General features: G+C 41.0%; 1 long non-coding RNA gene across 1 annotated transcript; it reads left to right on the forward strand.

Annotated features, from left to right (window-relative positions):
* The first annotated feature begins 12401 nt into the window (after positions 1-12401).
* Positions 12402-18647, forward strand: LOC306639513. The gene is made up of 4 exons (XR_013757678.1): positions 12402-12476; positions 14161-14964; positions 17111-17178; positions 18472-18647. It is a non-coding gene; the product is annotated as an uncharacterized lncRNA (long non-coding RNA).
* The last annotated feature ends 53442 nt before the right edge of the window (positions 18648-72089 follow it).

The following is a 72089-nucleotide window of genomic DNA, read 5'->3' on the forward strand; positions in this document are numbered from 1 at the left end:
TCCAAGAATTCAAATAATCCAGTCAACAAATGGGCCAAGGAAATGAATAGACACTTCACAGAAGAAGATCTACAAGCAATCAACAAACATATGGAAAAATGTTCAACATCTCTAGTAATAAGAGAAATGCAAATCAAAACCACCCTAAGATTCCATCTCACCCCAATTAGAATGGCGATTATCAAGAATACGAGCAACAACAGGTGTTGGCGAGGATGTGGGGTGAAAGGTACACTCATACACTGCTGGTGGGGCTGCAAATTAGTGCAGCCACTCTGGAAAGCAGTGTGGAGATTCCTTAGAAAACTTGGAATGGACCCTCCATTTGACCCAGCTATCCCACTCCTTGGCCTATACCCAAAGGACTTAAAATCTGCATACTACAGAGATACAGCCACATCAATGTTCATAGCTGCTCAATTCACAATAGCCAGACTGTGGAACCAACCTAGATGCCCTTCAGTTGATGAGTGGATAAAGAAACTGTGGTATATATATACAATGGAATATTACTCAGCCATAAAGAATGATAAAATTATGGCATTTGCAGGCAAATGGATGAAATTGGAGAATATCATGCTAAGTGAGATAGGCCAATCTCAAAAAGCTTAAGGACGAATGATATCGCTGATAAGTGGAGGATGACACATAATGGGGGGGAGGGAAGGGTTAGTGTTAGGGTTAGAGTTAGGGTTAGGGAGGGGGGCAAGTATGCAGGAAGGAACTACTGTACAGAGGGTAAAGAGGGGTGGGAGGGGTGGGGGGAAGGGAAAAAATAACAGAATGAATCAAACAACATTGCTCTATGTAAATTTATGATTACACAAATGGTATGCCTTTACGCCATGTACAAACAGAGAAACAACATGTATCCCATTTGTTTACAATAAAAAAAAAAAAGATATTATGTAAACAAATAGGCATGTCTGTCTTTTAAATAAACTCATTTTCCAAGGCAGGTGGCAAGCTGAATTTGGCCGTTGGGCTGTGGTTTGGCATTTCTGGTTTAGGTCACCAAGTTTGGAGAAAGTTTGCTCTGCCCTAATGGATAAATAAAATAACTGGCAGATTCTCCTTTTCAAGGTGTCTTCCTTCCTGAGAACATGGCACTGCTGTGACTTCATCCCTGATGACACCCTGGTGTGGAATGTCCTCATTTCTCAGGCCCGGCCCGAGGAAAATTGGAAAGCGTGTGCTTTTAGCCCGCCTGTCGGAAGGTTCTAGGAGGGACAAATGTGTGGGTGTGCTCCTCTCACTGGGAAGGGGAGGTGCCCGTTTCCAAAGTTTCACACAGTGGTGAAGATTCTCTCCTCCTGCCCGGAAACCAGGAGAGTTCATGAAATCTGACCGGGATGACTTAAAGGTGTGTGAGAGAGTAATGGAAGTCTCCGAGCCAAATGGTCTCATTACATCAACAGAAAGTTATCCCCGTAAAACGGTGGTTACTCATGTCAATTCACATTCTGCCCAAGAGCCTGGAATTTCTGCTAGGATACTCTAAGAACTTAAGAAATCAGAATTATTGCCTGATGCAAAGTTAATTATCAAGAAACTAGAGAGCTCTACCTCTAGTTATTTCTAGTTGACATTACACCCAGTGGAGTAGAATGCCTAGTCCTGAGTCAGGCTGCCCAGCAGTGAACCCTGCCCCCCTCCATTCAATGATTACATGACCTTGAGCAAAAAAACTTCATATTCTAAGCCCAAGTTTCCTCATTTGTAAAAATTGAGACACTAATTGTAATTTTTGTTACAATCAAATGACATAACCTATGTGTTCATCACAGTGGCGGATACATACTAAATATTCAACGAATCGTGGCTATCATAATTATTAACTCATCATCGGTCAATTCGATAAAGTCTCCTAAGTCCTTCGGTTTTCATGGAATAGTTTCATCATTTCCTGAGGTGTTCTCACTTCCGTATATCATTTATTTGCATCAAAAATGTTGAAATAAGAAGCGCACTATGGGCCTGTGGTGCACGCCTGTAATCTTGGCAACTCGGGAGGCTGAGGAAGGAGGGTGGCAAGTTCAAAGCTAGCCTCCGCAATTTAGTGAGGCCCCAGACAACTTAGTGAGACCCTGTCTCAAAGTAAAAATAAAAAAGGAGCTGGGGATGTGGCTCAGTGGTAAAGCACCACTGGGTTCAATCTCCAGTACTTAAATAAATAAATGGTAGTAATTAATGGTATTAGTCTCAGTGTAAAGGAGAGGAAGGAGGAGTGTGAGGTGGAGGTGTTGGGTAGTCAATGCCTCTTGTCCCAGGCATCTTTATCCTTGCCCAGTGGAGCTGACAGGAGAAAAGCACCGTTGTTCCATATCCTGGTGTACAGGTGAGGGAGGAAGAGACAGGACTCAGGGAAGTACAAGAAAAAACTCACACTGAGGTGTTACAGGGCAGTTCCCCAGGACGCACACTTGGAGATCTGCAAGGTGGAAGTTCATGGGCGAGTGCTCTTGAGGCCAATGCCTGCGGGGAAGTGAAGGCAGCAGGAATGGGCAGAGGGAAAAGTGAGGTATCGTTCAGACAAAAGGCCTCAGTCATTCCATGGGGAGCTCTGAACCTGGAGTGACCCTCAGAGCTAATCCAAATGAGCCAAGTGGGTTGGGCCTGTAAGTGCACAACTGACGGGTCTTCAGGTATGGGCCTCCCTGGTAAGGCACATGACTTGGGCAAGCCAGCCTTCTGTCTTCAGTTGATAATGATGACCAGAGGGGGCTTGGTTGTCAACACTCCATGCCGAAGGTTTTAGGGGATCTGGGTGGCATCCCATAGCATTCCACTCCACACGTACGGCCTTGTACCGTGTTAAGAATGTCCACTCATATCACCTCATTTAAACCTCGCAACCAAACTGTGGAATGAGTAATGCAGAGTTCTATTTTTATAAACCCCCAAAAGGGGCTTTAAAAACTTCAGTTGATAATAATTTTATTAGCCACTCATCAAGATTAAAATTGCCATCTTATGTTTGTGATATGTTAAAAACATGTTGAAGGTAAACTCTAGCACATTAAAATGTTGAAGAGTTTATTTGAATAATAGCGCTAAACTCCAAGTGGTCCCGGACTCCACTAGAGGGACATGAAGGGAAAACTTTATAAGATGCGTGTGGAGGCAAGGCTTAGGAAATAATTGGTTAAAGGGAAGCAGTAGCTTTAAAGTCCCTGGTTACAATAAGTTAGTTGTTGGTTTCTGATCCGTGAAGTCCTTAGTTTGAAGATAGTTGGCAGTTTCTGCTTGGTAAAGATTTTCATTTCCTAAGATGTGACCATTTATGCTGAGTTGATTTTGGTTTGCGTACATAAAAATTCAGACAGAGTTGCCTTGGTCTCTTGGTTTCCCAATTAATTTTAATACATAGAAGAGAAATTAGAAATTCAGAAAAGCAAAGTTTGCACTCAGGACCTCGACCAGCTCTAGCTGACATCAGAGCCGGTACCCCTCCCACTGGGCAGTCGGGATCAATTTCTAGATGAGGAACTTGAGGGTTAGTGGAGGGCAGAGTTGACACTTGACGGTCTGTTGTGGCATTTCCTTCTCAGGAACCACACTACTTTGCAGAAATGAGAAATAAATTTGTGCCTTGGGGGAAATGAGAAAGACCATAACGTTAGCTAAGGTGAAGCTTAATATTCTGAGCTCTGTGAGCTTTGTCCTTTATACTTCAAGGGCTCCAAGACATTGCCTGTCAGCTACAGTTTATCAGCCTTGTGCATTTCACTAGAAGGAGGAGTCTTTAGAAAACTACCTATGTTTTGCTTTTCTCCCCTTCTTCTTTTACTCCTTTATCAACCTCTAGATATGACTTCGAGGGGTTCACCAGTCTTACTTGGGAATATTACATTTAAAAATAAAGTCTGAGGACTGGGGTTGTGGCTCAGTGATAGAGAGCTTATTTAGCATGTGTGGGGCACTGGGTTTGATTCTCAGTACCACATACAAATAAATAAAAAATAAAGGTCCATCGACAACTAAAAAAACATTAAAAAAAAAAAAATGAAGTCCGTTTCCTTTAGCTGTGCCAGTTGCTGTGCCTTGTGGCCACCAGATGGCACTCGTCTTCTATTTCTTGTTCCTCTTTGTGGATGGGTTCCCTCCTCTCCTGTCGCTCTGGAATAACAGTGCTAATAGCGAATGTGCTAGTTATAAAGAAGCTACTATGTGTCTAGTAAATTACTATGCTAAGCATTTTACATAAATCATCTCATGTATACCTCACCACAGTCTTTCAAGACAGGCATTGTTATTTTTAATTTGCAACCAGGGTGAATCACTTGTCCAAGGTAACAGAACTGGCAGTAGCTGAGTTCAGTCAGGATTTCAATCTGGTCCTCTGAATTTAGGGGGTTGACCTTGATCATTGGTATGGTATGGATGTGTTTCCTGAATTTCATGTGTTGAAAACCTAATCCCCAAAGACACATGTTAAAAGTAGGGACTTTAGAAGGTCGAGGACTTTGCCCTTAAGAATGGACTGTTCCACTCATGGATTAAAGGGTTATTGTGGGAGTGACTTTATTACAAAAGCAAGCTCTCTCTGGCTTTCTTATTCTCTATATTGCCATGAGATTCCCTGTGCCATGTAATGACCTACTAAGTGTCTATTATCTCCCCACTCCATGGGTAGATGCTGGACTTCCCAGCCTCTGGAACTGTGAGCTAAATAAACCTCTGTTCTTTATAAATTACCCAGTCTTGTGTATTCAGTTATAGAAACAGGAAAATGAACTAAGAAAACTGAATACTTGTTCTGTGCCAGATGTTTATTAAGGGGCTTGTAAAGTCTACTTCACTTACGACTTGTAAGACCCTGTGAGGTAAGTACTATTATTCTCCCCCATTTTAAAGTCGAGATTAAGGGATGGAAAGGCCAAGTAACCACCAAGTTAGAGCCAATAGTTAATGAGATCCTAGAAGCTAGGTTACGAATCTCAAACTTAACTACATTGACTCCCCACACTCTCTTTATCTGTATTTATACATTTACACATGTATACACACACAGCTATGTAGGTTATCGTTTGAGAGGTGAGAACACCGGGCCACTTTGATTTGGTGGGGCCCTAAGATTCTGGAGCCACCCTGAGTTTCTCTCTCAGTACCTTCTGCTTCATGGAGGAGAACTCTGAGTGAGCTTAGCCTGCTGGAGGCAGCCCAGGCTCAGATCTGGCTCAGCCCTACTGCTCAGTTTGACTTCAGCTAAGCGTCTCTCCAGTGTTACTCTCAGCTTTTGACCCCTGGGCTGTAAAAATGCAGAGACATGGTCTCAATACGGTGCTGTTCACCTAGGTCCAGAATCCAGGCAGAAAAGAGGCGTTGGAGAAATGGCGTTCCCTTTCCTGGCTCCTTGGTGTTTCACGGGTGCAAGGTAGCTGGGCACCACTTTCCCGAAGCAGGTCAGAGACTCATGAAGATTGATGGCACCCTTTCTAGAGGTACTGGGAGAAGCGGTTCATCAGTTTAGGTATGTATTTGCTCCATGTCTCTCTCGCCCTTCGTACCTATGCTCTCGGATAGAACTTTCTGCCAGAATGGAAATGCTCTGCATTGTCCAATATGGTGGCCAAGGGTCACAGGTAGTTTTGAGTACTTGAAATGTGACCAGTGAAACTGAGAGACTATATTTAACTTGTGTTTGATTTTAAGTCCTTTAAATTTAGATAACCATATGTAGCTAGTGGCTACCTTACTAGAAAGCAAAACTCAATGCTTGCTGCTGTATCCTTAGAGGCAGGCATGCATCTCACCCTTAGAACGTGCTGGAAAAATCCATTTTGAATGAATGAATGCAAATTATTCCTGTGAGTCTTCCCAGGTGACACCTGAGTAGTAAGACTGTGCATATAGGAAGGCTTGGGGGCTGAGATAACCAGAGGTTCAGGGCACGCCATGGTAAGATGTATGAGAGAGGAGAACTTCGAACTTGTGGGTGACCCTGAGAGGGGGAGTCAGAAAGAACAGAACAGGGATTACACCTGGGAAAAAGTCCTAAGTTAGGGAACACTCACCACTCCCCAGCTGGTTGCATATCATGTTTCCTGAAATGATTAAAATCAAAATTTTAAAGTGGGAAAGAAACTGTGGGCTTGTTGGCATGGACCCAAGGAAAGGCCCGGATGGAGTGGCTGTGCTACTCAGGGCACAGAGGGCCCCGAGGGAGAAACCGGGAGACAGATCATGGTCCTGTGTGGGAGGGAAACAGCACAGGGGTTGCCCTAGGGAGTTAACAATGTGGAGGCTTAATTTAGGTCACCCGGTGTAAACTGTTCCCTTTAGAATCCCTTCTGTGATGAAAACTGGCTCTATTTTCCTGCCTGTGGAGTCTCTCTGGTTTCAGTCCAGCACTCTCTTCCTATGCACCTGGTGTTGTTAATAATAATAATAATAATAATAAAATATTTATTGAGCATGCAGCAAGACCCAGGGACTAAACGTAGTACATCATTTACTCCTCAGAGCTCTGAAGTAGGTGATCTTAGGTAACATTTATTGAGCATGGCTGTGCACCAAGTACTGGTCCAGCTCTTTAAGAGTTCACACTCTGCCACGCCCCACGCCCTATTGTCACGCTTAGTTTGTGGATGAGGGCCCTGTGACCTAGAGGGGTTGAGTAATACACCCAGCCCTGCCACCCCAGAGAGCAGCAAAGCCAGGCTTTACAATCCAGACAACCACCCAGCTCTGGATTTCAGACTTTCGACCTCCAGAAGAACTGGGAGAGGATAAATTTCTGCTGTTTTAAGCCACCCAGTTTGTGGTGCTTTGTTATGACAGTCCCAGAAAACTCAGACAGCGGACTCCATATTCCAGGAAGGAGGGAAGATTGATGATTCCTCAGCTTGCAGGTTAGTGCAAAGGAGCCGAAACTTTGGAGCCTCTCCAAAAACCAAGGTTAATGCTATGTTTCAGTGATGGTGGGCAAGCAGACCAGAGAGTAGGAGAGCCTGGCTCCCCACTTCAGTGACTGTGCCTTTCCTACACAGCCAGGTACTGGGGGGAACGCCTTTAGGATACTGGTTAACGTTCAGACTTCGAAAGCAGCTAGACCCAGGTGTACATCCGGGCTTCTACTACTACCTGACTGACCTTAGATTCCTTAAGTTCCGTAAGCCTCAGCTTCCCCCTCTGAAAGAGTGTTGACTATAGTCATTTAACTTGGTTAAACGAGGTAATGTGGATAATGCCCCTACACACAGTGAGACCTCATGGAAAATAACTTATTCTTCCAAGAAAGAGACAGAGGGAAAAGATGGCTTCAGGCTTAGGTGGTACCGGTTCCAGTTGAACTCCCTGATCAGAGAGTGAATGCACATTCTCCGTGGGCCTTTGCAGTTCCATTATCCACCTCCTCTCTCTGGCCTTTCTGACTTAAGAGCAGGAATCCAAGAGATATTTTACTCCTTCCTAATCCAGTAGGTGGCGATAAGCCTCCATATTTTTTCTTTATCTGGCATTTACTCTTCAGCCTAGTGCTGGTTGGGATGTGGGACCAGCCAACTAGGAGTGCGGGAAACAATTCAGAGTGAGGGAATCCTGTGGGAAGCTGTAAGCACCCCCCGGGGGGACACAAATAGGCATTCATCCCCACCCCAGAGGGACTTCCCCAGAGTGCTTTAGATGGTGTTTATCCCCAATGCAGCAAGCTCAGATAAAAAATTTATATTGATAATAAAAGATGGTCTATTTTGTTCCCCAAACAGAGATACATAATCTCACTAGATCCCAGAGGGGACACAGCCCTAATGGCTATGAAGTGAACCTCATCTCAGTGTAAATCTCTTGGTGTTTTCTGAGATAGCTATATGCCTGTATAAAATGTGGACCCACAGCGGGGACACCACTTGTGAGCTTCTTAGAAATATTGAAAGTCAGGGCCCATCCTAGACCTGCTGAACCAGACCCTGCATTTTAACAATTCCCCAGGGGACTGGTAGACTCATTAAATATCGAGACGGTCTGGCCTATCAGAACACAGAGGGATGTGCTTCCTCTCACCAACCTGTGATCAATTCTCTCATTCAGTGCGGATTAAGCTAGCACTGACCTCACAGATTGTCAGTAAGAAGACTCCTCCAGGACATTTATATGTATAAACACACACCTGTCCTATTTGATGATTCATCTTTCCAACAACCCTTTAGCTCAATTTCATGTGTAGTTTCTAGAATATAGTTGATATGTGGGCTCAGGTTTCCTGAGTTCACTGTGATTGGATTTCAAAGTAGAAATAGAATAAATAGCAAACATTTATTCAGTGCTTGCTGTGGTCCAGGATGTATGGTAAATGTTAAATGTATAATTTCACATAATTTTCTTCTAAGGAGAAGATACTAGTGTTCCCCATTTCACAAACGAGGAAACTGAAGAATAGAGCAGTCAATACACTTGCCTAAGGTCACACAGCTGCTACGTAAATGACTGATCTACAGTTATAACCCAAACCAATTCTATGTCAAGACTGAATGCTAAACATCGTAGTTTGGGGTCTCCTCAGGGTTGTATAAATTCCTCATATATATGTCATTTTGAAATACTCGTGTGTGATTATAATGTTCTTTGGAGTAAATCAATACTTTGACCTTAAAGTTAATAATTGTGTTAGTCACCTTTTTCCTCCCTGTGACCAACATACCTGACAAGAACAACTTAGAGGAGGGAAAGTTTATTTTGGGCTCATGGTTTCAGAGGTCTTAGTCCATGGTTGGCTTATTTTATTGCTCCGGGCCAAAGAGAGCAGAACATCATGGCGGGAGGGCATGGTGGAGGAAAGCTGCTCAGTTCATGGCCACCAGGAGGGGGTGTGGGTGTGGGTGGGGCGGCCAAGGATAAAATACAAGCCACAAAGTTAAACCTCCAGTGACCTCCTTCCTCCATCCATTCCTCATCTGTCAATATTTACCACCCAGTACATTAGTCCTTTCAAATTATTTGTTCATCAAATGGATTAATCCACTGATTAGGTTACAGCTCCCATAATCTAATAATTTCACCTCTGAACATTGCTACATTGCATGGGCTTTTTGGGGGCATACCTTATATCTAAACCAGAACAATAATTATACCAGGATGGTTTCTTTCCCAACATTGAGTACCTTCTCTGGGTATCTGGATTAGTTCTCTAAGGCAGCCATAACCAAGTACCACAAGCTGGGTGGCTTAAAACAACAGAAATGCATCGTCTCCCGTCGTGGAGGCTAGAAGTGTGAATCACGGTATTGCCCTTCTCCCTCTGAAACCTGTAGGGCAGAGTCCTTCCTGGCCTCTCCCTGACTTCTGATAATTGCTAGTAGTTGGTGACATCCCTTGGATTGTCGCTCCATCACTCCAAGCTCTCCTCCCTTTCTCTCATGTGAGATACCAACCATGTGGATTAAAGGCCTACTCGACCCTAGTATGACCTCAGCTTAACTTAGCTAATTATGACCTACTTCCAAATAAAGTCACATTCTGAGGGACTGGGGGTTGGGACTCCCATGTATTGGGTTCAGGGGTACAATTCAATCTGAGCAGTATTGAGTTACTGAGCGGCACAGCGTGGGCAGGTGAGTGGGTTCCAACACCGGCATGCTGGGGCTCAGATCCCAGCTGGGTCACCCAGTGACCTGGTTACCTGTGCTGTCTGAGCTTCACTAGCCTCTGTGAAGTGAAGGAGAACCTCACAGGGTTGTCATGTTTTAACCCACGTGAAGCACCTGAGGAGTGTGGCAGGAGAAGCTGTTGGTGCCCCGTCCAGATCCCTTTATATCTGGTGCAACTTTCTAGCTGCAGCTGACAGTTTACACCAGTGACCTTCCGTGGAGACCTGTTCTCCGTGGAGGCCAACCTTCTTGGAGGTGGTGGGAGGTTGCTCTCCTCTTCCCATTGTCCTGGCTAATGCTGGACGTCACCTGAGACCACACGCTTGCTCAGCTTTTCCCCTTGCCTGGCTCTCTTTCAGGTCTCTCCTGAGAGGCAGCCTGGATGAGTCTTGTGCATCTGCATTCAGCCTCAGGCTCTGCTTCCAGGGGACCTGACCTGAGACAAGGGCCCAGGGCCAATGCATCAGTTGTTGTTATTCTTAACATTTTTCAGGGCACCTGGAATTTACCTCCGAATCTCCCTTGTCTACCCCATGATTTGATACTGCAATTATGTTTTTCTTTTCCTGCCATTTATCTTACAATGTCAAGAATGACAAAGTTTTTCCTGTACACATCAATGGGTCCCTGGGCTGAGGTTGTCCAGGTGCATGTGGAGGAGGCTGCCCTTCACCAGTACGCATCACCCTGAGAGCGTGGAGCTGTTCTCTTGGGACTGCTGTGGTTCCTTCTGGCTTCACTTCCACAGCCTGTTTCTTAGTCCTTGCTCTCAGCCCTGTGTGTACAGAACGGTGTGCTTTCTAACGGGATTGGGATTAGCAACTGTCCTGGCTCAGCCTAACAGTTCTGCCCAGGTGTTCTGGCTATGTTTTATTCATATCCTCCTCCTTCTTGTCTGCTCCTTCTCTTCCTCCTCTTCCTCCTCTTCCTATCTGCCATGTAGCATATGATTAATATGCACAGATAATATATAGTATACATAATGATAACATGGGTATTAATTCTAATCATCAAAAACTCTTTGAAAAACTGGGCACAGTGGTGCACACCTGTAATCCCAGTGGCTCGGGAGGCTGAGGCAGGAGGATCATGAGTTCAAAGCCAGCCTCAGCAAAAAGCGAGGCACTAAGCAACTCAGTGAGACCCCGTCTCCAAATAAAATACAAGATAGGACTGGGGATGTGGCTCAGTAGCTGAGTGCCCCTGAGTCCAATCCCTGGTACCTGTCCCCCCCCTCCCCCCAAACAACAACAAAAAACTCTTTGAGAGTGCCATCCCTGTCAGAGAAGGTAGTTGACTTATTTGCAATCATGAAGTAGATGAGGCAGACTTTGAACCAAGAGGAGCTCTTCAGATTTCCTGTTGGATCTACCTTCTCTGTAAGACTCAAACTGTGAAGCACCCATTTTTACTAGTAAACAGCAATTTTAACAGCTGTTTGCCTAGATCCCTTCCAGCAAAATGAATTGGCCTTTAAATTCATTGACTCTCCTTTTCTTTCCCTTCCAGTCTGGCTTTAAATTTCCTCAACTCTTTTTACCCTCGGAAGCTTCCTTTTGTTAAACTTCTGCATGTCTATCTTCTCCCCCGCTGCCACTCCCCCAGCCTCAGGCAAGACCGCACAAATTATGCACGCATTTCCTTCTGTCTCTGAGATTTCCAGATTTCTCTAGCATTCACCCAGTGTATGTCACTGAAGTTCCAATTCATCCTAAAATTTGCATTTTTGCACTTACATTTAAATCAAGGCATGTGAGATTCTCGTTTGTAGGTATTGAGAAGGGTATCATGGTTGTGTCATTTATCATGGTTTACGTAATGATACTTGGGAAGCACTTAATTAATTAATCTTCCAAACAAAGCCTCCTTCCTTCCCCTTCCTGTTGCCCAACCATCCATTAGAATTAGATCGTTTTTGAAATCACCACTTGGTAACAACCTGTGGTGGATATCTGAGTTACTCGGCACATCCAGTGGGGGGTGGGAGGACCTAGAACAGGGCACAGAATGTTTTGCAGGTGAAAATATCCACTAACAAACTGTCCATGTCAATAGTTCCCAGTTCCTTTGGTCAGTGCTAACTTCTATTCTTGTCTATCACCCAGTGTCTTTGTGGGTGGGTGTCAGGCTCTTGATAATTTATGAAAGGTGAACACCTAATGAAGCAATGCAAATTTAACAGCAGTCGCTTGCAAAGTGAGACTGGAAGTACTTCGAAAGGATCAGGGTTTCACGGAGCCAATGGCATTGATGTTGGAGAACTGCCTGAATCCTTGGAAAAACAGGATCAGGAAGAACCCTTAAAAATTGGGTAAGTGGACAAGGATGAGGACCCCTGAGCTTTCTCAAGGAGATGATTAGAAGATCAAATGCTTAAGGAGAACTTCGGGAAAACCAAGGAAGCCTTTAAATATCTTTCAAAAACGAATCTCTTATTTGATCTCACTAAGAATGTTAACGATGAAACGAAGGCTGCCCTATTGTGCAATCATACAGCTTTGCAGAAAAATTATGCCAAAGGAATCAAGACACGATCTATTCTTTGCTTTGGAACAGAAACAAACGCAAATTTTTAAAACATAAGTTAAACCAATTTAAAAAACTTCATATGGAATTCTAAGGAGTCTGTTTTCTAAGAAGTCTGTGATGCTTCCTGTCCTTTTAAGTAGGTTTGGGGCCCATTACTTAGATGGTTGGCGCTATCTACATATTTCAAAGCACCCACCCAAAAGGAACTTCCTGTTTGCTTTCTGAGGTTTTTCTAATGCACAGGGGACAGGATGGTGGTTAGTTGGATTCCCTCTGCAGGGTTGCGACTTGGTTCACTGGGGAAGCGGGAAGGAGCAGGACGTACCCTCCCAGGCACGATCTGCAGAATCTTCAGCCTGGGTCAGTGTTGCTTGCTTTCTCCCACCAGACTCTCCCCTTGGACACACCTTCCTGCCTGCTGCTGTCAGTAACATGTTGGGGAGGCTCTCTTGTTGGCTTCCCCAGGGAACGTGTGAAAAGCACATTGGGAATTTAGCAAAACACCGGGGCTCTAACTGCTCCTGAATGAGACAGAATTAGAAAATAGCTTCAAATTGAAAACTTGATTTTCAATTAGTGTACATTCAGGCAGGAGTGGGAGGGATTAAGGGACGGCAACTTCTTTGGTTAACAGGCTTTTCAGCAGACAGGATTGCAAGCTATCCCTTATCTTCCTCCTTCCCTCCCCCGCCTACCGCCCTAAGTGCTCCTTGCTCTGTAATTTGGCAGCGCTGGCTGGCTTGCTCGGGGCCTGCTGTGCGCTTGGTCCCTGACTGACTCAGATGCAGATGGCAGCAGCCGAAGCCCCAGGAAGTGGGATGCAGCCTGTCGCCTCCTTCTTGGCGTGGACCTGTGAGGCCATAGGTGAACCTGTCACCTTACAGGATGTATGCCCTGCTGAAGGCTTTAAAAAAACACAGAGGAAAAATTGTTTTTCTTTCTTTCTCTATTTGACTTTCGCAAGAGGCTAACCATCAGACAAACATAGTAAGTGTGGCATCAAAATTTGGGATTTGTGATGAAAATGGGGTTGACTGACAGTGGAGAGGAGGAAGCTTACAAGGATGGGGTATGAAGTTGGGTACGGGTTGTGGCAGAGACTGTGGGTTGGGCACGTGAGTGGCTTTTTCTGTCCTCTGGGGCCTTCTTTCCTGTCTTTAGACAGTTCTTGTCCTCTTCTCTCCTTTTCCCCTCTTTCCTAATTTCACAAATACTTTAACAGGTCCAGGGTGTTTGGGCAACCTTGGCCTGTTCCCCTGGGTTAGTGCCGCTTCCTCTCAATCCTTTGGCACGCATGATGAGGTAACTGTGGAGTCAGAGCCTCCAGATGCCTCAGTGAACACGTGGGCACTTAGCACGGTGTGTTTATAAGCAGTGTAACTGGAAATCAGTAATTCAGTCAGCAGAGCAATAACTTCATTAGGAACTTCCTTCTGTCATTAGCAGGCAAGAGATGGTGTGCTACAGTGATTAAACATGCCATTTCAGACGTGGCGGGCAAGGCTGCCCTCTGCTTGGCAGGCGCTTCCCCTCCTTCCCTCTTCCTTCCAACTCTCCTCAGCTTCGGCAAAGCCGGCTGCCAACGCTGGAAGTGGGCGCTTCATTTCATAGCAGACATGGCCGCCGGCTCCACGGCTCTGTCACTAGGGTTTTCCCGACTCCTTCTTCGACCTTGGCTCACATCCCAGCCCCAAGCTCCTGGCGACATCTGCTCCCTGCAGATTGGGCTGAACAAATTCCAAGTGCCTTTACTGAAGGCTGTCTCTGTCAGTGAGTGTCACCCCAGGCTGGTCTCTGTACCCCCTTCTCCTAGGCCTGGGTGTCTTCAGCCACTGGCGAATCCCTCCCCAAGGTTAAACTCCTCTCCTGAGGAACCATCCCGCCCACTGTGTCTTCATCAGTCTTACCGTGCCCATGCGTGACTCTCGTTTATTCCTTCTTTGCTATCCAGGCCGATCCTTCCAGTCAGTTTTCTAGAAATGTTGGAATTAATTGAAGAAAGGATGGGAGAGGGTCAGATGCCAATATACTTTTTTCCCCCCAGCTTCCAGACGGAGAAAAACAGAATGGGAAGGAGGAGTTTTGAAAAACAAGTCTCGCCAGACAAATGCCCTTGAATCCTGATAACTCAGAAGCAATTGACTTTGAGAAATGAAACTGAAAACTCAAAGTTTCAGGCATGAAGGGGCCTGAGAAGTCTTATAATTCAGTCCCTTTCTTTTATAAATGGGAAAACTCTTGAGTTGAAGAGACCAAAGGAGCTGTTCAAGTGACTAATAAGGTGAGGTAGAGAAGGCCCAGGACTCTTCCCACACCTTCTGGACCAAAATTTCACACAGCTCATCTCTTCCTTTTGTGCAAGCTGCTGAGAAGGTTTCTGGTGAAGGCATCAAGTCCTCACCCACTTACACCTTTTAAGGATGTCGGTGTGCTTTTTGCCAGGACTTAGGTGTATATCCATCACAACTCTCTCGGTTGCAAGAGACAAAAATACAACTTGTCAGAAAGGAGAATTGATGAGCCCCTGGAATCTAAGAGAAGCTGGCTAACCAAGTCACAGAAATTTAGCATGCGAGAAAAATCAGGACAAGGCCTGGGACATCATTAGCCTGCTCTTTGTTTGTTACTGTGTCTCCTGGATTCTTTCTCACTGAAGATTTTCCTTTTCTTTATTTCCCATGGATGGGAAACAGGGTCATCAATAACGCTGATGTATATCTTACAGATCCTATTATCAACAAGGACTTAATTTCACAATTTGTGACCTGATCCTTGGAAAGTATCTGGTTGACCCGAGGTGATAGGAGGAATCAGGTGCCCTCCCTGTAGCCAACCGATTATAGGTCAGGTGTAGTATCACTGGCCCTGTTTGGATCTGGGGCTCAGTCCAGGACCAGTCATTAGGGGCCACATGTTGGGATCTGTAAGACTATGGCCACTCCCACATAAACCTCAGGGTTGGAGTTTATGTGTGGGGAGGTAATAGCTTTCCTACAATAAAGCAGGTACTGGATAGAGCAAATGAAAAGGGGGTGTGACCCTGTCCCCTCTCATTTAACACGTTTGAGTTCACCAGTGCGCTCACCTCTATGTTAATTATGAGACAACACTCAAAGGCACGGTTCTGTTTTTTCAATATTTCCAACCACTGTTTTAAGTATAAGGCAGTAAGAGACTAGTCGAAGGCCTCTCATTGAATGGGTCAAATTTGAAAAGGAGAAACATAAATTTATACTCACACTAGAATTGATTCCAATCTTTGAAATTAAAAATTACAATGTACTCTTTATTCTTGTGTTTGTTCTTTATTTGTGGCCTTATCTCCCAGTCTGGTCCTGAGCATTTTGATTGGTCCAACCCGCAGTGGCCTGAGGTCTCAAAAAGACAATAACACTTTTAAGTTATTGGTGAGATTTTAGAAAACTCATTTTTTTCCCACAATGACTCAGAGTACTACATTTTGCATAAAAATGAGTTGTCTTTATACGTCTATAAACCTTCCATTTCTTCTCCAAGTTGGTATCTGTAGTTTTCCTGAAGCAAGGAGATATTTTCCTACTCCTGTGATTATGTTCTCCATTTTATCAGCGATGGCACAATTGGATCAGCAAACTGCAGAATAATAATCATAACATCAACACTTATTGAGTGCTACCACAGACCAGTCACTATTAGCTTTAAATATTTTAACTTACTTGATCCATATAGTAACCCCAGGAGTTAAGTGCAATTGATATTATTTCAGTTTGTAGATGGAGACTGTAACAGAGATGGGTAAATTTGCTTGGCTTAAGGTCACACAGCTAGAAAGTGGCAGAGCTCTAGAAACTGAACTTGGGCCATCCGAGTCTGCACATTTAAACATTATGCTACTCTGTCTCTTAAGTGAGCAGATGTTACTAAATGACATGTAAGGAGTTCCGGAGTAACCTCTACTTCCTCAAACACTTTCTCTACTTGTTGTTGAACAACTCCGGTTAGCTTAATTCAGAGTATATGTTTCCCATTAAAAAGAGAAATAATCCTGGGAACGAGATCCTGTTAATTTTCTTTATCCTAAAATTCAATCAGCATGACTTTTATGCCTATTTTAATCCTGACGTTGGTACCCTGAGGTGAGTGGTATGATCTACATCATCTGGATGAAGAAACTAAGAATTGGCAAGGTCAAGGGCCTGGTCAAGGTGACACAGAAAGGAAGTGGGCCAGACCAGAATGGGGCCTGCCTCGCTCTGAGCCAAGCAGTTTCAAGAATACTAGTAAATGGAATGAATCTGTCAGGTGTTTTCTGGTTTGCAGAGCAGGCTTTGCAGGGAAGGGAGATGGGAAGTGTATGACAGTGTGTCCTCAAGGGGTTAAAATGGGATCCTTTGAAAGATCTGTGGGGACTGATCCATGAAGAAAAGCAAGGCAGATGTGAGAGGCAATTCTAGAAATGCTCTGGTTCTCTCATTTTGCTGCCCAGAGAGTAGGGAAACATTGACTTAGCTAATGCTTTTGGAAGGCTCTGGCAATTAGGGTGTTAATATTCTGTGTAGTCACAATTATGCTGTAACTACCCATTATGGGAAAACTCATCATTTTACTGTAATGTAATTACATTAAATAGCACCAGTCATGTCAGCGAGAAGACTGGGGCGGCCTCTCATTATCCACAGTACCCAGGCACCTCAGTCTGGATCAAGAATAATTGGTATAATGCAGTTTTTCATTTCAGGGTTGGCCCCCATTTTCCTCCGGAAAGCTCTTCTTGCTTTCTGACCCTCCATTGTGTGTGTGATTGAGTTGTTTGTGATTTGGAAACAGTTGGATTAATATTCCTGATCTAGGCATGACTTAGTGTTTCCCAACCAAGACAGAAATTGGTATGATGATGGACATGCACATATTGCTATAGTCTGCTGACTTTAATTCTTTTGGAAAAAATCCTAAGGAGTGGTATAGCTGGGTCGTACGGCGGTTCCATTCCTCGTGTTTCTTCTGTGGAACTTCAGGTCACAATAGCCAAATTCTGGAACCAGCCTGGGTATCCATCAACAGAAGAATGGATAAAGAAAATATGGTATGTACACACAACAGAGTTTTATTCAGCCATAAAGAGGAATGAAATTATGTGATTTGTAGGAAAATGGATGGAACTGGAGAACATCGTGTTGAACAAAACAAGCCAAACTCAGAAAGTCAAGGGTCACATGCTTTCTATCATATGTGGAAGGTAGAGAGAAAGAAGAGAAAAAAAGTCAACTTCGTAATAAAAGGAAAGTAGAGGAAGGGGGTGGAGGAGGGAGGAGGGGAGGAAAAGGGATATTTAGAGGAATGAAACTGGGTGCAAGTACAAGTGAGCATGTCACAAAGAATCCCACTATTATGTGTAGTCTTACTGTGCCAATAAAGGGGGAAAAAAAGGGCATTGGGAGGAAAGTGACATGCTTTCTGGTCCTTGAGGACCAGACCTGTCTTTGTTGATCTCTTTTTCTACCATTGCGTGGGACAGAGAAGGAGAGGAACTCACATACGCTGTCTCCCATGTGTCAGGGACTATGCTAGGTACTTCATAGATATCTAAATTCATCGCAAACAACTCTATCAAGAAAGTTTGATAATCCCATTTAACAGACGAGAGAACTAAGGATCAGAGAAACGAAGCAATTGATCCAAAAACACAGGACTGAAAAGCAGTAGAGACAGACGTCTTCTGTTTTCCAGAGCCTGTGCTCTTTCCACCACTTTCCACTGCCCCCAGCAGGTGCCTAAGTAATAGCTACTGAATGAAGAGGGAGCAGCCTACACATATTCACATGAGAGGATGATCCTTTACTTTCTGGTGTGTCTCATCAACTTCTTCAGAATTAATTATCTAGTTTGGTTAATTTTTAAAAATTCTTTCCATCCTGTAAGGCAATCCAAATCTCATTTCCAAATTTTTTTTCAGCATTGGGAGAGTGCCTTCAGTGATTCCCTCCCCCCCCCCCGCCCCCCGCCCCCGGTATGGGGTATAAACATTTTTTAAAGTCAATCAATTATAAAGTCAATCTGACTGAGTATCTTTGGGGAAGAAGCAAATCTTAGAAAGAAAATCTGAGTTGCGGTGAGGTGAAGAAGCCCAAAGCTATGATAAAGCTGAAAATGGTCTTATTTTCTTCTTTCTTCGCTATGTAGACTTGGCAGTAATCTGATTAAAATTAAGAGAGTGCAGCAGATGGTGTGATTTATATTCACATATAAAATGCTTTCCCCAAGTGATTTGGAGGCCCTGATGGGTTTTTAAAGTTATAATAGCTGTGATTATTTTGTTGTGTTTTATAGACACATAGTATTTTGGTCATTCCTGATTGATTTCTTTTCACTCTAAAAGCAACAGAGGCAAGAATTAGCACTCCATTGAATAGATGGGGAAACCTGAGTGGAGGAGGCGCTGAAAAACCAGATTTCCCTCAGGAGATGTCAGCAGGGACCTTGTGAAGTGGGAGAGGACAGAGGCCCCAGAGCGCATCACATGAAATTGAGTTCATCCTCAACAGAAACAGGTACTTATTACAGTGGAGGTCAGCCACTGACTGTACCAGCTGTGGGGGGGTCTTAGCTCCCAGCTGACTGATGGGCTTCGCTCTTCCGAGTGAGATTGTCTTTGCTGATGTTAAGTCTCCTCCAGAGGCCCCTATTGCTCTCTGTGTAGTTAGAGAACGTACACTCTTCTGTTTGGACCTTGTGACAGTACGTGAACCTGAAGCCTGGGCTTCTTAATTAGTATCTGGAGGAGAGAGCATGACTTTGGAACAACCCTCAAGCTATATCATGAAGGGGTAAGTTGGGACCTTGAGATGCCTGGTCTTCCACTGAGAGAAGCCCAGGGGCAAGGCCACCGAGCTGGAACCTGCCTGACTGGAATAGCTGTCAGGAAATTGCTGATGTGTAGAAACAACCCCCGTGGGAGCATTATCAACAAGGCGCAGACCCCGGAAGAACCGAATGTCCAGAGAATAGTGTGAAATTTTCCAAAGTAACAAAAATTCCTCTACGTTTTGATCTTAATTGTTGACATTCTAACAAAAAATGTTACTATCTATTTTTTTTATCCCCAAAGTAAGCGGTGCTCATGATCAAATTTGGAAATTCAGAGGATAGAAAATAAAAGTAAAAAAGTTCCTTCTTATCCCTCCAACATACACCTTTGGATTAACAAATGCTTACTGTGTTATCCCATTGAGATAACTCTAAAAAAAATAAGCATATGTGTGTTTAAATCATATATATCTTCAAATATCTCCACAGCTTCTACCATTTAACACTATATCTTGCATGTTATTTGATATCATTAACTATAGATTTGAATTGCTCATTTATAAATGATTGCCAATTTTGGATTGCATAGATCTGTTATCACCTTTATTGGTGGACATTTGGGTGATGGTCAGGATTTTCCTCTTATTCTTTCTAAATGTTGTTGAGTGTGTTGCAAAGAGCGCTGCCTTCTACGCTTTGTACCTGTCTATTTAGATAGCTGAAGATCAGAGCTGGAGGTGTCTTAGGAAACCATCAAGTGTACTTTTCTTTATTTGCAGGTGAGAAAATTAAGGTGAGACAAAGAAGGGAAGCGACTTGCTCAGGATTGTACACTGTGTCAGGGACCAGCCAGGTGTACAGCCCTGATCTCTTGATCACACCATCTATTTTGTCCTGGAATTTCAATGTGCATGACTATTAAATATTCCTTGAAATAAGTAGGCTGTGGGCTGGGTTCCCCATTCTTCCATGGGGCAGTATTCTGTTGGGACTGCTGTGTATGGCTGTTCCTTTTTTGCACTGCACAAAACGCTAAGTCTAAGAGGTGAGGGAGGGCCGAAACCAAGGATTTGCTCCACTTGCTAAGCTCTGAACATGGTTTTGTGCTATATCTAAGTGATTTTTCCAGATTGGAAAACTTTCTAGAAATTGTCCAAAAGCACCATACAGCTTGCAGAGGTCCTTAATTTTGGAAAAGAAATATTTGATGTGTAGAACAATAAAGCAGCTTATTGCATATAAGCCATATTATTTATTCTAGTGGAAATAGAGTTCCAGTGTTCATACTTTCTCATTTGTTACTGACAGTTTGCATTTGCTAGACAACTGTGGGACATTGGGGTGACAGAGCATGGTCATGGGTGCAGCCTAGTGCAGCTGACAAGGGAGGTCTCTCATGGGCAGAAGGTCCTCCTTATTTATTTATTTATTTTCTGTAATCCAGTTCTCAGCTTCTGGGAGCTAATGATGATGTTCTTGCCCTGGGAAGCAATCTGTCTTGGTTGGAATGAGCCTCTTTTCCAGGTAATTTGTCACTTGAGTGGTGTGTTCCTCATGTCTGTTTTCCCTGTGTCTCCTGCTCTGCCGTTTATTATTTCAGTTCCCTCATGAGCTGGTAGTCTCCAGAGTTATCTCAAAAGACAACTGTTCAGCTGACAACTGTAGCTGTTGGCTACAATGAATCTTGAAAAGTTTGAATCTGATACAGATATGAATACACCACAGTGAATTCCACCATCATGTACATGGGATCCTAATTAGAACAAGATACACTCCATGTTTGTATAAATGTGTCAAAATATACTCTACTGTCATGTTTCATTAAAAAGAACAAATTAAAAAATTTAAAAAACTGCATTTGTCATAATAATTATGAAATATCTAGAAATAAAAACAAAAATTATATAGAATTTAAAATGTTATTCTGCATTTTGGACTGTGATTCCTAATTTTGGTGTCATTTTTTAAATTAAAACTTATTTTTAACTCATAAAAACATAAAAACTGCACATATTCAGAGAGTATGGCCCTGAGGATTAAATCATGGGGAGCTCATCACTGAGCTACATGGCAAACCCTTAATTTTTTTTTTTTTTAATTTTGACTCATGGGCTTACTAAATTTTCTTTGTTCTTTTTAGTTTTTGAAAAAATGTTCAACATCTTTGGCAACTAGAAAAAGGCAAATTAAAACTACACGAAGATTTCACCTCACTCAAACCAGAATGGAAATTATCAAGAATATGCGTAAGAATAAATGTTGGTGAGGATGTGGGGTTTTTAAAAGGGTACACTCATACATTGCTGGTGGGACTGCAAATTAGTGAAACCACTCTGGAAAGCAGTATGGAGATTCCTCAAAGAATTAGTAATGGAAACAGCATTTGACCAGCTATCCCACTCCTTGTTATGTATCCAAAGGATTTAAAATCAGCATATTACAGTGATGCAGCCACAAAAATGTTTTTAGCATCTCAATGCACAATAGCTAAGCTATGGAGCCAACCCAGGTGCCCTTCAACAGATGAACGGATAAAGAAAATGTGGTACATATACACACAGAATATTACTAAGTTTTTGATGCTGTCTTAGACTTATGATCCTTCTGCTTCACCATCCCGAGTAGTTGGGATTATAGATGTGCACAAACCCAACTGGCCCATGTAATGTTTTGATATACGTATATATTGCATATATTGTTTAAATCAGGTTAAACATACTTATCTCCTCAAAGATTTATCAGTTCTTTATGGTAAAAACTTTCAAAATCCTTTCTTCTAGTTTTTGAAACAGACAGTACATTACTGCTCTCTGTAGTCACCTTACAGGGCAATAGCACCCCAGAGTTTCTTGCTCCTGTCTATCTATAATTTAGCACCCCACTCCCTCTCTGGCCTTTGGAAACCACCATTCTACTCTCAACTTCCACGACGCTGACTATTTGAGATCCTACTTATGAGGGAGACCTTGTGGCGCTTGTATTTCTGCATCTGGGTAATTCCATCGAATGAAATCTCTAGTTTCTTCCGTTTTGCTGCAAATGATAGGATTTCATTCCTTTTTAATGGCTGAATATTATTCCATTGTGTTTCTGGACCACATTGCCTTTATCCACAATCAGTTGATGAACACTAAGGTCGTTTCCATTTCCCGGCTATTGTGTTTAGTGCCACAGTGAACGTGGGTATGCAGATGTCTCTTCATCATAGTGACTTCATTTCCTTTGGTATATTTGATGAAATGACATTAAAACAAAAATGCACTAAAAAATGAACCCCAAACACACTAAATAGACATGTATAATGGGTGATATTCCAGAATTATTCTTGTAGGTAAAGATACACCAATTTTCTGAACCCAGTGGTTAGCAGACTATCTGGGATCTTTTGACTTGCACACATGTCTGGATCACCCTCCATTTTTTCAAATTTAAAAACTTTATTTTTTTAGGAGCGATTTTAGTTTCCTAGCAAAAATGAGAGGAAGGTACAGAGATTTCCTGTGTACTCTCTGCTCCTATGCATATACAGCCTCCTCAATTATTAATATCGCTTGCCAGAGTGCTATTTTTTTGTTACAATTGATGAGCCCACGTTGACATCATTTCACCCAAAGTTCAAAGTTCACATGAGTGCTCACTCTTGGTGTTGTATGTTCTATGGATCAAACAAACTTAGGAAGATGTCGCTATGATTCGAATGTCCCCTACACCTCCATGTGTTGAAATTTAATTCCCGTTGGGAGGCATTAAGTGTTTAGAGGGAAGTGTGATTAGGATTAAATGAGGTGATTAAGTGGGAGCACACATGATTGGATCTTTAGAAAAAGAGGGAGAGGGATTAGAGGATAAAAACATAATACATGGGCTCTTTGTCTCTTGCCGTGTGTTGCTCCACTCCACCTTGGGACTCTTCTAAGAAGAAGTCCATCCCTTAAGGTGCTTCTTAGACCTTTACCTTTAGAACCATGGACAAAGATAAGCCTCTTTTGTTTGTAAAGTAGCCCTGCCTCTGATATTTTGTTATAGTATTGAAAAATGCACAAGTACAGTCATGTATCCATCATAATAATACTATACAGAATAACTTCTCTGCCCTGAAGTTCTTGCATTCCATCTCTTCATCCTTCCATCACCCTAACTCCTGGCAACCACTGATGTTTTTACTGTTACCACATTTGCCTTTTCCGGAATGTCATACAGTTGGAATAAGAGAGTATATAACCTTTTCAGATTGGTTTCTTTCACTTAGTGATGTACATTTAAGCTTCCTCCATGTCTTTCCGTTTCTTTTTAGAGCTGAATGATATTCCTTTACTGGATGTACCACAGTGTATTTATCCACTCACCTACCGAAAGACATCCTGGTTGTTTCCAAGTGTTGGTGATTATGAATAAAGCAGCTAGAAATATCTGTGTGAAAGTTTGTGTGTGGATGTAAGTTTTCAACTTCTTTGGGTAAAAACCAAGGAGCTCCCTAAAATGTTTCACTTTGAATACATAGGCCCAGTGAGGGGGAGAAGGAGGTGGTATCAACTAGAAACCTGCAGTGTGTTAGGTAAGAGCATTGCTCCCCTGCGTTTGGAATTCATCTTGGTTTTGCACTTCATTTTACTCTAAATATATTATTACGTGTTATCACTTAAAGTGCAAATTGGTGAAGGCAAATGGTGCAGAAAAGAGAACACAGCTTTTTTAGAACAGACTCCCTCTCGCCTCTGCCTGTCTGCATGCGCTTTTTCTATGTAGCATAAAATAAGCCTTAATCACATCATAGTCCATGTACTGACTGAATCTGGTTCAGATTATCATTGAATGCTTGTAAAATTTTATTTTCATTACTGAATTAATATATTATTCTCTATGTATGAATTATTTGGATCTCATTGGTCAGGGTAGAGTATGCCCTAGTTTTTTCCATTAAAATGATTGAAGAGTCTTAAAGATTCTTCAAGTAAGTGGCAGGACTTTCAGGAGTGAATTCGTCATTCAGCAAGGGACAGGTGTCCTGGAGGATGGTCTGTGGAGGTCGTGAGCCGTGGCTTTTCATTTTTATGTACTGATTCTGCACCGTCACGTAGTAGGCCTTCAGAAGAAGTAAGGAGAATGAAAAAATAAGTCTTCATAAGACTGCAGGGACTGTGTTTTGGTCCTAAACATGCTTTTATTTATTTTTTACTCCATAAAAATTTACTAAACCGCAATTTGTTTACTTGGTGAATATTTACGTAGTACTTATACTCCAGGAACGATCCTAAGCATTTCTGAGTGTTAATGTCATTTCATCCTTAGAACTGTGTTAAAAATATTTTTAACCTTATGAGTGGGAGACATGCTATTTATTTGTTTTTCATTGGTTCTTCTTAGTTACACATGACAGTAGAATCCATTTGGATAAAATCATGCAAGCCCGGGATAGATCTTCTTCTATTTAGGACCCTGCTTGTGGGTGGGCATGATGGTGAGGTTCACTGAGGTGTTTTCGTATGAGTGCGCAGGAAAATCACGTGAGATTCCTTCCACTGTCTTTCCTACTCCTATCCCGCCCCCCTTCCTTTCGCTCCCCTTTGTCTCATCTACTGAACTTCTCTTCTCCCCCGGCCTTTTATTGTGGTTTGGCTTCCACCTGTCAATCAAAAGGTTCCACCTTTGATTTTTTGGGATTGGCTTTTTGCAAATAGACGCTGCAGGGATTGTGTAACAAATCTCTCTCCTTCCAGGTCGATATGGATTTGGGAGTTTTCTTGTCTGAATGGGAAGGAAGCAAGGGAGCAATCTTTTGAAGGAGAGGTTTAGAAATGCATGGATATGCTTAATCTGGCAAAGCATCAGTGGACACTGCTCTGGGGTTCACCAGGATTCTTGGGAAAGGATGGGCATCAGATGTCCAGATGGTTACCGGAGTGGCAGGTTCAAGGTGGAGCCCTTGGAGAGTCTGCTGAGAAAGAGGTCAGGAGACAGCACAAGTAGCTGGGGAGTGGCCACAGGAGGAGCTGATGAAGGCTGCAGGGAGCGGAGCTGGGGATGGGGCGAACAGGAATGAAGCCAGGGAACAGTGTTGGTTCTGTGGGAATGGAAGAGGTGCATCTGAGATGCTTCTAGGGAAAAGGGAGAGCAGGGGTCCAGGGGGCACTGAGTAGTGGAGATGCCAGGGGATTGGAAGAAAGGTGGGTCAGGGTAACAGGTGGCTGGCTGGGGCTTTGCTTTTCTAATGAGGAAGAGGAGTGTGGAGAGACAAAAACAGAGACACAGACATGAAGAGGGAAGGAGAAGGAGAGAGATGGATGAGAAAACGCATACTAAGAAAGAGACAGAAGGAGGGAGGAGGGAGAAGAGGGAAAGAGAGGAAAAAGGGAAGAGAAACAGAGGAAAGAACAATGAAGAAGAGGAAGAGGAATTCACAAGAACCAAACTATGGACAACCGAGGTGCCCTTCAACAGAGGAATGGATAAAGAAAATGTGGTATATATACACAATGGAATATTACTCAACCTTAAAGAAGAATGAAATGATGGCATTTGCAGCTAAATGAATGGAGCTGGAGAATATCATGCTCAGTGAAATAAGCCAGTCCCCCCAAACCAAAAGGCAAATGTCCTCTCTGATATGTGGATGCTAATTCATAATAAGGGGAACAGGCTAGGGGAAAAAGAGGTACTTTGGATTAGGCAGAGGGTAGTGAAGGGAGGGGAGGAGTATGGGGGTAGGAAGAATAGTAGAATGAATCAGATATTATTACTCTATGTGCGTATACACAACTGGTGGGATTCTACATCATATACAACCAGAAGAATGAGAAGTTGTACTCCATTTATGTATGATGTATCAAAGTGCATTCTACTGTCGTGTATAACTAATTAGAACAAATGAAAAAAAAAGAAGATAGAAAAGTTATAACATACTTGCACACAAAGAAGAGGAAGAGGAAGATGATGAGGATAAGGATGAGGAAGACTGAGAAAGAGACAGAGGGTCATAGAGTTCCTCATTTGCTCTGAAAGGTGTGATGGAACCAGGGAGCAAAGCCCATTAAGAACCTTCTGAAGAGGACTATGCGCTAGTGCACTAGTTGCCTGTTGGCCCTCAGATCTCAGCACACTGTGGTTAGATACTCTCTCCAACTGACTGACTGCATAGACCTCGGGCTATAGAGACACAAGCCAAACAGAGACGCTCAAAAGAGGCAAAGATGTGAGAGGCCAGGGAACTAGGGGTTTGATCATGAGAGGGAAGCACACAAGGCAGCCAGTCAGCCAGAAAACCTTTCTTCCTTTGATGGAGTGTCAGGAAGGCCACCACTTTGAAAATATCCCTTCCCCTGATCTCTGTGTGACATTTCCCCAAGATTTTTTTTTTCTTTTTTTCTTTTTTTAAGAACAAAACTCATTATGAAGGGGCAGACAGAGGTTCCTTGTTTCTGGGTGTAGGTGGGGGATGGGAATCTTCCAGGTAGATTTTGAGACCTCAGTTTTCTCCTTCTGCATCAGCTGCTATACTGGCTGCCCTCTTTGCCATGTTGATAAGATGACAAATAAGAAATCCCAGTTCTTTTTTTTTTTGGTACCAGGGATTAAACTCGGGGACACTTGACCATTAAGCCACATCCCCAGCCCTATTTTGTATTTTATTTAGAGACAGAGTCTCACTGAGTTGCTTAGCGCCTCACTTTTTGCTGAGGCTGGTTTTGAACTTGTGATCCTCCTGCCTCAGCCTCCCGTGCTGGGATTACAGGTGTGCACCATGGGGCCAGGCTCCCAGTTCTATAATTCACCAGAACACGGCAGGGCCCAATGCGATGGGAACCCCTGCCTCACCCAGGCAGGGTGAGTGGGTGAAGGGCACTGCCCCACTCTGCCCGGTGGCTCCAGGAGTCCACTCTCAGCTTCCTCTGTCCCAGCTGGGGAGAGAGCTGTGCTGGAAATGGGTTCAGTGACACGAACCCCTGTCCACATGGGTAGGAAGAAATGTGACTTCCCCTGCTCCCCTCTGATGATAGAGGAAGAACGGCAGGTGTTTGTAGTGGTTTTGTGAAAGTGAAAACCTCAGATTCAAAAACTTACACCATTAAGTGCATTCCTGAAAGGGGCCACCAACTAACCCGCCTGCTCCTCCGAGCTAGCAGACCCCTTGACATGACTAAATGGAAACAAAGATTTACAGTTTTTGACCTGAAAGTGGTGACAAGTTCTTTTGTTTTCCATGGGCCAGAAATCTGTTAAAAAAAAGGTGTCTCGTATCCATTCACATTTTCTTTTTGTATCTTCAATTTCCATTATCAATTAAAAGACAGTAAACTCTTACCCCGAATAGAAGTGCAATTAGATCTAATAATGAAATCATCAAGTACTACTGAGGTGGAACTTGGCAGTAATTAGTTTTTTGATACATAAATACAATTTCCAAATGCAATTTGTCCCAGAGCCCAGGCTGCTGATTCGACTCACCGCACTGTTACGGGGAAGGCAGAGTGAGGGGTATTCCGTTTCCACTCTGCTCCGAGTGAACTAGCTGGCGGACATCTGAAGCGACTAGGTGGAGACTCAGAAAGTCAGGGGTTTCGTGTTTTCTCTCATATGTGAAAGTCACAGAGAGAGAGAGAGAGAGAGAGAGCGAGAGAGAGAGAGAGAGACCTGGGGAGGGATCTTATGGCAATACTGGGGATATCAGTAGAGGGAGAGGATGAGAGGTGGAGAAGGTGGGGGGTGGAAAGGAAGATTCTGGGGGAATGAAATGGACTTAATTATGTTATGTGCATGGACAGATACATCATCATCAATCCCACTGTTAGGTATAATTATTATGCTCCAATAAAAAAGAAAAAAAAATGATGAAGAAGAGATCGAAAAGAGGTGGGCAGGCCTCTGGGGACCAGAAGTGGATGGTTTGCCTCCAGAATCTCGTTGACAAGGGAAGCACCCTATCAGGTGCAAGCTTATCCTCTTCCTTCTCCCGTGTCTCTGCCTGGGTGTCTGTTCCCCTGACACATCTCATTCCTTTATTTAAAACCTCTGCCTTCCTTCATTCCATCTTTATTGCAGGCCTGTTATATTGTGTCAGGTGCTGGGATAGAATATTCAAGAAGGGAGGCACGGTTGTCCTCATGGTGATGTGAGTCTCCCATTTCACATGAAGGAAACACTTGTTTGCTTATCATTATTGCAGTGCTTTGAAGGGTCTGGTGAAAATGTAGAACAGTAGCCGTCTACTGGTCTGGAGGTTCAAAGGCCCTCTGAGGAACGGGCATTGTAGCAGTGGTCAGAAACAGAAAAGGACTTCAGCAGGGAGTTTCGAGAAAACCGCCCAGGCAGAGAGACATCCAGGAGAAAACTCAGTGCAAAGGAGGTACAGGGAAAATAAGTTGGGGGCAGAGGAAGGAAGCAGCCAGGCCGGGAGCTGAGCTGAGGCCACACAGGAACACGTCGTTCCAGAGTGCAGCCCCCGTTCCAGGCTTTAGATTCACTTTGAAAAGCAACAAGGAATTCTTTGAAGTCCTTATGGTAGAGGAGCAGTATAATCCTCCTCTTTAGTTTCCAGGCTCCCCTGAAGTCTCTTAATCTGGAATGTGGTCAGCTCACTCTTCAGGTTGGTTTCCACCATTCCTCAACCTTTTCAGAGGCTCCTGCCAGGAGCGATGTGGCAGGTGGCAGATTTTCCATCAGTGACGAGTCATTTAGAATCTCCATGCTCCTGTGATAGGAAACCCAGCAATCAAAATCAGAAGTTCTTGAGGTAAGAGTTAAGCAATTGTGTGGTGGATTCATCAGATGCAAAATTCCAGCTTCTGTGCAAGAGTATTTACAAAGTGTCGGCAGAGAGTCATGTTTCCCTTCCAAATCTCCTCACCCAAATCCACCTAGCGAGTACTCGGATCCTTGCTTTAAATTTTCTCTCTGAAGCTTTGGGTCATAGTAGGAGGACATCTTAGGACTAATTTTGGGTTATTTCCATGAAATGCCTGAGTGAAGAGCCTGTCGACCTAGTTTCCTAAATGAATGGAGTCTGGGCCCCGGTGAGGTTAGGTGAGGGTTGGCTGCTGTAACAGCAACCCACCAGCAGAGTGGTTTAAAGAATGAAGACGTATCTAATTTTCTTTCACATCATATTCCTGATGTGAATTCAAATCAGAGAGAGAGAGCTCTGATTCCCTTGGCCATTTGGGAACTCAAGTTCCTTGCAAGTTGTCACACCTTGATCCCCTGGGACATTGTCATCAGATGCATAAATGACAGTGTGTTGTTGCTTCCTTGAGATTCTGGGTGGAATAGAGCCTCTCAGAAGACGTTGCACGTATCTTAAATGGCACACACCACTTCTGCCTACATCCCACTGTTAAGAGTACCTAGGATGAGAACATAGTGACCGGTGATCTTATCTACTTGCAAAGGAGATTGTGAACTATAATCTCCTTGGCTGACTACAGTTCTGTTACACGGAGCAAGGGAGAGTGGGTTGTGATGTACGTGTGGCTTTAACTCTGTGCCACACCCAGTATGGTGGATTGATTGCAAAACAGCCCCAATTCTTCACCTCTCCCTGTCCATGCCCTTTGCAATGTGAAGTTGAGGCTTCTTTCCTCAAGAGATGGTGTCTTTTTTTCTTCATATTTGAATTTTGGACTTGGTTCTTGTTTTGCTCAGCCAACAGAATATGGGAGAAGTGACAGGGTGCTGGTCCAGGCAGAGGTTTTAGGAGAGTCCGTGTGTCCTTTGGACCCCTGCTGCCACTGCATGAACAAGCCCGTGTGAATAGGAGACAAAGTGAGAGACTAAGTGGAGTGCTAAGTGTCCTGCTGAGGCCTCCCTGTTTGGGCTCACAGAGCTCCTGACCCTAATCCTGGGAGAGTGCCAAGCCAAGGTCCACAGAGCTGCCTCCCTGCCCATGGTTGATCTTGGATGTATCAGTGTGTCCATTTGGGACCAGAGGACCCGCTCAGCTGATCCACAGACCAATGAGCAAAAGTAAATGCTTACTGTCTTAAGCCACTGACTTTTGGGTGGTTTGTTACCCCAGCAACAGATAATTGATACAGCTTTGGCCGTTTTCTTCCTGTCTGTGCATAGCCTCTGGGATTAGTTAGACCAACCAGTAAATAGTTCAAAGTAGAGGAAGTATAAACCATTTGGATTTTACCAGATTGAGGGCAGAAAAGGGAATTAAATAGAGTTGGGAAAAAATTTCATGAAGATTATTTTCTTAGAGCATGCTCTAAGGAGAGAGGCCACAGTGGATCACTTGCTTCTGTGCTCAAGTCCAGTGCTAGGGATTTGAACTGGATCCTCTAGAGAGTATGACACTTGCCCTGAAGTTGGAATACACAGAGCATCAGTGCAAGATGCAAGAGGCACGTTGGTGAGTACTTTGGTGTTGTAGTCTGGAGACGTGGTGTACTTTATGATTCGCGTATTTTCCTCTTTTTTTTTTTTTTTTTTTTTTTAAGGAAAAACACGTAGAAGTGTTTTCTCTCATGGATTGGATGTGGCCTTTGCATGCAGGAGAGCCTGTGTAAAGCCATCTTAGATCTACCCAGAAGGATCTATGGGATAGCATAGCAGGGAGGAACTAATACAAAACAATGCATTTGCCTAGGTCAGGGGTTCTCACACAGTGGCTACTTTACCCCCTAGAAGACCTTGAGTAATGGCTAGAGACAAGTTTGGCTGTTATAACTGGGGGAGGAGCTGCTGGCATCTAGTGGGTAGTGGGCAAAAATGCTGCTAAACCCCCTTCAAGGCAGAGGACAGCTTTTCACAACAAAGAAATAGGTAGCCCCGATGTCAAGCCAACAGTGCCAAGATTGAGAGTCTTGGTGTAGGTGAAAGTGAGATTGGAGAATCTCTAAGGAGTAAACACAAAGAGAGTCGACTTTTTAAAAATTCGTTCTGATTAGTTATACGTGACAGTAGAATGCACTTTGATACTTCATACATAAATGGAGTATAACTTCTCATTCTCTGGTTGTACATGATGTAGAGTTATACCAGTTGTGTAGTCATAGATGCACATGGGGTAAAAATGCCTGATTCATTTACTATCTTTCCTGCCCCTATACCCCTCCCCTCCCTTCACTCCCCTCTGCCTAATTCAAAGTACCTCTATTTTTCCTTAGCCCCTTCCACACCTTATTGTGAATTAGTATCCACATACCAGAGAAAACATTTGCCTTTTGGTTTTTTGGGATTAGCTTACTTCACTAAGCATGATATTCTCCAGTTTCATCTGTTTACTTGCAAATGCCATCATTTCATTCTTCTTTAAGGCTGAGTAATATTCCATTGTGTATATATACCACATTTTCTTTTTCCATTCATCTGTTGAAGGACACCTAGGTTGGTTCCATAGTTTAGCTATTGTGAGTTGAGCTGCTATAAACATTGATGTGGCTGTGTCATTGTCTACTTATAACACCTGTCAAGCTGAGAGAGCAGAGAGCCATGCCAGATGCATGCCAGTCATTCAAGAACATCCTAGCGTCTTTACCTGTGCCACCTGCCCTGCTGCTACCTTCTACTCTGAGTCCTTCAGTCCTACTGTATAGGTATCAGAAGGCACAGCAGTCAAGAAGGGAAGGTAGGATGAATTTGTATTGGGTAGAAGATAAGAATAAAAACCATAATGTCCTTCTCCACTGAATGGGGAGATTTATTATTAAATCAGGCCTGGAATTTGGAATATTCTACAGGACTGGACATTAGGATTATTGAGTTGGAGCCATGTTTGCAGTTTCATATAACCCCAGGATTCCCTGGAGTAAGCAGAAATATCTTGGGGTATATTGAAATTTTACTTAGGCCTTTCTAAAGGGATATTGGGATTGACCATAAAATAACGTTACTGATGATATTTCCTGTGTCCTGCTTGTTTTGCATACTCATTACCTTCCTGGTTACTGAGTAGCCACTGTCAAAGCTGGGAGCTGTCATATATATTATCTAATTTAATCATCAAAATTGCAGAGAGCATGTATTTTTCTCTTAGTGTTGGAAACGACATTTTTACTTTACAGGGAGAGACTCAGGGCTTAGAGATGTGAAGAAAATTCATCAGCTTTCACATCAAGGGAGGGCTGGAGGGTGGTGCTGCTGGCAGGTAAGTGCAGGAGGTAGTCTTGGTGATATCCATCTTGTTAATGACCCAAATGAATCTCTCTAAAGCTGGTTGAGTTAGTCAGGCAGGTGTGTGTCTTTTCTCCCTGAAGGCTGACTGGAAGGCTTTTCTATGGCACTATATATCAATCTGGGTCACAGCCTCTGTCACATTGTTGTGTAATAATTATTTCTCATGTTTTTTTTTTTTTTTTTTTTTTCTTGCTTGGAGGTAGTTAAACTTCTTAGATCTGAGGCTTTTTTACATTATTCATTTTTGTCTGGTATAACCTGATACATAAAAGATGCCAAGTACACATGGAATAAATAATTTGTTGAGCTAAAATCCCTGCCTTCAAGGAGTTTATGCTATACATAGGGAAACATGAAAAAAAAAAAACCAGTTGTAAAATAGTATGAATGGCATAATTTCTGTTTAAAGATACTAGATGTCATGGACTAAAAACAATATTGAAAAGAGTCTACCCCATGTGGTTATGGTGGTTACATTTGCGAGGTCAGTTTAAGGGGGGGTTTTCTCTTTCTGTGTAATATATTTCTAGAATTTTTTTTATAATAAAAGGTATTTTAATCATTTAGTATTTGGTCAGAGAAAATAAGACACAAATATAGAATTTAAGTGGGTAGGGTGGTCAGGGAAGTCTTCAGGAGAAGGACTTTGGATCTTACTCATTATTCAGGGCTTTGAAATAGATTTCCAAAAGGCATTTCCAAGCCCTGATCTTCCATTTGATCTCAGGATCTTGGTGCCTTTAGAAAAACCAATGCCATCTGTTTTTGGAAGCTGGCACCCACCCCTGGCTGCTAATTTGGACTCTGAAACCACTTTAAAAATTAATGACTTTATAAAAGGTCTGCAACTCCCTTTTAAGAGTTTAATATCATATTTATAAACTCAGTCCGTATTGAGTTCCAGCATATTGCAAATAATTTACAGTGTTGTCCTGCTCAGAGCATAACTAATGTGGATCCACAGCTGTGCAGATAACTTTTCCTATCAGCAGATGATAAACTATAAGTGGCCCCATTTGGTTGTAGGGAAATGGTCCAGATTTTAAAAGCCAAATTGGTGCAACTGGGAGGGAAATTCTACAGCAATGCCTTCCCTTACCTGGAAATCATTTCAATAGTAATAAATACAGCCAGCCTCTTTTCTGCTAGTTATTGTACCTAGTAAGATTCCACTGGTCATGAAGTTTATGGGTTTTTGGTCTGCTTGCATGAACACTTTCCTGACCAGCTGGTCGATAGTTTGAGAAGTGGGTCAGGCAGCTCAGGGGCCCTGAGGTCAAAAGGAAAGTTCTGGAATGATTGAATGGGTGGATTAAGGTTTTGGATCTGGATCAGTTGCTCCATAAGGATGAAAGGCATAAAGGGTGTGTTGGTGTTTTTCTTTGTACTTCGACATCTCTTTAGTAATTTCTTGGTGCATTTCAGGACCCTGGAAAGCAGTCTTGCTCCTCTCCAACAAACCAGGTGTGGACAGACTCCTTGCCTTTAAGGTCATGTTTCCGCACATGACACTCAGCTCACTTGCATATCAAAGGTCCTAGTTATACCGACTCCACTGACATCTGAGGGCAAAGAATCAAGGGTGTTTGTGCTAACTTAACCTGGAAACCTCACCAAAGTTTTTACACTGTACTGTTCAGCCAACTGACTGTTACTAATTTTTGAACATTACCGATCACCTACATGGACTAAGGATGGTACTAGGAATGAAATACTGAAAAAATTTCTTTTTTGGTTTGTCCAAGAATTCTTTCCTCACTCACTAACCTGGTATTTTAGTCTCACATCCAGGACAAAGATAAGCACTTGTTTTTTGTGTTTAAAAAAAAAAAAAACAAACCCAAAATACCGAGGGACTTTTGTGACAAAACCAGACTGTTTTCCTTCCCTGCGTGACTAGCTCCTATCTTTCAGGCCTGGGGAAGGTGCCAGAGCTGATCTGAATGTATTCAGAATGAATCTTCTTAACGAGCTGTCAAGCTCAGTGGAATTGCCAGACCTGACTTTAATAACTTCCTGGTTTTTAGTACCTGAGCCTATAAAGATGATATACAAGCCACAGAGGACGAAGAGTGGTCAGGGTGGGGTGCAAAGGCAGGGGGAGGGGGGTGGGAGCTGCTGTCGGAATAGATGGCACATGTACACTCATCCATCTGGGTCTCCGGGTCGCACACCTGTCTTTGCAGCTGGAGACAAGGGATGGCGTGGAGAGCGGTGGAGCAACTAGGAATGGAATTAGGAAGTAGGTCTAGCTAGAAGGTGGACGTGAGGCCCGGGCCTCCCTTCTTACCAAACCTTGAATCCTGTCTTTTCCTGTTCCTGTATGTGTTCCATCCTCATCCTTTTTGTCAGTCTATCCTATTTTCTATTCTCAAAAGGCATTGCTGTCTTGGTTGCTCTATAAGTCACAGTATATCAGGACTTCGTGTAGTTTTAGAGTCATAAAGAGCTCCAGTCCAGATCTTCGTTTTACAGAGAATCTGAGACTGAAAAATGGGCTTACTTTAGTACATTGCCTGTTCTGTCAGTGGCAGACCCAGGACTGGCTATTTTGGCTTCTGATATTCAGGGGCAGGGAATCCTTGCTAAAGGCTTGAAATATTATCCTCACTTTGAATTCTTGAGAAACAAAATATAATAGATATGGAAAGGGATATAGGTTTATTCAATACACAAATACAGGCAAGCAAGGAGGCATTTATGAACTGAAGATCCCTGCATTATCTTTCAAATTAATTCAAAGTCTTCTCTACTCTGCCTAGGAGATTTTTTTTTTTTTTTTTAACGAGAGCTCTTCCAGATCTTCTTGGTATAAAGCATAAGATATCCTTTTTGAAGTTCAATATGCATTGGCACTTTGAGGGATCTAAGTCATTATAAAAGTCACATATTGACAACTTCAACCATAGCAAACATGATTGGATATTATTCTATAATATTGCATGAGATTTCACACTTTGCACCCATTTCTTATACTGCTAGGCCCTGGCCATTCAGATAAGGCATTTCATTCTTACTGCCTTACTGCAGAACTGATGCAATAGAATGTAGTTGAAAATAAAATATAAAAATCTGTGTCTTTAAGGCATTAAAGAATGAGTGAAGGGAGCTTCTAGTTACAGCCTGGACAATACTTTGGGAGCTTGCAGAGGAGAATTGAAGACAAGAAAGGAAAACAGCAAATGACATTTTCTTTGGGCTTGAAATTTGTCTATGCTTTGCTTATCTCTGGGGACAAAAACAAACAAAAACAATAATAAAAAACCAAAAACTGTGGATGAGTTTGGGGCTCTGCCAGGCGAGGGAAATGCTAGTATCATATTAGTTAATCACTGTTGCATACAAACCATGCCAAACAATGAGCTTTTGTTTAGCTCATGCATCTGTGGAGTGAGTCGTGGGGAGCTGGCTGGATTTGATTGGGGTGTGCTTGATGGCTCTGCTGACCTTATCTGGGCTTGTTCACATGTCTCTCTGTGTGGTCTAGAGGGTACACTGATCTGGCCAGGACTCACTTGAGAAGCCTGGCTCTGCTCTCCATGATTCTCGTCCTCTGCAGTCTAGTGTTCTAGCCTGGACATATTCTTGTCAGCTGTAGCAAAACTGTAGGAGAGTGAATGGAAGCCTCTCAGGATCTCTGCTTGTAGATGGCACAGAGCCCCTTTCAACTCCTTCAACCAGCCAGGGCAACTCATCCAGCCAGATCCAAAGTCAAGGGGCACTGGGATATAATCTACCCCATTTAGTGAGAGAAACTGTCAAGTCACATGGTAAAAGGTGTGACTACAGGGAGACATGATAAATTTGGCTTATCATGCAATTTATCACGTTCCCCTTTTCTGAGTAGAACCCAATGAGGGGGCAAGACCTCAGTCTGGATATGGGAATAAACAACCATATAATTCATCTGGAAGATGGCTGGGCTTTAGCTAAACTTACAGTTCACCCATATCCTATAGGAACACTTTCTGTGACATTGGCCACGTCATAAACGTAATACAAAGAAACAGACTGAAGGAACCACCAACTGTCATAACTTAGCCATGACCCCCTGGATTAAGGGTTGAGGACCACATGCGATGATGGAGGATCACAATGCATATCTTCATAACTGTATGGCTTCCCTCTTACTCCTAAGCCTTGGCACCAGGAAAACCCTTCAAACCTAAATATAATCTTTAGAAAAGAGGACGTATGTGTTATAGGTTGAGGTGGATGGCAGGGACAGATTCAAACTAGCTAAAATTAAGGAATTTTAGAAAAACTTTCACATATACTCAAACATCTTAAAGTTTGCTGGTTTTTAAAGTTCACTGAATAATTCAAAGTATTACAAATCAGATAGACCAACACTGTCCAATAGAAATTTAATGTGAGCCAAATGTGTAATTTTAAATAGTCTTGTAGCCACATAAAATTGTAAAAAGAGACAGATTAAATTAATTTTAATAATACATTTTTACTTTATCTCATATACCTCAAATATTAAGAGACTACGTTTTTACCACTAACTGGAGTGGCAAATTAAAATAAAAATTGATTTTAAATAACACTTCTAGAGTACCTGAGTTTTTGGTTTACAGTTGATACTGGCTTATTCCTATTCCTTCTTTACTCTTTAATTTATCTGCAAGTTCTATTTTCTGATTAAGTCATTGCTGTCTTAGACCTCTCTGCTTCCAATATCAGAATTTAGTTGTCTTTTTTTTTGCCGGCAAGCAATATTTTTCTCTTATAACTCTTTGAGAGTTACTGAATAGAGAGTAGAAATGGTAGCCTTGGTTAAACCAGATGGGTTTTGTCACATATAGAAATGGAGGCAGAGGCTAAGTGATCAATTAGTCTCACCCACTGAATGACTTGGTCCAGAACACTAGCTTTGTGACCCATGATTCAAATTCTTCCTGAATGTCCTTAAAATTTATTTCATATTGAACCTTCTGAATTGGTCTCAAATATTAAATAGAAATGTCCAGTGCCTACTGCGTAATTTTTCTCATTTGAGTCAAACTTCTATACTTTTCTTAACCCCTTCAAAGTGAAGAAAATCTAAGCTGGGAAGATTTCAATGAATATTTAAACATAGTTCCCTTTTCCTACCTTAAAGAGACTCTCAGTTCTAAGATGAGCATGGTTTCAAGTGCTACTACTATATCCTAATAAAGGTATCAAAACATGAAAAAAATTGCTTTGGACATATTTCGTTTTTAATGTTGCAAACAAACTATGTGGAGTTTCACTCCTGGGATCACTAGACTTGATTTTTCTCCAAGTAAAAGAGAAAAATCTCCTGGTTTATTTATAGTAGTCATCACTTACTATTGGAAGGTAGATCTGTTTAAATAAATAGTTTCCTTGACCATGGCAAAAATTCAGAGTAGAATCTGTACAGATGAAAGGAAGAGGATGTGAACAATTGAACTGTGATTTTGGTCCACTGGCTTATTTAAATCTTAGACCCATGGGCCACTTGGCATTATCCTCGTGTAACAATGTTTATAACCATTCTCATGACCCAGGGAGGTTTCCTTCCTCGTTTTAGGGGTGTATGGGGAGCCACTTACCTTTTCAGTATGAGTGGACACCAACAAAGTAAATCCTTGAAGAAATGGTCATTCATCATTCCTGTAGGCTGGGCTGGCTACAGATGGAACAACATTTCCTATGGCTTAGAGATTACTTTTGATGGTAGGACCCATATACATAAAATGGGAAGTTCTCCACTAAATAAAAGTGAGGCAGTTGCTTGGCACACTTCTCTCCACTGTGGCTCCTGGGTCATGGACACACCCCTTGCACCTTTGTAGCATATGTACTGGGCTGAGAAAAGGAATGGAGTCTCCAATGCCAGATGAAGTCATGGCTTTTCTCTCCCTCTGCTCCAAGGCCTCACTATCTCCCAACAGGAACACACACACACACACACACACACACACACACACACACACACACACGCACTCACGTACATTTACCTACTCTTCCAATTTCATGCACAATTGTGACCATCTCAGTGTTAGCTCTTGGGGGAAAACCCCTTAATCTTAAAACATCTTAGAGGCTTTCTCAACTACCTTAGAGGAAAATATTCCTTCCTTTATCTAGAGGATGGAGAGGAGCTGGGGAGGGAATAGGTTGTGTTTCTCTCTTGAGTGGGTTGTGCCACTATTAAGCAACAACAACAACAACAACAACAACAAAACACACAACAAAATAAAAAAAAGTCTTGTAAATTGAGTTTTTGTCTGAGAACAGGATGGGTGATCATATTCTACTATGTTCCTTCCATGGAAATAAAATTGAAGTCCACTCAGGATCATTATTTACCTAAGATCCCATGAGGAGTAAGCGATAACATGTAGATTAAAATCTGGGATTTTTTTGATTCTAATAGCCATTATATTTTCACTCTACCAGAGCATATAGATTTCAGGTCTAGCCTTCACTATCCAATACACATTGTGAGTAAAAGTGGGGAAAGGGGGTTTATTTTAATTTAGCATTGAGACTTGAGCAAATAAGACCTGGCATCCATTGTTCAGGAGGGAATAAATCTGAAGGACTTCTCTGTTCCTATTGCCTCTCTCCTCCCCTCATATGAAGGCTCAGCCTGGTGCTTAGGTAGTGGTTGGATCTGGGAAGGTTAAGGGATGCTAAATGATTGCCTAAGGCAGAGGTGGATTTCGATTCCATTAGAACTCAACCTAAAAGCACTTTCCTTCCTTGGAGGGAAGCAAAGATCAAGTGAAAGGCAGTTGCTGGGTGCTTTCCTTGTTTCCTAGGAGCTAATGGACCACAAGGGGAGGGATGTTCATGCAACTAAAGATGAAGCCAAGGAAGGTGTTCTGAAATAGCAGCAATCACAACTGTGTCTTTTGAACCACTTTGTGTGACCAACTCCAGAATTCTAGAAGCCTGCCAATCTCTCCTTTTCTGGATATGGAGGGACAAGTTTAGTGTGAGGAAAGGAGAATAGAGAAAGAGGAATGAAGCAGGATAGGGAAGGATTATGGGGTATTCTGCTTAGAGTGGGAGTGGATCTACTACCCTTTCCTGAGCCTGTGGAAGACATGGCTGAGTTGGTGTTATGGACATTTTGTGTATTGGAAAAATATTTGTCTGACAAAATTTTCCATCAAAGTGCCCTGTGACCCTTAACTAAGGGATGGGCATGTGACCCAAGCAGGCCTATTGAACTGTCTTTGATGAACATGAATCTTTAAGGACAGATGGGAAAATCCAGGCGTAGCTCCTTTATCCTTGCAGCATCTCTGCCAGAAAGATTCATCAGCTCCACTGTCCTTGGATGCCTTTCTCCTGCACTGGATCCTGGGCCTTCTGAGTCTGTTTCTTAACTGTTCCCTTGATTGTGTAAGCCACCTCTCCTCACTGCAAATTCTCCTTCTACTCCAGTGAACCGGTGGCTAGCTAGGGTGCTTAGTTGCAAAAAAGAGGAGGAAAACAAATCAATGAAAAAACCGTCCCTGGCTAACTCAGGAAAACGATTGTGAGGACATCAGGTGGTTCAGAAAACTGGTGAGAAGCTTGGGTCAAGAACTTCTGGAAAGCAGATGAGGAGCCAGGGAAATTGTGTAACTGGAATCATAGCCCAGGTCATATCAGGGGACAGTCTGGTGAGGATGTGTTGCCGCAGCCACTGGACACCTGGATACTCCCTGTGGCACCACACCTACCAGACCCTGAGTCTCCCCCGGCACTTTTACTGTCACTGTGGGGTGCTCCTGCTTCATTGTGTCTCTCACTCTGCCTTCAAAGTCTTAGTGAGAAGGACATGATTGGCTGAGCCTTGAATGATTGGTTTCTGAAGTTGGAGGATAGACATACTCTTCTCACATAGTGGTGGTCTCCTCAAATACAGAAAAAGAGTTCAAGTGTAAATAAAAAAAAAATTCTCTTTAACAGACATAAAACTGTTAAGGGCTAAGGCCAAGCGACCCAGATTTAAATCTTGGCTCTCCATGTGGCTTCTTAGCTGTGTGACTGTGGAGGTTTCTGTACCTTTCTAAGCTTCAGTACCTTCAGAAGTACAATGATGGGAATTACAGCACCTGTCCTTGAGGACTGATGGGAGGTTTTCACAGAATAATCTATGTAAAATGCTTGGCAGGGTTACTGTGCACCTTAAGTGTTCAGGGAACGACGGCTGTCATTATGATCATGGCACAAATTCCTGTGGATATAGAATCAAATCTTTTTCCACACAGGGCTTGAGGCAGTCACCTCCAATCCATGAGATCTGGCATATGCGATGAAACCTACTTGCCAATCCTGGGTTAGGGTGGTACTCAGCCATTAAGCCTGTTCAGGCACCTTGTTGAAATGAGGAGATAGAGGTAAACGGGTACAGATCTATTGCTAACAATGTCTGTGTCAGGGGTGGAAAACTTCTGTAAAGGGTCAAATAGCAAATGTTTTCAACTTCAATTTATTTGCCATATAATGTCTGTTTACAACTATTCATCTCTACTTTGTACTTCAAAACCATTCATAAACAATAGGACACTACTATATTGCAGAAATGCTTTATGCACGAAAAAGAAGGCAGGTTGATGTTTGTAAACTCCTGATCTAGATTATTGATGGTGGTGACGATGGTGATGATGATGGTGGTGATGGTGATGATGATGATAGTGATTATACTGGTGATGATGATGATGGTGGTGATGATCATGAGGGTGATGAAAAGATGGTGATGGTGATGATGGTGGTAATGGAGGATAAGGAGGATAAATGGAGTTCCCATCATTAAGCATTTTGTGATTTAATTCTCACGACAATCCTGCCAAGTAGATATTATTATCCCTAGACTGTAATGACAAATCAAGATTAAGAGAAGTAAAATGACTTTCCTAAACTTTTTAGCTAGTAATAAGTATACAAATCCTGATTTGCTTGACTTTGTTACAGTTTTCCATCATAATCCTAAGGGAAAAGATCAAGCAGGAATGTAATAGATAATGATGTGAGAGATTTTGAGGTTTGCATGTTATTGTTTAACCTGTTTTATTGAAGGAAAGATAATAGACTGGGATTTAGGACAAAACTCTGTTTAATAATTAAAGGGTGTGGATTTGTCTCTAGGCCCACTCTGTTGCATCTCTAGGACCTGTCATAGGTTCAGATAATTCATGGGATAAAGGAATGGACAAATGAGAATAACCCAGAGCAGTGAGATTGTAAAAGTCAATCCAAATATGTGACCACCAGGTTTGGATACCTTCTAAATTTGGGGCTTATCATGCACATTAGTGGTGCTCAAACTGCAGCATGTGTCAGAAGCACCTGACCTTGTTCTCACCTTAAATGTAAGGATCTCTAAAAATGTAGCTAGATGGTAGAAACTATGTAGCTTCAGGCCTGAATTGTATACTGGAGAGTGCTTCATAATGCTTCATAATGCTCTGCAAGTTCTCTTTGGTTTGGACTGTGCTCTTAAATGGCTCCTTGCTGCATGTAAAATCCAAATTCCTTTACATAACACTTTGTACCTGACGTAAATATTAGTTTTCCTGTATCCTGGAAATTGTGGTTTTGTTTGTGAGCGCATCAGTCCTCTTCTTGAATTGTGAGCCTTAATCACTATAAGCTATAGGCTCCACAGCACCTAGTATGGTGCCTGACACACAGTAAGTGTTTAATAATAGCTTCTTGAATGAACTGAATCCCTGCACCTGACAAACATATTACCGAAGTGGTATGTCTCTTTGCTTTGTGAATATTATTTTTGTCTTTGGCTTGCCACTGCACTTAAATTTTGAGCTGGGAACATTAGCTTGCATTTTTCTGTATGAAGTAACAAAATTATGGATTAATAATAATGTTGGCAGAGATGATAATGATAACAACAGCTACTTATTGAATGGCTCCTATCTTGTTTTAGGTGGGAGTATACATCATTTCTAATTCCAAATCTTCCTTATGACTCTGTGGTACAGGTTTCCATACATGCATTTTACAGATGAGAAAATGTAGGCTCAGAGTGGTTAAGATCACTCAATTTCATGTGTCACAGCAAGAAGTACAGTTTTTCTGTGTCTGACACCAAACACATTGGGCACTTTTAAATTTTGTACAGTATTGTCAATTGAGATTTCTTTTTCTTAGTTGTATCTAACAAAGTCATCCAAATGCAAATGATTTGTACATTGCTTATCTGCCTACAGGCCTGACCATATCAGATTGGTTGTTCAAAATGGTGGAATCATATCCTGAACATGGCTGGAAGACCAGAAATTGAACCCATGCAGCCATCAAGACTTCTGATTGTATTTTTTCAACTTATCGAAAAAGCAAATTCCAGCCTGAGCCATGTTGAAGACATCTTTGAATTGTGGTTTGCACACGAAAGCTACATTTGGTAGCGCTTGAGTAAGGCAGAGGGAAGAGTGTGGCGTGAAGGAGGACTACGAGGTTAGGTAAAACAGGTTCAGGTTCCATCTCACTGCAAACCAAAGTAATTTGGAGCCATTTCTGTTTTTAGTCAGATTTTCATTGCTGTGACCAAACAACACAGAGTTTATTTGGTGCTCACACTTTCAGAGGTCTCAGTCCATGGATGGTTGATTCCTTAGCTCTGGGCTCAAGGTGAGGCAGAGCATCATGGTGGAAGGGTATGGTGGAGGAATGCAGCTCAGGACACAACAATCAGGAAACAGAGAGAGCTCTACTTACCAGGGACAAAATACAAACCCCAAAGTCATGCCCCAGTGACTTATCTCCTCTGGCTGCATCCCACCTGCCTAAAGTTAATCCCTTTGGTTTGTATCTCTGTGCCTTCCTCAATCCCAGTGATTCTTAAATTTGGTCTTTTCAAGATATTCCATAGTTCTTGGAGGTTCCATTTGTTTCTTACCATGGTCAACTTTGTTTTATTAAAAGATTAACTATTTTGTCTTCATTGTCTGAGATTCTATTTTCCAAGTGATCTTGTCTGTTGATGATGCTTTCTATTGAGTTTTTAATTTGGCTTATTGTTTACTTCATTTTAAGGATTTCTGTTTGGTTTCTTTCAGAGTCTCTATCTCTTTATTGAAATGATGTTTGCTTCCTGCATTTGCTCTCTTAACTGTTTATTGGAGTGATTGTTCATTGCCTGCATTTGCTCTCTTATCTCATCTTTTGCTGCATGGATCATTTTAATTATGTACTTTCTAAACTCCTTTTCTGACATTTCTTCTATCATGCTGCCATTGGATTCTATTAATATAGAATCTTGGTTTGTTTGGAACACTTTCTTCCCCCTTTTTTTTTTTTTCATGTTGTTTGTGTATCTTCCCCTCTAGCAGTGTGAACCCCCCTGTAGGCTTATAGTGACCCTGCAGGTTTCCAATACCTCTTTTTTAAGGGGGACATCAATATTAGCAGCATACAGTACAAATAAATATGCAGCCCTAAACCAAATAGCCCCTATGAAGATGTTAACAGTATTGTCATAATAAACAGAGAGGATGAGTTTGATTATTATCTATAGTATAACCAATAGGTTTGCAATGAGATCTACAATTTCTAATGGTGACAAAGAGGATGGGGATGGGTGTAGGATGTAACTATTAATGGGATAAGAAGAGAGTGTATAGAGGTACTAGATCATGGGAAGGGTGAGAGTGGGCTTAAAAGAAGTTGGTTGTTAGCATGAGAAAAGGGAAAAAGAGACTCCAGGAAACAGGTAAACAAAAGGAAAATATAGTGAGAAAAATAAAGAACTAAAAACTTAAAATTTAAAAAGAAGAAAAAAATCTACAACCTAACAGTCATGTACTTTCAAACCTCCCAGTCTTTAGTAGCCTGATGCATTAGAGGTACCTGATAATGAACTTCCAGTCTCCAGCAAGTGTCTTAGGATGGGAGTTGCCCCACCTAAAGATGGTGGCTTCCGTTTCAAGGATAATCCATGATGGCTGCACCAGCTTCTGAACGCATTGGTAGATGGAGAATTGCAGCACCTGGTGTAGGCGGGCTGGGGTCCTGAAGGCTGGGTGTGGTTGGGCCCAAGTTAATCTCTATTAGAGGATGAAAGCACTGCTTAGATTTAGTCTCTCATAGCCCAATCATTTCATCTCTGAACTTTCTTGCATTGTCTCACACGTTAGCTTTTGGGGGAAACCTCATATATACACCATAACATTCTCCATTAAATTGTGTGGACTTTGTGTTTTCATTTCTCTTTTATCCCAAGAGAGGGACAGTGATGTTTTCATGGTTGTTAAGCAGGATTCTGCAGGGCATCTTTATGTACTAACCACTTCAAATTACTTCAGGCTCTTTATTCCAGACACTCTGTGGCAACGAGTTCTGCTCAGGTCCAGACCAGCCTCACCCAGGGGCAGTCGAGAGCTGCTTTCCACCACTTCTTGCCATGGACCTCTCTGACATGATGTTGGCTGCCTGTGGGATTTTTCACAGTCCTCAAATCCAAATGAGTCTATACCCATGGTGCTGCCCATAACTGGTGGGATTGCTGATAGTTAAATGCTTCCCTTGTATTTCTGCAATAGTGTTTCTGGAGATGCACTTTGCTAGGTGTCCAAGGAGGTCCTGGGGGATCAAGCAATAAGTAGCCTACAATGGTGGCCAAATCAGCAATTCACCCTTAGAGAAACCCTTCCCTTTTTCCTTTTCCATATCACCTGTCCCTGTTCTTCCTGGTCCCAGGGACAATATTTCCAAATAAACTACATATTCAATGAACTTTGTATATCAGGCTCTTTTTTTTAGGGGACAACTCAAGTAAAGAAAGATCCTAAGAGTAATAATAATGATTAACACAAATTTGTATATCATTTTCACATGTGCCAAGCTTTTGTGCATAAGCTCTTTTACCTGCACAACAATGCTGTGCCCTGTGTAGTATGTAGAATGTTATTATTTTCATGTTCTAGGTGATTAGCTGAAACTCCAAGAGTTCAAGCAGTTTGCTTTGGTCATAGAGAAGTTAGCATTAGAGCTGGAACAGGAATATTGTTCCTTGAGCTGTTTGGCCAGTGCTCTTTCTAATCTGACTGCAGGCAGAGTCCTGAAATGCTTCCCTAGAATTGTGCAAGCTGGAACCATGTCCCAGAATTTTACCTTTACTAGACTGCAATTGTCAGTATATGAAAGTACATGGTATGTATAGATAAAATAAATCATTCAAACGACACTAAGTACCCATTTATGTACAGCTATATATTTTCTGAAATGTTTCTTAAGCAAACATTGAGTTCTTTTACTTCTGCTGGTTTGTTGTGAGGTCAGCCTGCTTCATGGGCATTCCCTCTAGTGGGAAAAATAGCAGGAAGAAGGTAGAAAGATAAAAATGTCTTCCAGTTATTGAGAGCGAACCACTGCTCAAGCTTATTTTTATGGTTATCTTGATTAATCTTCACAACAATCCCAGGAGGCAGGCACCATTAATGTTTCCATTTGGAGAAAGTGAGGAACAGGGAAATTATGTAACCTCCCCAGGGTTGCAGAGCTAGTAAGTGGGGTGGTCAGTATTTGGACACAGGCAATCTGCCTCTAGAGTTTGTTCTTATAACATTATGCTACATTGCCTGTCATTTTATACTAAATGATAGTTCTACTGTCCAGTTCTGTTGAGCCTGGGAGACGGTTTAAGAGGCTGTTCTTTCTGCAAAATACTATTTCATCTAATCTGTTATGAAGTACAGCAAGTTATGACAGTATTGAAGTTATCATTTGGCCTAAAGCATTAACATTTAACAAACAACAAAGGGGAGGGTTATTTGTGAACTTGCCCAAATGTAGAGAGTTTCTTATAGATGATAGATCTGATTTTATAAAAATATATAGGTAATAAATTAAGATGTTAATCTCTTTTGAATCCTTGAATTAGAAGTTATTTCTAAAAAGGCTAATGATGTTTATGCTTAAAAATCAAATCTCCAGGATATTGTAAGATTTACTGTCACATGAGAGATTTACTGTCAAGGAAGTAAGACTGAGGGATGGCATGATGCACAGGCAATTCCTAACCAAGAGAACGAGAAGCTTGGCTATGGAGATGGAATCGCAAGAGTCAGTCCAGGTGGGGCAAGCAGTGGACTCAGGAACCTTTCAGGAATATGGTAGATTGAATCATTGGTGACAGTTAAAGGATGATAGAGCACAAAGGGGAAAGAGCAGAGGTAAAGACTCCTCCACTCCACGACCTTCTTAACCATCAATGGCCTGGGGTCACCTGAATGAGAATACTTAATATCCAACAAAGAAAACTAATGACTTTTCTTCATGTTTGATTTGCTCTTTGTAAAAGCAGCGACCCATGCCCTTAACCACCAACACTCCTGAGTTCCATCCACTCAACCTTCACTGTAGTGATTGGTGCTACTGTTTCCTTCAATCATTCAAGCTGTCCTGCGGGAGGTGGGGTGATGTGATTTCCTTTATTGTATATGAGGAAACTGAGGTTGGTGAGGAAAAGGAGTCTGCCCAGAGTCATGTTGACAAATGATGGAATTGCTATTCTTTTTTTTTTTTTTTTTTTGTGGTGCTGGGGATTGACCCAGGGCCTTGTGCATGTGAGGCAAGCACTCTACCAGCTGAGCTATATCCCCAGCCCAATGGAGTTGCTATTCTAATCCTGACTCTAGACAGGCAAACCTGGCCACTGGATGATCCAGACTGGTACCTACTGGTAGTGGTCTCAGAGGAGAGTGGAGGGCATTAGGAAGACAGGACACGTTTAAAGATTTTCTCTAGTACTTTCTGGTCAGAATAGCTATGGGACTTGAACCAAAGGAAATTCTACATTTTAGCAGGTACCCTTACCATGATTGCCTGGAATGACAACAGTCCGTCTAGACAGAGGAAAAGCAATGGATTCCCTTCAGGAATATGGTAGATTTCATCATCATGTTAAAGAATTAAGGTATGATGGAGCATAGTTATTAATAATGTGGGCTCTGGAGTCCTGACTTCCATTATTTCTTATGACCTTAGGCAAATCACTCAGGATCTGTGACAAAGTAGATATTTATAGATACTGTATAGATTTGTAGATTCATTAGATGCTGTATGAGATATTGTACACTTAGCTTTTTGTCTCTGTGACTAAAATACCTGGCAAGAACAACTTAAAGGAGGAAAAGTTTATATTGGTTCATGATTTCAGAGGCCTCAGTCTGTGGACAGCTGACTGCTTTTCTCTGGAGAGGCAGAACATCATGGTGGAAAAGCAGAGTGGAGAAAAGTTGCTCAGCTCATGGCAGCCTGGAAGCAGAGAGAGAGAGAGAAGGAAGAGCCAGGGAGCAAGATATGATCTCTAAGGGTATGTCCCTAGAGACCTACTTCCTCTAGCCATGTTCCAAGTACTTAGAGTTACTGCCCAGTACAGTAGTCCTTTCAAATTATTAATCCACAGATTAGGTTGAAGCTCTCAAAATTTAACCATTTCACCTCCTGCATTAACACAGGAGCTTCTGGGGGACCCCTCATATCCACACCATAACACTGTACAGAACGCCTTTGTGCATCCCAGGTAAACAGCAAGTGCTGAATAATAGGAGCTGCTGAGTGGAGAGACACTAGTAGGGAGTTCTGGAAATATGCAATGGATGGGGAGTGGAGCCTAATAAAATTGCTGCTGACAGTGAGAAAAGTTTAAGACAAGTAGCCAACGGACATAGGATTTTTGTTTTTTAAAAAAGATATTGGCAGAATATCATCTCCAATGCACACCCACACCTGGACACATAATTCATTTGCCTTGTCTGTGTGGCTACTCTGGAGGGGAGTGCATGAGGCAGTTCCTTCAATTTCATTGCTTCAGGGAGATCTGTTCCAATAGGCCTATCGTGTTGGGCTCAGAAAAGTTTGCAAGTGAGATCAGTGCCTCCTTGGCTGTCTTGAAGGTTTGCTCTTTGTAGTGACATATTCTTCAGTCTCCCAGGGGAAATTTTCAGAAAGTAATGAGCGAAAGAAAACCAGGACTCCAATGGGATAAAGCCCTACAACTTTCCCTTGGGTGGAGAAGGATGTGACTTCTGAATGTGGGACAAGATGAGATGCTTTGTAACAATGGTGTTTGAGAGGCCACTGACCAGCGCTCCCTGGGCACACTGGCTGATTCTTCTCCCCATTGCTGGGTTGGATCAGCCCTGAGCTCCTCACACTAACCCTCCCAAGGTGGGCTTCCTGTCAGTAGGAGCACCATCCAGCTCTGGGCCTCAATTTTCCTGGGATCTAAAACACAGAGCTAAGCGAATCAACATAATTGACCGGCCAGGTTATGTCTTGTGCTGACCTGAGATTCTGTATGTATGGGGCTATTTTCATAAAACAGCAGTTTCTTCATATCCCCCTAAAACTTGTGCATCAGAGGGACAGCAGCAGAAGCAAGACTGAGAGAGGACTGCCAGGCAGAGAAGAGTGCTGTCAAGAGGAGATGGCTACTTTTATTCTGTCTGCCTGAGCAGAGAGCTCTTATGATACATTACACAGAGAGAACAGGTGAGACCTGGTGTTCAGATGAGAGATGAGCAGTGAGGCGGCCACCCCAAAGGTCAAATGCTCATTGTCCTTGTGTCTCAGAGAGCCTGAAATGGACTGCAAAGCTCCCTCGTGTTTCCCCCTTTCTATCAAATTGCTTTCATACAAGAGCCATCAGCCCTGAGCTCTTCCTCTCCAAGAAGGGCCAGGATTAGAGTGGGCTGGGAGGCTGAGGGTACTCTTGAAAATGCAGTTTCTGTTAGTGTCTTGCATCTGAAGAATAAGGCTTAGAGGGAGGGGAGAAGCCCTGCACACTATCATGCATGAGGGGAAAGGGTTATAGAGCCTTTTTTCCCCAAGACTAAAGGTATAAGAATTTTACCTTTTCCTTCACTGTGTTTCCTCTCTCGTTATTGATCTATAGAGGAGAAACAGCCAGCTTGGAGCCTCTGTCTGCTCTGAATTTTGTTATAAGAAACCAACCTCATCCTACATGTTCCTGTGTTCTCCATGTCTTCCCTGAAGTGGTCCTCTTCAGCATTTGCTACATTCAAACCTTTCCCCCCAAACTTCTCTCTTTCCCCTAGGAAAGATGATTCAAAACCAAGGTGAATTTCTCTCTTCCCTCCCAATCTCTAATGGGGGCCCATTTGCAGGTACCAGATTGTCTTATTTCCCCTCAAGTCCTATTACTGAACATTCAGTCCAGTTTCCGTATGGACCCAGAGTCATTGCCAGGCCTTTCCTTTTTTTTTTTTTTTCTTTTTCTTTTTTTCCTTCTTCATTACTGGGGATTGAACCCAGGGCTTCACTCATGCTAGGCGAGTGGAGTGAGTCCCCCTTTAAAGAACAGAGACAACATGCTGTAATTTGTGTAATCTATCACCTCTAAAAGGTTGTGAGGCTTATTACAGTCCCTTTTTAATTGTAACTTAGGAGACAGGAAGAAATTGCTTTACCAAATGCCTTTGTGAAATGCTGCTGCTGTCAAACTAAATTTCATTCTCTTGGGGGAATCCGCAGATGATTTAAGTAATCGTGAAAGCAGTTTGGTCTTTCTAGACCAATTCCCAGGGCAGTTCTGGGCTCTCAGATATTTCCCAGAAGTTGTTGCCATTAAATCTAAGGAATGAGGACATTAGTAACAATGTGGAAGACTCAGAGGTCTCTGTCAGGTCTGTCTTTGGGTGAGTTCTACAAACATAGGAAGTATTGCTGAATAGGCAGAAGTCACTTTGCTGAAGATTAAGGAAGTTGGAGTTTATCTCTTGGCAGCACAAAAGCTGTTCATTGTAGCTATTTTGTGAATATAGGAAAATCATAGAAATCTAGCCCCTTCTGAGAATTGCTTTGCAGAATTGCTCATAAGGTGAGGCCAGGACTCGGTATTCCTCACCCCACCTTCAGAACATCTTTGCTTTCATCTTAACAGTCCTTCACCCAGATATCTTCCTCAGATTCAGAATCATCCATGTTGCACACTGAAGCTCTTTTTCCAAACCTTTCTTCCTGGGATGATGTATCAGTCGGCTTTTGCTGTGTAACGAGTCACCCCAGAATAGAATTACTTAAAACAACAACCACTTGTTTACCTTATAATTCTGTTGGCTGGAGGTTTGGGCTGGTTTTAGCTAATAGACTTTTAGTCTTTGAATTCATTCATCTTTAATCAACTGCTATGCAGTCTTGCAATTGGTTAGGTAGGATGGCCTAAGTAGAGATAGCTTATCTCTTTTCTCTATGGACTAGCCTCAAACTCAGATTCCATATGACCCAAGCAAGAATCTGAAGGCATAGAAGTACAAGGCTTCTTAAGGTTTAATTTCTACTGCCACATTCTACTGATCAAAGCAAGCCCCTAAACCAGTCCTGATTGGTGGAGCAGAGAAATTAACTCCAAAGGACAGAATGAAGTGCTTCCTTAGACTTGCTAACATCATCTTTATTGCTAGGTTTTATGTCACCCTTAAACTAATATTGCGAACTATTGCCAAGGGGGTTACATACCCAAATCTTCACGATCTAATTACGTAAATTTTGATTTATCTGTGGCAATTCTTGTTAACTTGCACTACTGGTATTTCTATATTCACTTGATTCATACTTACTGTGCATGTGGATTTCTTCCAAGGAGGAGACTCTCTCTTTTACTGAGGAGGTTCGAGTGAGTGAAGCCTGAATTGCACTGTTCCTTTTGAAACAGCCTGATTGAGGGCCTGCTTAGTGCTTGTGAGAGGCTGATTGTCCTCAGTCAGGATTTCTTACACAGAATACATTAAAAATCTCTTTCCCTGGACATCACATTCAACTGAGTTCAATGCAAATGTCAAGACAAATCTAAGAGATTTTTTTTTTGAATTACTTGCTCTTTTGGACTGTCCCCATCTGCTTTCTTCCCTTACATGAATAATTGAGAATTGACTGCATAATACATGCATGGTGGCTTATTTATAGTTTTTGATAGAGGCCCTTGCATGCTTCATTGTGCTTTATGAAACTCTAATCTATTCAGATTATAAATCTTCTCATTTTTGGAGGCAGCTTACTACAGGACCCCAAATGCAGTAAATATTAAAATGGTAATGCCTTAAAAGTATACCATCAGGCCTAAGAGTTAATCTTGTAATAATAAGGGCCTCCTCTGAGGCAGCCTCTGCCTAGGCACTTTTGATATGTGAATACATAAATAAATAATTCTCACTGTAACCCTTCAAGGTGGATTTGATGATCCTTATTTCACATGAGGAAAGTAAGGCTTTTAGCAGTTAAGCAACTTATTCAGAAGAGCACAGAATCTCTATGGCACTAAACTAGAAGGAAGCTAAGGTCGGCCTGATTCCAGAGCCAGTTCTTTTTCTACACTAGGATTCTTAAGATGAAAATGACTTCTGACTGTTGAGTCATTGCTAGCCACCTTTTGTAGGAATGTGCTTACTTCTTTCTGGAAGAATTGATTCTCCCACTCCCCCATCTTCATGCTATTATGAAATGACTACAAGATGGAGGTCATCCTGCAAAAACCCACATGACTTTGAAATGGGGCGGGTGGGGAGATTCAGAAAGAAGCTTCTCTGTCATTTTTGAAATGATGTAGTCTGAAAATGACACATCTTAAACCTGAATTCCAAATAGTAAGAAGGCACACCCATCGGAAGGTTACGCAGTATCAGTGTCTTTTAAACTCTTAGGCATAGAGTGGCGTGAGACTTCTGGCCTCTTCTCTCTTAACTCAGAATTGGGTCTTGATAGTTTTGCAAGTCCTTGGAGATTTTTCACAAGTGAGGGCAACAGGGTGGACTCCACGTTCCTCTTCCGAACACATCTCCTTATAATTATTGTAAGTTGGAGTCAGGTACGTCTCAGCTGTTCATACGAGTCAGATTGTCAGCTCCAGGCAGGCGGTTGGTCCAGCCTTCCTCTGCATGCGGATGCTTCAGGATGGCTTTACTCCAGGACAGGGTACTTGGTTCTATTGATTTGGTTCTAAGTGAAAACCATAGGGTTGCTTCAAAGATGTTTGGATCCAGAATAGCATTTCCCAAGGGTGTTCTAGAGCAGTATTTCTCAAGTCTGGGAAGCTCTTGGAAATGAACAAAATCTTCTAACTTAGGAAGGTTCAGAGAATTACTGTACTCTCACCTGCTTCACCATTTAATTGTGGGAGTTTGGGACCTATTTTAGGTGTGTATTATTTATCTGAATGAAGATGTCCCGGTAGCAAGTGGATCTCTGAATCTGGCATTCAGCAGAGAGATAAAGACTAGAGATATATGAAAGGGAAGTATTAGCATGTAAATATTTTCTAGTGTATGGGAACTCTCCCTACTGTAAACAGAAAGAAGAGGAGGGCCCCACATGGAGTCTGGAAGAGCTGTAGGAAACACAATTTCAAAGCATAATAGAGTCACATTAAACATGGAGAGCTTTACAAAACGCATGTGAAGGGGATAGATTGATTATGGTTTAAAAACTTAAAAGTTGACCTAGATAATATTAATTTATATAAAACCACACAAAATATTCAGTGCTTTTAAATTTAACTTTGAACTTAACAATTTCAAAACAGTGACAGCTTCGCTGGAAATAACATCTTGGATTAAAGGATTTCTCTGCTTCTAGCAGATCCTCTTCTTAACAGTCCATACGTGGAATAGATAGACCTCTCTCATTCACGAGCTCTGCTGCTTGTACTCTCCTTTGGCACTGCCAAAATTGGGGTCTGGATAGGTTGCTTTGGCTTGAGAGGTTGGAGGAAAGAAATAAAAACACAATCTTGAATAAGCAAGGGGACACATTCATAGTTACACATACAAATTTAAAGAAGCGAGGGAGACACAAGGATTAATTCACAAATCATTGAAGGAAAGAGTGTGAAAATACATTAATTGGACCTATGTTTCAAGGGGAACAATTACAGTATCCAGGGGTGGCCAGGAATGGTGGTGCACACCTGTAATCCCAGTGACTTGGGAGGCTGAGGCAGGAGGATTGCAAGTTCGAGGCCACCCTTGGCAACTCAGTTAGGCCCTGTCTCAAAAAATAAATTAATAAATAAAGAATAAAAAATTATCATGAGTACTATGAAGTCATATCTCTTCTCTGACTTTCAGAAAGACTGTGGCTCTATTTCATGTCCAACCAGAGAAACGAAAAGTTGTACCCCACTAGTGTACAATGAATCAAAAACATAAAAAAAAAAGAAGAAAAAAAAAAGACTGTGCTTTTCTAAGATGGTCTTATATGATATTGAAAAAAAAGTTTCATCAAAAGATACGAGTAGGCATTTAGTTCTCTATTCTATTGTTCAGATTTGTTTTTTCATATCAATTCCATTAGATTTTTAGACTCTTATCCTATCTGAACCTCTCCATTAAATAAAAAAAATTCTTAGTCTAATTAACCCAAATATGTCATTCATTCACTTATTCATTGATTGATGAATAATTTATTCATTTAATAAATGCTTCATGGGTAGTTACTATATCCTGGGTACTGCTCTAGCTCTGAGACTAGGGGGTGGACAGATATGTAAAAATATCTGTCTTTATGGAGGTTACATTCAAGAGGGAAGGGGGTTGAAAGAGTTAGAAAATAAATAAATTATGATGAGTCCTATGAAGTGATGTCTTTTCCCTGCCTTATAAAGACTTGATTTTTTTAGATGGTTTTATATAATGTTGAAAAAAAAAAAAACTCACCAAAACATATGAGTGGATGTATCCGATGGTGGTAAGTGCTATTGGAAAAAAATTAAAACAGGAAAGGGAAGGGCAGTAGGCAGTAGGTGAGGCTGAATTTTAAACATGCTCATCAGGGCGAGTATTGCTGATATTCGAGCAAATTCTGGAAGGAAGTAAAGATGAGAACTGTGCAGTTGTCTATCTGGGGGAATGTCTTCTATGATCTTTGCCAGAGTATTGGGAAAAAGAAAAAGTTCAGCTCAAAGAAACGTAAAATGTTAGTAATGGCATTTCAGAGGACGATTAGGATAGGGAAGATAATTTTGGTGCAAAGACTTTTTTGGAATCCTGTGAATCATGTGGGTGCTTTCCACATTGCTGGTGAGAAAGGCCAATTCAGGAGAGGAGAGGATTTTTGAGTAATGACTTACAGAATTAAAGACTCTGCTATTTAGCAGATGACAGCCAGTGGAGGGATCTGTTGCAAAAAGTCAAAAGCTCCCAGGAATACCATAGGTATTCCAGAATACCAGAAGATAGGAATACCAGAAGATGCGTGAACATCAGCAAGGAGAGGGAGGGAGAGAGAGAGACAGAGTCCAGTTTTCTAACTCTTAACTTGGCTTCCATCAGCAATACCTATTTAGACCTTAGAATCTGTGCTAGATCTAGGTAGGCTTTATTTGGTTCTCTGTTCATCTAATAATGATCCTATGTCCCCATAAATTAATATTAATAACACAAGTTAAAAGTATAATTAAGAGGGCCTATTTTGGTTGGTTGAAAAAGTGAGAGAAAGTTAGGACTGGCTCAGATATTTCTGATGTGATATCTTTACTTTTGAATCTCCAATATTTTCCTCATGAACTCTGGGTAATTGCTGTCTCTGACACCAAGGTGAAATATTTAGGGATGGCCCATTTCTTTGTCTTCTGTAGTGCTTATATGCTTTGTGATCTGTCTGTCAAGATTGTCTTGAATGCCCCTGTTGGTTTTCCAGAGCTTGAATGACTGATCTTCAACTAGAGGCCCCAGTCAGGGTCACACGTATGCTGTTCAGATTGTCACTTACTCAAGAGCACCTAACCAAGAGTGTCAGGGAAAGCTGAACTCCACTCTGTGGTTTGCTCACCAGCCATGGACTCCTGTCATGGAATGTATCCATCTGGAAAAAGAGGTCCTTTTTAAATTTACCTAGAAGCTATGGATGCTAGTTGATTAGTGTTCTCCTGTGGCCACAATCTCCACAAAAGGCTCCTTTTCTCATTCACACAATAGAAACTTAGGCCAGTTATCTTTTTCTTTTTTGGGAAGTGGGTACCAGGGATTGAACTGAGGGGCACACAACCACTGAGTCACATCCCCAGCCTTATTTTGTATTTTATTTAGAGATAGGGTCTCACTGAGTTGCTTAGTGCCTCACTTTGCTGAGGTTGCTGAGGTTGACTAGAACTCTCGATCCTCCTCCTCAGCCTCCTGAATTGCTGGGATTACAGGCATGCATCAGCTCCTTCCAGTTTTCAGTGAAGTATCTTCAAAGAAAATCTTTCTCCTTCTATCTTGCTGCATGCACGAGTGGACCCAATGATGTGGCCATATGCATCCACAAGCCTACACACACATATACATCTCTTGTTTGTACTTAAGAAGAGCTCACTGTGTACCTTGAATTCTGTTTCATTAAAGCTGAAGGTTTCAATTATTCTGGAAACAAGTCAAGATTATTGTGCACTTAATTGCTTTAGAATAAGTGACTGTCACTGAGTCAGTCAGCCTGGTTTGTATATTTCCTCTTTTAATGCTTCACTACCTATTAGGATTCTAGTGATAAATAGGGCCTTGCCAGATCATCCAAGCTTTAGGAAGTGCTTTACCTAAATCATTGCAACAGGGTTGATCCCTTTGACCTTGGTCTGAGGCATGATTTGGAGTGAGAAATGGTTCAGTGTGAAGGCCTTGCTCTTGGAGGTACACGCGGGGCAGGTTTCTGATAGAATCTGCTGGACCTGCTCTCACAGAGGGTAAGGAGGCTGCCTTTTCATTTTTGTGTGAGCTGGGAATTTGCTCACCTCATTGTTTTGGGGTTAAGAGCAAGAGTTTTGGAGCCAGACTTAGAAGAGTCAAAATTTGAATTCTACCTCTTACCTGCATATGACCTTGACCAATCCCCTAAACTACAATGTAATTCAGTTTTTTCGTCACCATCTTCTTTATTATCATTGTTATCATCATCATTATCATCACCTAATTCTTGTTCCTGTCCCTTCAGTGGCTTTCCCTTACAATTGGACACTATGCTTCCTTTGTGTGCAGTTCTTTCCCTTCCGATATTACTCTGCCTGCCAAGTTATTCCCAAATGCCAGATTGGGCTTTCCTTGGTGTCTGGGTTCCTCCTGAGTAGACATCCTGGATTTCACCTGGATACAGGCTGTTTCAATTCAGTTGGATCCAAAGTTAACAGACGGTGCTCCCTACAGGAGGAGAGTTGGGGTTTAATGTGTTCAGAGAAATAAACCCATAGATTGCAAAAAAAAAAAAAAAGTTCCTCCTAGTAGTCTTTGTGAACTTATTTGGATTAGAATTTATAGAAAATGTAGAGGCTTTATGTTTACAAAAAAAATAACTATTTTTTTTGAACATATACTCTGCACTAAGCACAAGGCTGGATTTTCAAAATACGAATCTCTTCATGATCTTGCTAGTAGATATTCTGATGAGGAAATATGAGGAAACTGCAACTCACATAATGACAGATTTATAAGGGACAGTGCTAGCTCATGCTCTTTCTCTGACACAATTTTCTTCCATATATTGGTTTGATCATTTTTCTTGACCTCTGGGTGCCTTTATACCTGTGTAGAAAGCATAACTCAGTCTTAGAAGGTAAAGTCAGCTTTTTTCACTTAGAAAATTTAATTATTTCCTTATGAGAGTAATACATATTCAATATATAAAATGTTGAAACAATAGATCAGTAAGTTGCCCAAGGTCATACTGATTGATAAGTGGCAGAGTCAAGTTCAGCCTTGCCCAGAATCTATGCTCTCAACCCCTGTTTGGTGTGAAATCCCTATGCTGGTCTCCTTTGGCTGACTCACCCATGGGGTCAGATTCATTATTATTTAACATGCTGGCACATCTCAGTTCAGAGCATTTGTTTGCTTTGTGCAGATCCATCTGTCTTTAACATAGGTTAACAGTATGGAACTTCTCTTGGCCAAATAGGCTGCCAATTTTGGGGATAGTCACATCCTCATGATAGAAAATGTAACTGGATAAACCAAAGATGCAAATGGAATGGATTGTCCATCAATGAAAAACTGGCTTTAAAAGAATGTCTAGTGATCTGTAAAGCCATGTCCAACTTTATGGCAGTGAAGTCATATTACACGCATGGACACATTATTTGCCTACTGTTTTGGTTGGGGAATGTCCAGGTCACCTGCTCCTCTACATGTAGTTCCCCAAATGGGAAATATTTGCTGTTTTTGAGACATACTTTACAATGATGCTGGATAAATACATCATTGCATTTAATTTCCTTGGCAAACTTTGGTTTACTTCTCTTTTTAGTTATAATTAAATGCAACAAAAGGGCTATAAAGTAATAGAAAAATATGAATCAAGGCTTCAAAACCTTCATTTATGCTGTTAAAGATTAGACTAGCTGATAACCAAAGACTTTTCCATCTCTTCAGATTCTTTAAAACTCTCCATCATTCATAAACAGTGGGAAAAAAACGTCAGGACTTGGGATCATATTTAAAAATGTTTTCAGGGGGTAAAATTGGATATATTTCAGGAAATGTTGCTAATTATCTCCCAGTTTCAGGAAGTAGAGTTTTATGACTTTCATCAATTGATGACTGTAAGATAATATTCATGACAAACTGAAACCGGAAAGGAAGCTAACTTTTAGCAAAGATATCAGAAGATATCATGATGTTAGGTTTTGGAGCTTGTTTCTCATGCCTGAGATGGAGCAAAGTGGAATAAAATTCCCTGCCACAACATATTCAGTGAAGATGAAGAAATCCCTAGTTACAGTTTGATTGGGGCTTATGAGAATAATATTACATTCATTTTGTCTAATATATGAGCCTGAATAGAAGTAAAACTATGATACAGTTCCTCTGGGAGTCAGGGGATAGTAGGAAACACACTAGGGGTAGAGGCAGAGAGACTTCCTTGAATCCTTGGTTACCCCTCTTACTGATGTGTGACCTTAGTCATTCTATTTAATTTCTTTGAGCCTATATTTGTCCATCTATGAAATGGAACTGATTAAATGTTCCTCAGAGGTTTATTGTAAAGATTAAATTTTAATCCATGTATAATACCTCTTGCTCAAAAATCTAGGCCCACAGTCACATATGCAAAAATTAGAAATCAAAAAATTGTAGAAGTTGTTTTCTTGAAATCATCTTGTGATAGAAATTGCTCTATTGAATTTCATTTGGCAGAGAAATTTTATTGAGTTTTTTGAAGCTATTTATAGTCTTTGTCTCTGTCAATGTGAATATTAGTAGGTTTGGGGGCATAAATACAAATATGTCTGATAATTTGTGATGTCTTTATCTTTCTAGGGGTGTTAATGTACAATTTAATATCTTTCTAAAGTGAAAAAAATTTTGAGTTCTGGAATATGTGTGTCCATGAGAATATCTGATAGGGGATTTTAGTCCTATATTCCTTTCCTGCTCTCAGTGAATGAATATGAAAATATATATTTTTGTATTGGATTATTCTACTAAATGTTACAGGTAGTCATTTTTAGAAAATAGTCTTTAGATTTTTTTCTTTACTTTTTTTGAAGGGATATTTTCACATTTTATGAACTAAGGTTTGGCATCATAACCTGAGAATTGCATTGGAGTTTTTGACAAAGTCCCGATGATCTAGAATCCAAAGAGTTTTCAGGTAAGGTAAAAATATGCCAAACTCTAGTTTAGTTTGACTGCATTCTACATCAGTCAAAGTAGTTGTTAATACACATCTGTTAAGATTCTTTGAAATCCTAATAAATGTGCACAAATCTTCTGGTAATTTGACAGTAGATAGAGGAAGGAAATTTAATAGGTTCTCAGCTTCTATGAATATTCTTGGATTAAATATTTTTCTGAGAAAGTATAATTTTTCCAGGGCTTATTTAACAGACCTGACTGAACTTTTGTGATATAAAAAGACAAGTCACCATCAGGGAAATATAAATAAAAAACTACAATGAGATTCCTTGCCACCCCAGTGAGAATGGCTATTATGGAACAAATAGCAGATTAACAAATGCTGGTGAGAATGTAGAGAAAAAGAAACCCTTATACACTGTTGGTGGGAATGCGAATTAGTTCAGCCACTGTGGAAACCTGACTGGAGGTTCCTTCAAAAAGCAAAATTGCAGAAAGATCAGTAGAATAGAGGAAAAGGAAGGGGGGCGGAGGGGAGGAAAAGGGGAAGTACTGCGGACTGAATTAGACCAAATTATATTCCACACTTTTATAGTTATGTCAACTGAATCTTAGTGTTACGTATAACTCAGAAAAGAATTCATTAGAATAAAAGAACTCCATGTGACCCAACTATCTCACTCCTGGGTCTATATCTAAAGAAAATGAAGTCAGCATTGCAAAGAGTTACCTGAATAACCATGTTTATTGTGGCACTTTTCATAATAGCTAAGATATGGAACCAGCCTAGGGGCCCATCAACATAGGAATGGATAAAGAAACTACAAAAAAGAAACTATAGTATATACAGACATTCCATGGAGTATTATTCAGCCCTAAAGAAAAATAAAATCCTGTCATTCACAGCAAAATATGTGGAACTGGAGAACATTATGTTCAGTGAAATAAGCAGACATGAAAGACATGTGGAAACCAAAAAAGAAAAATAAATAGATAAATAAGTTGCCTGAAAGTCGAAGAGGGGTTACCAGGGCTTGACCGTGGAAGGAAGGGCAGATGGACATGATCAAGTCAAGGTGTAAACATATGTGGAACTATTGCAGTAAATCCCACTAATCTGTATGATAAAAATAAAAAATAAATAAACATTACTATTCTTACACGTTTAGCAATGAGTTTAAGCACTTACTATGGAGGCCTAAGCAAGCTGCAAATGTGTACACACAACCAAAGGTGACAGCAAGGTCCTACCCACGGTAGTGAGGCAGCTTGGGTCTGCTGCCAGGAGTGGAGGCCATTTGCTGAACTGTAACAAAACCAAATGATCAATTGCCTGAAATGCCTGTAGCCCATTTAAAACAAATTCCAGATTTAATTGAGCCCATATGAAATAGATCATACTGTACTGAATGTTTTTGTAGTTTAAGACTTGCAAGAAGCACTTCCAGCGTTACTCCATACACATGGTGAACAGACCAGTATAATTCACAAGCTACTAAAGAGAAATTATTTTGCAGGCTACATAGGAACTGGGTAAAAACTAAGGTAATTTATTTAATTATCCTTTGGAGGGCTCTCTATATTATTTTTATGAATGCAATAGAAACATTGAGAAGCCAAAGGAAAAAAAAATCACAAATTAACTTACACGAAAGTTGGCTTATTAATTTTCCTTTCATGTATAAATGTGTTTTATAGTGTTTAGAACAATGTAATTTCAGAAGCAGCACAAGTGTCTCGATTCACAAAAGGAAGCAAACAGAAATGGGATCAGAGAAAACACTCTGAGTCTTTGAAAGATGAGGGTTTTGGCAGATGAAGGTGCCTTGATTTTGTTCTCAGACCACGCAGGCAACATCCTCTTCCGAGGTAAGGAAGTGAATTTGGTTCAAAGCACTAGGTGGGTCTCAGGTAAAACTGGGAGGCAGATGAACATGCTTTAACACTTCTGCTCACTCACCTTTCCCTACCTGGGGAACACTTTCGCCTGTCCCTGTTGTTGTCCCTCTCCTTTGTGAAGCTCTCTCACCAAGGCGTGATGGAATTTGAATTGTTTTCTTAAACTACAGAATGGAAGGTCTTTTTGTGTTTAAAATGATTATAGACACGACAGAGCAGGAGGTTTCCAGGCAAGATAATCATCTCTGTAAACTCACCCCATGGACTTGCTAAGAACATGTCAGTTATGCCATAGAACTTTCTGAGCCCATCTTCTGGGGAAAATTTAGTAATAACTGGAAACTTGCACTTTTTTTCTTGCCTTCCACAATGAGTATTTTTTTTTTTAAATTTTTTCACAATGAGTCGGAGGAACCTTTTAAAAGTACAAATTGTATCATGTTCTTTTTCCTTTTTTAAACTGCTTGATGGATTTCCTTTATCCTCATAAGATGACCCAGAGTGGCAACGTGGTCTATAAGGCTCTGGGAGATTTGGACCTTGTGTACGTCTCTGCTGTCTGTGGTCCAGACATTTATTTATTTTCTTTGTTAGATATTTCTTTGTAGGACACATGAAGGCATGATTATATTCAAATGCAGAAATGGGCATCATGTTTTAATATAGTAGCATTTGCATCTGTTCATGTTTGCTTGGAATACACTTCACCTTTATTCTCCTGGCTTATTCATTCATTACTTATTTTTTTATTTGTTCTAATTAGCTATATGTGACAGTAGAATGCATTTTGACACATCATACGTGAATGGGTTATAAGTTCTCATTCTTCTGGTTGTTAACTCACATGTAATAATTGCACATATTCATGGGGTAGAGTGCGATATTTGAAACATGAATACATTGTGTGATGATCCAATCAGGGTAATTACCATTTCCATCTCCTTATCCTGTCTTCATATTGGTCTGTTTCAATTCTTTGAAAACTGCAGGTAGAGACTATATTTTGTTTACTGCTGTATTTCTAGTGCTTGGCACAGTACCATTACTAAGTATTTCTTAAGCGAGTGAATGAAAGAAGGAATGTTGCCATTCAAGTTACTCTTTGTAACCCATTTCTGTTATTATCACTCACTCCACAAATATTTAATGAATACTTATATTGTGTTAGGTATTGTGCTAGGTAATGCTAAAAATAGCTATGATGTATTACATCCAAGCTGTTGAGTAGGGTATGCTCCCAGAGTATGTTATAGTTTTAGATTTGGAGACCTAGATATCTAGAAATGGGTAGAGAGTACAGCCATAAAACTGCCTTTCTGCTGCTTATAGACTAGACAGAAGACAATCTCTAGGGAGGCAGAAATATTTTGAAAACAGAAGTGAAACATAATGTTTCTTTCCAAGAGGAAGAAATTAATGTCAATCATTAATTATGTTTGAAGAATGAAATGTGAAGAGACCCATATGTGTTTGATAGCATGATTGTCATTAGGGATGGGACCCAAGGCCCACCAACCCATTTCCTGTCCCTTGGCCTTTCCATTCTGGGCATATCCAGAAGGAGATCATGGAATGTTCCCAAAGACTGTTACAGGTTGGAAAGCATTAGATGCCTAACTGTCACTTTATAAATGCTAAAAGTGTTCAAAACTTCTTTGGCAATCAATGCCAGAATTACCATCTTTTCAAAGAGGAATTTGGATTTAGTAAGAGGAGAAATATTAGAAAGAAGCTGAGTTATAAATGATCCACTTCTACAAGGGGATTATCATTGAAGAGCAATTTAATGTTTCATTTGGATTAGAAGATTTGTATCTGTTGTATGACTTGATCCAAATTGGCTTTGAGGGAAAATTTTAATTCCTTCTATTTTTTGTTATTAATAGCATGGATATGCTAGAGATGTATATTTACAGGAGTGACAAGCATATATATTCATTCTTTAATTTGGTTCTTTATTTTTATTTTAAATGGTAATTCATGTGTTACTGTCTGAATATCCAGTTGATTTCTGTTAATAGTGCTACCAAATTTCCACAAAGTTGGTATCTTGGTCCATTTTATGTCACCATAATAGGAAACCTCAGATGGAGTAATTTATAAACAATAGAAGTTTATTTGGTTTATGGCCCTGAAGCCTGAGGAGTCCCAGAGCAGAGCTCTGGCATGTGAAGTCACTAGTCTGGATCAGCATAAGGGTCCCACCCTATGATTCATCTGATTCTAATTAGCTCTCGAAGGCACCACTTGGAGATACCATTGACATGTGAATCTGAGGATGAAGTTTCCAACCTAGAACTTTTGTGAGACATATTGAAACCATAGCAGTTGGTCATTCCCACTGGTACTGTGTCAGCCAGGCTTAAAACTACAATTTGGAAGCCGAATTTTAATATTTCTGGGAAGAGAAGTAGGATTTTAAGGCATGTCTGTGTTTTAGTTAGCCTCTAGTAAGGGATAAGTAGCCTAAAATAACTTTACAATAAATCATCTATTCTGTCTAATCCTTGAACTGTATGCAGCAATATCCTTCAATGAAGCCTTTGGCTAGTGAGTTTTCCAAAAACAAACCCAATTCCTCATCTGTGTCAAGGACTGTAATTTTCTACACCTTTTAGTCAATCTCAGATAATTTTAAATTACAGTTTTAGTTTTTGAAATCTTTCTCTCAGTTGAACTAGCTTCTGTTCAAATATTATTCTATCTCCACTCAACACATCAACAAATATTATCAGTCATGGAAATTATAGGTATGAAAAGCTCTTAGATTCTGTCTTGTTCCTTTTTTTGTTGTTGTTCCTGTTTTTTTTTTTTTTTTTTTTTTTTTTTTTAAGAGTGAAGATGTCTCTCATCATCTGTTATTACATCTATAGTTAAGTGCAAGCTTCAAGATGGCAATATTCTCCTTGGATCAAGTACACTCATTTCCTAGGAAATTCATCTGGAAAGTTGCTACATGTTAACTGAATTTCTAAACAGAGAAGTTTATTTGAAAACTTCTGCATAATATATCACTATTCTTTGAAATCCACAATGTGTATGAACAGGTTAGATTCTCTAAGTGTTAGAATAAAAAATTAGTTTTTTTCTTTCTTTGACCTAGGATTCCTGAACTGAGTTGACTTCTGAACACTTTCAGTAGAATACTGTTGAGTACATATTCTCTCAACAGTCATAAGTTGGTTTGAGATTTGCTCTTGGGGGTGAGGATGTAAGCCAGCCTATGATGTCTGTTACCCATGTTTAACCACTGTGCTTGGTTTGGCTGATCTGATAGCTTGGATAGACATCTCTTCTGCAATGCTTTTGGTGTAACCTTCTATTTCACTGAGAACAACCTCTGAGACAGAGAGAACATTTTCTTTGAAAAAGAATATCAAAGTGGTTCTCGTTTCTTACTAAAACCCAAATGATTATCTCTAGTTTTGGGGAACTTGAAACTTTGATTCTAAATTTTGTTTGCATGCTTGTCAGGGATGTGAAATTAGTGGTATCCTTGCTCTATAAAGTTCACTTTCTCAAGGAACAATAAAAGCACAGGGCAGGTTGATCCAGTGAAAACCAGAGAGTGGTCTGGACTGGGGGTCCATTAGCATATGAGCACTAGAGAAACTCTTTATGATAGGTTTGGATATATTCTTATGAATGTACAGCTTGGTTTAATAGTAGGCCAAATTGCATTTATGAAACACTCAATGAATTCAAAGCACACAGGATTCTGTTATGGTCATGTTTGCCTTCAATGTGTGTTCCTAGGCAACCCCCATCACTGCCTGTCTTTGTAATACATCCTGGTTTACCCTGGGTTTGTTTCCAACACCCCTTCCTCAGGACTCATGATTGCTCCAGGGTTATTTCTATAATTTCATGAAGAATCTTGAGTTAGAATGAGCTCTTCATAAGAGCCTCCACATCACGGGTTTGAGGTAATCCCTGAAAATCATCTTTGTTTGCATAGCTGAAATGCAGATGAGTCTAGTGCTACATCTTTCTGGTCGTAGGTGCTGCTTCCTCTTCCAGGAGAAAGTGGTTGGCCCCCACTTCATGCTCCTCAAAAAGCTTCTCAGAGAAATGGTTGACACCAGTGCCAGTAAAACCACTATAGAAGTGAAACAAACTAGTTTGGGTCTCTTGGAGGAAGTAGTTTTCACTGTCAGGTATGAGGAAGAATGGCTTTTCTGCAGGAAGGAGCTTAGATGGCATAAGGAAGATAAATAGCCCTGAATGAAAGGGTGAATAAAACTCTCGACAGTTTGAAATTCCTTTGGAGGAACCTGGGAGTTAAGCATTTTCTTTCTTCTCCTTTTATCTCTTGTCTGTCTCATATTTCAGTTTTATTGCCCCTCTTTCGCTGCCCATGGTGCTGAATTATGATGAGCCCCAGACTTAGTTTAACCTTAGCTATTTCCTGACCCATGCTTTCTTTAAGGTAGGGAATGACTCAGATTACTTCTTTCTCTGCAGTCATGACTATTATTAAATCTTTTGAAATAGTCACATCTAATTTCTTATTATGCTTCCCCCTCACACAATGTGCAATGTGTCTGGCAGGGAGAGAAGGGGCACCATCTTTGGACAAAATTACATCAAAGACTGGAGCAAGACCCAACAAGTGTACTTATTTAATTAGGAAAGTATGCTGGGATGGTTCAGAGCACCCATGGGTGGCCTTCTTCTCTGCAGAGATCAGTCTCTGTTGGATATGGTTTCCAATTCTGGTTCTCTAGTTTACTTAGCTATGTCGTCTAAAGGAAGTTACTTAAATTTAATTTCTCCTGCTCACCTGTCAGTTGAGAGAACAGCAATTCCCATATCACAGGGCTATTTTATTTTTCTTTTGGCACTGAGGATTGAACCCAGGGGTGTTTTACCACTGAGCAACATCCCCAGTCCTTTGTATTTTTTATTTTGGGACATGGTCTTGCTAAGTTGCTGAGACTGGCCTTGAACTTGCAATTCTCCTGGCTCAGGCTCCTGAGTCGCTGGGATTGCAGGGTTATTCTGAGGATAATGTGAGATTATAGAACAGCCATGCAGGCATGGTGGTGCATGGCTGTATTCCCAGTTACTAAGGTTGAGGCAGGAGGATCACAAGTTCAAGGCCAGCTTGGGCAACTAAGTGAAGCCTTATCCAAAAATAAAATTTAAAAAAAAAGAGTGGGGGTGTATGTAGGTCACTGGTACCTAGCAGGCTTGAGGCCCTGGGTTCAGTCCTTAGTACTACAAAAATGAAAAATAAAAAATAAAAAAGATCATGTACCTGCTCAATTAATACTGGTCTACTGAATTATTACTAGTTTCCTTCTAGAAATATAGATTTCTAGATTTTTTAAAAAATGTGCATTCGTTTTCCTGACATCATTTCAAATGATGGATCTCTAAGATTTGGATTTTCTAAAGAAAACATATACTAGCAGAGAAAGACACTTTATTTGAACAAAAGCCCTAGATTAGCTAGGTTAAGAGACCAAGTAGAAAATATTGAGTCATTTAAATAACAAACTAAATGACATCCATGTATTTTTAACAATGTGAGTCTAATTGAGACTGAATGGCCTTTCTGGTTGTTGGTGCCAGTATTGATGAAGATGGTGGTAAGAAACAGTCTTTCCAGTGACAGGGAGTTGAGATGGGGCTTGCAGCTTGAACTGAGCCTGGTTATGACATTTACATTCAATTTCTGTCTCTACTAATAATCTAGTTTCTGAATGATCTCAAGTTAGTAATAGGAATGCTGAATGAGGCAAGTTAAAGACTGAGTTTCACAGACTTGGGCAGATTGTGTGTGTGTGTGTGTGTGTGTGTGTGTGTGCGCACGTTGGGGTGATGTGAGGAGATGCTGTGCCCTCCCTCTGACATTCAGAGGTGATTAGTACTGCCAGGAGCCATAGTGCTGTGGTTAAGGGCTCCAACATTAGAATAGATGTACCTGGGTTCAAATCCCAGATCTACCATTAGTTTTGTCAAACATACTTAGAAGAAAACCAACTTAGGTTAAATTTAAGGATAAAGATATTTATTATCTCACACATCAATAAATACTGGGGCACAGCAGGCTGCAAGCTGAGTGTGTCAGGGCTCTTGGTCCACCTCTCTTGTAATCCTCTTGGTTCTGTCCATCTCAGGTGTTGGCTTAATATTCAAGTTGGTAGAAAGATGGCATCAGCCGGTCTAGGTACCACATCCAGGCATGAACACTCCAGAGGAAGAAGAAGAACCAGTTTTTTTTGGTACCATTTCTGTGAGAGTGATTACACTTTTTCTACAGGCAAACTTCCCCTCACTTTGCACTGACCAGAATAAACTTGCATGCCTATTTCTAAGCAAATCATGATAGGGGGACAAGAATGCTGTGATTAATTTTTACTAGAAAAGATATACTTTAGAATTTGGGGAAAAGGATCACACTTATTATTTTGAGCAGGGTGGACACCTGAACAAATATAATGCTCTATTAAGATGAAAGAAAGGATAGAGCATCCACAGTATGGACTGAAATTTGCTATTTCCTTTAAAAAGTATTTTTATTAATACGTTATAGCTACACATGACATCGGGGTTTGTTTTTATATCATCACATGTGCATGACATACACTTGGCTCCACTTGCCCTTGCCCTCCTCTGCTTCCTCCCCTTTCTCTTCCTATTCAATACTGATCTTCCTCCTACCTATTTTTTGCTCCCTTGAGCTTCAAATTTTCCCATCTGTGTAATGTGCAATCTTATTTAGAAAGGATTGAATGAAATCATAAAGGCAAACCACTCCATACAGAACCTATTACAGAGTAAACATTTAATAAAACAAAATACCTGGCAATTAACATGCCACACTTATTGACTGATTCAAAGCTCTTCCTTCTGTGGTTACATTTTTGAGAAGCTTTTTGAACTTGTCTTGACTTGCTAAGAAACCAGAATAATCTTGAGATTCTAAATGAGTATTTAAATGGTTCTGCTAGGGTAGGGGAGAGGCTTGAGTCCAGATAATAATGTCACCAAAGAGAAATTTTAGTCCAATTCTTAAAGAGACAGTTTCAATAAAAAAGTGAGAAAAAGGCTGTAAATGACAAATCCAAAGCCACCATCATACTTAGTGGGGAAAAACTGAAAGCAATTCCTTTAAGATCTGGAACAAGACAAGAATGTCTAGTGTCACCAGTCATGTTCAATATAGTACTCAATATTCTAGTCAAATTAATTAGGCAAGAGAAGGAAATAAAAGGGATAGAAGTAGGAAAGGAATAAATCAAACTGTTGCTGAAGAATGTGAATGTTTCTATATTTAGGTGATCCACCAAAGACTGCTAAAGACAATAAATAAATTCAGCAAAGTAGCTGGTTACAAGAAATCAACATACAAAAATTGGTAGCTTTTCTATATACAAATAATGAATCTGCTGAGAAATAAATTAGGAAAATAATCACAGTAACTTCAAAAAATCCATTACAATAACCTCAAAATAAAAACAAAAACTAAAAACAAACATAGGAATAAATCTAACAAAGGAGGTGAAAGACCTCTATAATGAAACTACAGAATATTGAAAAAGAAATTGAAGAAGACGACAGAAGATGGAAAGATCTTCCATGTTCATGGATAGGCAGAATTAATATTGTTAAAATGTTCATACTACCAAAATTTCTATATAGATTCAATTCAATCCCCATCAAAACACCCAATGATATTCTTAACAGAATTAGACAAAACAGTCCTAAAATTCATTTTAAAGAATAAAAGACCCAGAATAGTCTAAGCTTAAACAAATCTAAGCTTAAACAGCAATACTGGAAGCATCACAATACAATTTCAAATTACATTACAAAGACATAGTAACAAAAACTGCATGGATTTGGCATTGAAACAGATGCATAGTCCAATGGTACAGAATAGAGGCAAACCCACACATTTAGCCATCTGATCCTTGTCAAGGGTACTAAAAACATACATTGGAGAAAAGATAGTTTTTTAAACAAATGGGGCTGATTAAACTGGTTATCCATATGTAGAAGAATAGAGCTAGACCCTTATCTCTCACTCTGCACAAAAGTCAACTCAAAGTGGATCAAAGACCTCAGAATTAGACCAGAAACTATGCAACTCTTAGAAAAAACATAGGGTAGACACTCTAACATGTAGACCCAGGCAATAATGTCCTCAGTTTAACCCCTAAAGCTCAGTAGTTAATAAATGATGCTAGGAGTTAATAAATGGGACAACATCAAGTTAAAAAGCTTCTGCACAACAAACAAAAATGTGAAAAGAGAACCTGCAGAATGGGAGAAACCCTTTCTTAGCCAGTCTTCTGACAGAGGATTAATATTCAGAATATGTAAAAACTCAAAAAACACAGCATAACCCCGCCCATGCTCCAATTAATAAGTGGGAAAACGAACTAAAACGATACTTTCAAAAGAAGAAATACAAATGGTCAACAAATATATGAAAAATGTTCAACGTCTTTAGCAAATAGGGTAATGATAAAAAAAAAAAAAAAACTATACTGAGACTTCATCTCACTCCAGTCAGAAGGGAAGTCATCAGAAATATACACAATAAAAATGCTGGAGAGGATGGGGAGAAAAAGGAACATTTCTATGCCATTGGTAGGATTGTAAATTAGTATGATCACTATGGAAATCCATATGGAGGTTTCTCAAAAGATTAGGCATAGAACCACCATTCGACCCAGCTATACTCCTCTTTGGTATTTATCCTAAAGAATTAAAGTCCTCATACTGTAGTGATACACGCATATCCATGGTTATAACAGTGTAATTTACAATGGCCAAACTATGGAACCAGCCTAGTTATCCATCAACAGCTTAGTGGATAAAGAAAATATGATCTATATACACAACAGTGTTTTATTCAGTCATAAAGAAAAATGAAATTATGTCATTTGCTGGAAAATGGATGGAACATGGGAATGTCATGTTAAGCAAAACAAGCCAAACTCAGAAAGTCGGGGTTGTATGATTTCTCTCATGAATGGAAGCTAGAGAGGAAAAAGAAAAGGAAAAGTGGGTGGGAGGATCTCATGATGAGCCAAGGAGGTCAGTGGCACAGAGGAAAGGAACCAGGAGGAGACTGTCAGACTGGACCACTCCTTAGGGTGCTGTTCTCATAAGTCAATGTGTGTGAAGTCCCCAGGGCTGTGCAGCTGGTGCAGCTCTGTATGATGGCCCTTGATGCCAATGACTTCTAGAACAGATACAAACTTTGCACAGATGATAGCACTGAGGGCGGGATACTGGGTTTATGCTTATCAACTTCGCTCTCTTGTGCTTAATTATTCCATTATGAAGTGTGCCGAATGTAGATTCTTCCCTGCTTAATAAAAGGCAAAATGACTTACTCGTTACCATTTAATCCAGAACAATTTTTATCATCACATAATGGAGCCTATGATGTTTTAAAATTAACTACCTCTTGGAAGACTTGGAGAGTCTTATAATCCTGAAGTTAATTCTTGTTCTTTTCTTCAATAAGTAGGGCAAACAATTTTTTAACAGCTTGGCAGAATGTAGCATAGGTTTCTGAGACTAAAAATTCTGGCATAAGGCTGCCTGATTCAAATACCAGTTGCTTTACTGTCTGCAACTTTTGCTGTCAACGTATCACTTTCTTCTAAGAGTAAAATGGGGATAACTACGCAGCTGACTTCAGGGGATGTTTGAAAGTATAAATGAGTTAATAGATGAAAAGATCTTAGAATAGGGGCCAGGCAAAAGGAAGCACCCAGTGGGAGTTAGTTGTGATCATCATTAATGCACCTTCCTCTTTTGTGATTCTGGTACTTCTGGACATTTGATACAATTCATATTTTAGTACCAGTACGACCTCTTATATTCAACTGCATGCTTTTTTTCCAGTGGCAATTTCATGTCTGTTTTCTCCTTCATCCTTGCAGCAACCTGTCAGCTAGATAAAACAGAAATAATTATCTGCTCCTCTATTATAGTAATTAGTTAACTCTACAGCACTTCTCCGCCTCCTCTACCAGATGGAAAACTCCCATGAGTGCAGTGTGTAAGTCAGGAATAGAATTGGCTGAGGGTAATACATACCTAAGTAACAGTAGCTTAAGCCATAATGACATGTGTATTATATGGTAAAAAGTTCTGAGGTAACAGTCAATGGCTCGATAATAGTATTAAGGATCTGTGGTTTTCCATCACCATAAGTGGTTTGATGATCTTCCTTGTGTTTGTAACCTTTGTGGTTATAAGATAGCTGCCACAGTTCCAGGCACTGTGGCCCTAGCAACCTGCAGGAAGGGAAGCAGCATGGGGGGAAAGGATCTCCTTTTAATATTGAAAGGAATTTGTTCCTGAATCCCATTAGATGTTTCCTTATGCCTTTTTGCCCAGAACTGAGCCATATGACCATTTCCAGTTGCAAGGGAGGCTGGAAAAGAGACTGTATGGCAAAGGGGAAAGGAATGGTCATGACTGACTTGGAACAATCCTCATTTCTCTCTTAGAGCAAAATGGAAGATATTAGGTACATGGTCTCTCTCTCTCTCTCTCTTTCTCTCTCTCTCTCTCTCTCGTGCGTGCGCGTGTGCATGTGTGTGTGGGTGTGTAAATAAATCTAGGAAAACCATGAGGTAGAAGGCACAACGTCTACAGATGGAAATGGAAACTAATACTAATTATGGGCAAGGATTGTGCCTGAGCCATTTAAAAAACATATGAGCCTGACACAAAAAACAAAGGGGCCAAAAATATGCAATGGAGAAAAGATAGCCTCTTCAACAAATGGTGCTGGGAAAACTGGAAATCCATATGCAACAGAATGAAATTAAACCCCTATCTCTCACCCTGCACAAAACTCAACTCAAAATGGATCAAGGACCTCAGAATCAGACCAGAGACCCTGCATCTTATAGAAGAAAAAGTAGGTCCAAACCTTCAACTTGTTGGCTTAGGATCAGACTTCCTTAACAGGACTCCCATAGCACAAGAAATAAAAGCAAGAATCAACAACTGGGATAGATTCAAACTAAAAAGCTTTCTCTCAGCAAAGGAAACTATCAGTAATGTTAACAGAGAGCCTACAGAGTGGGAGAATATCTTTGCCACTCATACTTCAGATAGAGCGCTAATTTCCAGAATCTATAAAGAACTCAAAAAACTGTACACCAAGAATACAAATAATCCAATTGACAAATGGGCTAAGGAAGTGAACAGACACTTCACAGAAGAAGATGTACAAGCAATCAACAGATATATGAAAAAATGTTCAACATCTGTAGTAATAAGAGAAATGCAAATCAAAACTACCCTAAGATTTCATCTCACCCCAATTAGAATGGCGATTATCAAGAACACAAGCAACAATAGGTGTTGGAGAGGATGTGGGGAAAAGGTACACTCATACATTGCTGGTGGGGTTGCAAATTAGTGCAGCCACTCTGGAAAGCAGTATGGAGATTCCTCAGAAAGCTTGGAATGGAACCACCATTTGGCCCAGCTATCCCACTCCTTGGCCTATACCCAAAGGACTTAAAATCATCATACTACAGAGATACAGCCACATCAATGTTCTAGCTGCTCAATTCACCATAGCCAGATTGTGAAACCAACCTAGATACCCTTCAGTTGATGAGTGGATAAAGAAACTGTGGCATATATATACAATGGA

The sequence above is a fragment of the Sciurus vulgaris genome, assembly GCF_902686455.1.
Source record: "Sciurus vulgaris genome assembly, chromosome: 11".
NCBI lineage: Eukaryota > Metazoa > Chordata > Mammalia > Rodentia > Sciuridae > Sciurus > Sciurus vulgaris.